The following is a 72,089-nucleotide window of genomic DNA, read 5'->3' on the forward strand; positions in this document are numbered from 1 at the left end:
AGGACATCCAAACGACGACATTTTAGTCCAGTGTGATCTGGGCCGTTGATCTCAGATTGATCAACGGCCAAGATCACTTCCCCACAACCCACTGAGGAACCCGACCCGTTTACACCCGGACCGAACCCAAACCCTCAACACTTGAAACGACACCGTTCCACTTAACCATCAGATCCAGACCGTAGATCTAAATTGATCTAACGGTCGAGATCCGTCCACCCACTAACTATATAAGTTCATAACCTTACCCTGCCCCCCTATCCAATACCCCAGCCTTCGTCTCCACAGACCAGGCCCCTAAACCCTAGCCGCCCCTGTATACTTTCGCCATGAAAGCCGGCGGCATGGACGCCGGTGACCTTCCCCTTAACACCCTAGAACCCCCTTGCCATCCTGAACATGGATCTGTTAACCATGTAGTTCGAATCCCTCCTCACCTTCTCGAATCTTCATTTGAAGATTCGAGTCAAAACTCGATCTACACAGTTTAACCCCAGCTTCACACCAGACACTCCCCAGACCCCCTCGTGACCAAACCATACTTGGTTTGGTCCGAATCTGACCAGGGAAGCATGAATCCCGGATCTGAGTTTTGGAAATTTTTGTAGTTCTTCGTCACTGATTCATACCGGTTCAACCGAAGAGATTAAGGTCTAGTGGACTTTAATCAAAGTGTTTCTCATCTGAGAAACACTTCGATTAAAGTCCATTCAGCCTTAAGAAAGGTATGTCCAAATCCGAGTCAAGGTTTTGATTTTTCAAAGATTTGAGGTGAGTCTTGTTTTCTTTTCTTTATTTTTGTTTTAGTCCGTGTGATTTGTTTTTAAAAGTCTGTTCATATTTGTTTTAATTTTACCAACTTTCTGTTTGTCCACTTTGCCTGAACCACTGTGTTTGTTTGAACCCCTCCTATTCTGATAAGACATGTGTATTGGTTGTATTCCAAATTTGTACTGACTAGTTGACTCCTCGAGTGCATTTTTGCTTAGTCAATATAATTCGAACCATGTATCGATACTGTTTAAATGTCTGATTTTTGGCTACGATTGAGGATGTTAATGCTAATATAGTCGAGTCGACATGTGTCGTCAATTAGTTTCAACTGTCCGAACAATAACAAATCGACTTACTTCTGCTAAGCATTTGTTGAATCAATTAAGAACCAGTTTTGCTTACTTATAGCTGTTGATTTGGATCAGTAATGTAAAAGGGATGTTTGGTTTAAACTCTGAATTGGAGGGCATGTGCACTCATGCACAGCATGTGCATTGGTGCACCTCATGTGCTTTGTGCACAGCCTGTTTTCCTGCATAAAAAGGTTTTTGAGTTAAAAATGGTTTGACAGCATATGCTGTCAGATATATTCTACTGCCCGTGTTTGCTTTTAGTTAATAAAATAGGAAAGATAAGTCTGCCAGGGAATATTGATGGGTTTAATACTTAATTAGCTAAAGTGGAACTGAAAATGGAAGGCACATGGGAGGGGTATGGTGATAGTCTAAACAGGCTGTTAAAAGGGGTAAGGAAGGCATATAAAAGGGGAGACATCTGACTGAAGAGGGGACTGGACCTTGAGAGCTGAAAAGATAGAGATATACAGAATTAGAGGGGGAAAAGAAAAATACACACACGGGGAGGAGTTTTGAAAGAGAAAGCTTGAAATACATACAAAGAGATACAGACAGAGGAGAAATACATACACTGTGAGGATAGAAAAGAAAAGAGAGAGTTGACAGAAATAGAAAGAGAGCAAGAAAGAGATAAAACAGATTAGGAAATTAGAAACTTGGTCTTGTTTGTCTGAAGCTCATCTATTGTCAATACGTTAGGCAGTGTTGCTTCTTCTAAATTTCAATCGAGATTGTTGTTAGTGTTTGTTGCATTTGGTATATCCCAGAATTGGATTGTCTGGAGTATTGTTGCCATCACACTGTGTGCTGTTTCATTTGGCTTTTTCTTCTTCAACTCTAGTTCCACCTCGCAATAGAATCCTTTCTGTTGTGCTGTTCTGATTGCTGTTGCTATTCTGCTTACTGTTGCTGCTGCATTTCTGCCCTGCTGCTACTGCTAGTTCTGTTTCTTGCTGCTGCTGATTTCCCCATCTTTTTCTTCTTCTCCTTTTCATTTTCAGTGTTTCCAGGTACACATTTCAAATCTAACTTTGGTGTTAACTGTAACAATTCAAAAGCATGAAATGAAAGGAGTTCTTGAAGAAGATTTAGATATCTGTTTTGTAATACTTGTGATATACTGACTTCAGTTGTATAAATTGATTAGTGTGATTCAGTAATGAAAGATTAGTTAGATAATACTCAATCAAGTTTAGCCTCTTGCATCTTAGTTTATAGTTGTTTGCTAGTACAAAAATGTAATGATACAATACATAGAAGGCATGGAGAATCAGTATAGATTTTGACTGGATTCCTGTTTAACTGAATGACATGCATAGAATAGAATAATTCCACCTTACACAAATGTTCCTTGTTCATTTTAGTTTTCTTTTATCATAACTCGCTAGGCAGCATATAGAAGCGCATTCACACCTCCGCAAGTAACGAGACATAGTGGTTAATTCCCTTAAATTCAGCTTCAATAAGTCTAGTTAAATTCAATTCAAGGAACGTTAGGACGCAAGTATAACATTGGGTCAATCTCGAACGTAATTTCTTTTGTCCAATTGAAGTATGTTTCACAAGTTATGACATCCCTCCACTTTGTAAACAATTAATCAGTAATTGATAAGAATCCGGATTAGGCAAAAACATATAGTTTATATTAGCACGTCCCTTTTCTTTTAATTTTAGAGACGAACTTAATAGAAAGTATAGCCACTATAGGTTTATCCTTTAAGAAAATAATGAGACGAGCCTCGCCAAATAAAAATGCAAACTGCGGGGCCCTCAACAACTAATCATAATATTTAGAATTCAGGCTAGGCCGTTTAGTGAATCTCATGGCCTTCTCAAAAAATAATAACGCGTTAGACTCTTTAGGCGCGACTTAATTAAATCATATTCTTAAATGCGGGTGCGCATTGATGTGACCCAAATCCAAGTCTCAACGGAGTCAAAATGTGTTAACAACTACGGGTGCATTGATTGTGACGTGGTTTGAGATGCATTTTCACGACGTTGCAATTCTATAAAAATAAATGATAATAATAAAAGCGGTTTAAAACTTAATAAAAGCACGTAAGTCATAATATGTATTTAAATCAGATATCTAGCCATTATAACAATTTAAGCGACCGTGCTAGAACCACGGGATTCGAGGGTGCCTAACACCTTCCCTCGGGTCAACAGAATTCCTTACTTAGAATTTCTGGTTCGCATACTTCATTTGGAAAAGTCGAAAATTTCCTCGATTTGGGATTCAAGATAAAACCGGTGACTTGGGACACCAAAAGCCAAACCTTTCCCAAGTGGCGACTCTGAATTAAATAAATAATCTCATTTCGAATATTGTCACTTAAATTGGAAAAACTCCCCTCGCGCATTTAACCCTTCGGGGGGGCTACTTACATGAGGGCCATGACTGCCATTTTCCATGACATGATGCACCAGGAAATAGAGGTGTACGTGGATGACGTGATAGTCAAGTCCAGGACGCAGGATAATCACATCCAAGACTTGAGGAAATTCTTCGAGAGGCTAAGGAAGTATGACTTGAAGCTAAACCCAGCCAAATGTGCTTTCGGAGTTCCGTCGGGCAAACTTTTGGGCTTCATCGTAAGCAGGAGAGGTATCGAGCTAGATCCAACTAAGATAAAATCCATCAGAGATCTGCCTCCCCCAAGAACAAAGAAAGACGTGATGAGTCTTTTGGGCAGGTTGAACTACATCAGTCGGTTTATTGCCCAGCTGACAAGCACGTGTGAGCCCATATTCAAGCTGTTAAGGAAAGATGCGGCGATCAAATGGACACCTGAGTGTCAAGAAGCCTTTGATAAAGTCAAAGAATACCTTTCGAATCCCCCAGTCTTGGTCCCTCCAGAACCAGGGAGGCCACTTTTCTTGTATCTGACAGTCTTGGAGAACTCTTTCGGTTGCGTCCTCGGGCAACACGACGTAACCGGAAAGAAGGAGCAAGCAATCTACTACTTGAGCAAGAAATTCACCGGCTACGAGGCCAAATACACTCTGCTGGAAAGGACATGCTGCGCTCTCACATGGGTTGCACAAAAGCTGAGACATTATCTCCAAGCCCACACTACGTTCCTCATAAGCAGGTTGGATCCTTTGAAGTATATATTTCAGAAACCAATGCCTACTGGGAGACTGGCTAAATGGCAAATTTTGCTTACGGAATTCGACATAGTTTATGTCACTCGCACGGCAATGAAAGCCCAGGCGTTGGCAGATCATTTGGCCGAAAATCCGGTCGATGAGGAATACCAGCCATTGGATACCTACTTTCCAGATGAAGAGGTAAACACCGTAGAAGTGATCTCGGAGGAAGCTCGTGTTTGGAAGATGTTCTTTGACGGAGCCGTGAACGCCAAGGGTGTAGGGATTGGGGCAATTTTGATCTCGCCTTCCGGTCAGCATTATCCCGCCACAGCTAGACTTCGTTTCTTTTGCACAAATAATACAGCTGAGTATGAAGCCTGCATTATGGGCATGCATATGGCAATCGATCAGGATGTCGAAGACTTACTGATTATGGGAGACTCTGACCTGATCATCCGGCAAGCTCAAGGCGAATGGGAAACTCGGGATGTCAAACTTATCCCATACCGACAACATGTGGAGGACCTCAGCAAGCGCTTTACATCAATAGAATTCAGGTACATTCCGAGGTGTCACAATGAACTGGCAGATGCACTTGCTACTTTGGCTTCAATGCTACCCTACCCGGGCAACGCCCACGTCGATCCTTTGGAAATCCAAATCAAGGAAAGACACGGTTACTGCAGTGTAATCGAGGCGGGATCAAATACGCAGCCTTGGTACCATGATATCAGGAAATTCCTGAAGACGCAAGAATACCCCGAGCATGCTACTGGAGATCAGAAGAGGACCATTAGGCGACATGCAAGTGGTTTCTTTCTAAGCGGTGAATTGTTATATAAGAGGACCCCGGACCTCAATCTCCTAAGATGTGTCGATATCGAGGAATCGAGAAAGATCATGCACGAAGTACACGCAGGTGTGTGCGGACCTCACATGAACGGGTATGTCTTAGCGAAGAAAATCCTCCGAGCAGGTTATTACTGGATGACCATGGAAAAAGATTGCTTTAGCTTTGTCCGGAAGTGTCATCAGTGTCAGGTGCACGGTGATTTGATTCATGCACCTCCCACGAAGTTGCATCCCATGTCCGCACCTTGGCCATTTGTCGCATGGGGCATGGACGTCATTGGACCAATCGAACCGAAGGCTTCGAATGGACACAGGTTTATACTAGTAGCCATCGATTACTTCACAAAATGGGTAGAAGTTGTCACTCTCAAGTCGGTCACTAAGAAAGCTGTGGTGGATTTTGTACACTCAAATCTTATCTGTCGCTTCGGTATTCCTGCGACTATCATTACAGATAATGCAGCAAACTTGAACAGTCACTTGATGGGAGATGTATGCGAGCAATTCAAGATAACGCATAGGAATTCCACTCCTTATCGGCCAAAAGCCAATGGTGCTGTGGAAGCGGCAAACAAAAACATCAAGAAGATTTTGAGGAAAACGATCCAAAGTTCCCGACAGTGGCATGAGCAGTTACCTTTTGCATTATTGGGGTACCGCACTACGGTACGCACATCGGTGGGAGCGACTCCTTATCTTTTGGTTTATGGGACCGAGGCTGTAATACCGGCAGAGGTAGAAATTCCTTCGCTTCGAATCATTGTCGAAGCAGAAATCGAGGACAGCGAGTGGGTCAAGACTCGGTTAGAGCAATTGACGTTGATTGATGAAAAGCGAATGGCCGCAGTTTGTCACGGACAGTTATACCAACGAAGGATGGCCCGTGCTTACAACAAGAAAGTCCGACCCCGGAATTTCGAAGTAGGTCAGCTGGTACTGAGGCGTATTCTGCCGCATCATGAAGAAGCAAAAGGAAAGTTTGCCCCAAATTGGAAAGGCCCATACATCGTAAGGAAGATATTGCCGAGAGGAGCACTGTATTTGGGTGATATCGAAGGAAATGACCCCGACACAGCAGTAAATGCAGATGCAGTCAAGAGATACTACGTCTAGATCATACTCCAAGTGGTCCTGACACATTTTAAAATGGCGAAGGTTTTATCCCCCACTACTCCCAAACACTACCCAATCCTCTCTACAAAAAGAAAAGAAAAAAGAAGAAAAAAAAACAAAAAAAAAACAAAAAAAAAAGGAAAACAAAAAACAAAATTTGATTGAGGCCTGAACTACGTTTGACTTGATTCCGAAAGGATACGTAGGCAGCCTCTCCCTGAGGTTCGGTCACACCAACAATAAAATCCCATCCACCCTGAAATTGAAACCGGGGCACGTCGAGCAGTTGAGAAGTTAGTATCGTCTACCTCTTTTTACCAAGCACAAGCTTTCAAATCAGTTGCCAAATATGGTGGGGAACCAATAAGCGTCGCAAATGGAGACCAGCACACTCTGAATTGAGAGAGATAAAATGAGAGAGTCTCGTCGGTGAAAACCTTCGGGCACCACGAGGCGACGGGAGTAGAGGAGCCAAAATGAGAGAGCTTGTTTAGTAAAAACTCGCAAAGAGTGCTATCAAGCGATGACAGGAAGAGAAATGAGAGAGGTCAGCCAGCGAAAACCCGCAAAGGGCGTTGTTGGCCGAAAAAGAATGACTCTACCCCAAGGAAGTCTCGGCAGAGTTTCCGCCGGTTTGGAATCACAGATCCGTTCTGGTTCAGGGAAACGCAAGTTCATGGAAGATCAGGCGTCCAGTCCAAAGAGCATGTCATGTCATTTAAATCCAGCGTTATCTTCCTCAGATAAGTCTTTCTCGTCCCGAAAAGGACACTCCCTTCTTGAAATTTGTTTTCTCCTTTCTTTGCCTCTCTTCAAATTCCTTTTGTGTTTTAACCCCAAGTTCAGGATACACCGGAAAGGGCAGGTGGCAGGTTTGTTTGCACGGAATCCCGTCTCATGAAAGAAAGCGCCTCATTTCGTTGGTACGATTGCCCAAGCCAGACGGATCATCACGTTTGATGGTGTTTAAAGAGGAAAGAGAGAAATCTTCCCCAGCAAGTCTGCCTTCGGACAAATCCCCACAGAGTCTCCCCTGTACAAATCCCCATAGAGTCTCTTCTTTTGAACAATCTCCCACAGAGTCTCCCCAATATAAAAAAAAAATGGAATCTCCCCAGCACATCCCAGCGAGTCCCTTTGTAAAAATTCCCCAGCAAGCTTACCCCAACAAATCCTAGAAAGCCCGCTTTGAAATAAATCCCCAGCATTCCCCATTGAACAAAATCCACACAAAGAATCCACTTTGTAAATATTCCCCACAGAGCTTCCTTTTTGTACAAATTCCCACAAAATACCTCCAATAAAATCCCCGTTGAGAACCTCCAAGCAAAACGGGACACAAAAAAAAGAAAAAAAAAAAAAAAAAAAAGAAAAAAAGAGCCTTACGAAGCAAGTCATCACAGAATCCGGAAATACAAACCTGAGCAGTCTAAAGGTTTCGCCATTCGAATCAAATCAATGGCGGGACTTCGCAACAGAAATAGAGACGCAACAAAGCAATTGGGAACGATCAAGGTCACCGAACCGACCATCATTTCCGAACTAACAATTGTTCTTTGTCTGAAAAGTTGAAACAGGTATAATCCAAGACAACCGTGCAAGGAGCAGGTGTCGCCCAAAGAAGAAGGTACACGGGTACAAGAAACATTTTGGCAATAAGGAATTCACTCAAAAGGTAAGTTCCCGTAAAACTCCCTTTTATCTTCTATTAAAACAAGAAAACTCAAAAAATAGATCATGTAGTATTCTCGAACTTTATCCCCAGCCGATCAGCATTAGGGTTTTAAACCCTAAACTGAATTTTCCTTTTAGTCAGCATTAGGGTTTTAAACCCTAAATTGAACTTTTTCCTTTCAGCCAGCATTAGGGTTTTAAACCCTAAATTGAGATTTTCCATGCAATCAGCATTAGGGTTTTAAACCCTAAACTGAATTTTCCTTTTAGTCAGCATTAGGGTTTTAAACCCTAAACTGAACTTTTTCCTTTCAGCCAGCATTAGGGTTTTAAACCCTAAACTGAGCTTTTCCATGCAATCAGCATTAGGGTTTTAAACCCTAAACTGAATTTTCCTTTTAGTCGGCATTAGGGTTTTAAACCCTAAACTGAACTTTTTCCTTTCAGCCAGCATTAGGGTTTTAAACCCTAAACTGAGCTTTTCCATGCAATCAGCATTAGGGTTTTAAACCCTAAACTGAATTTTCTTTTTAGTCAGCATTAGGGTTTTAAACCCTAAACTGAACTTTTTCCTTTCAGCCAGCATTAGGGTTTTAAACCCTAAACTGAGCTTTTCCATGCAATCAGCATTAGGGTTTTAAACCCTAAACTGAATTTTCCTTTTAGTCAGCATTAGGGTTTTAAACCCTAAACTGAACTTTTTCCTTTCAGCCAGCATTAGGGTTTTAAACCCTAAACTGAGCTTTTCCATGCAATCAGCATTAGGGTTTTAAACCCTAAACTGAATTTTCCTTTTAGTCAGCATTAGGGTTTTAAACCCTAAACTGAACTTTTTCCATTCAGCCAGCATTAGGGTTTTAAACCCTAAACTGAGCTTTTCCATGCAATCAGCATTAGGGTTTTAAACCCTAAACTGAACTTTTTCCTTTCAGCCAGCATTAGGGTTTTAAACCCTAAACTGAGCTTTTCCATGCAATCAGCATTAGGGTTTTAAACCCTAAACTGAACTTTTTCCATTCAGCCAGCATTAGGGTTTTAAACCCTGAACTGAGCTTTTCCCTGCAATCAGCATTAGGGTTTTAAACCCTAAACTGAATTTTTCCTTTAGTCAGCATTAGGGTTTTAAATCCTAAACTGAACTTTTTCCTTTCAGCCAGCATTAGGGTTTTAAACCCTAAACTGAGCTTTTCCATGCAGCCAGCATTAGGGTTTTAAACCCTAAACTGAGCTTTTCCTTTTAGTCAGCATTAGGGTTTTAAATCCTAAACTGAACTTTTTCCTTTCAGCCAGCATTAGGGTTTTAAACCCTAAACTGAGCTTTTCCATGCAGCCAGCATTAGGGTTTTAAACCCTAAACTGAGCTTTTCCTTTTAGTCAGCATTAGGGTTTTAAACCCTAAACTGAACTTTTTCCTTTCAGCCAGCATTAGGGTTTTAAACCCTAAACTGAGCTTTTCCATGCAATCAGCATTAGGGTTTTAAACCCTAAACTGAATTTTTCTTTTAGTCAGCATTAGGGTTTTAAACCCTAAACAGAACTTTTTCCTTTTAGCCAGCATTAGGGTTTTAAACCCTAAACTGAGCTTTTCCTTTTAGTCAGCATTAGGGTTTTAAACCCTAAACTGAATTTTTCCTTTAGTCAGCATTAGGGTTTTAAACCCTAAACTGAATTTTTCCTTCGTTCGGCGTTAGGGTTTTAAACGCTAAACTGAACCTTTCCCCAGCTAGTCGGTATTAGGGCTCCAACCTTGAACTGAGCATGCATATCTTCTTTCATCAATTTTATGAACTTCCTGGCGAATAATTAACGAAATTTTCCTAGTGAAACTGGGGCAGAAAATTTCGTTCGTTTGTTTTCTCCCGCAGGTCTAACCTCGACCCATATGGATCGAAATGACCCCACGAGATGAGTCCCAGTTCGAAATCAACGAAGAAAAAGAAGAAAAAGAGAGAAGATGTCCCGAGCTATCGGAGTAAATGGAAAGCAAATTGACTCCAACATTTGGTTAAGGTCCTGAACCCTGCCAATCGCGTCTCACTCAGTATCCCATAGGTTAAACAAGTCGCCGCAACTCGCAAGCATCAAGATTCAGATCGGAGTCTACAAGCAGAATCAGCTAAGACCCAAGATCAAGTCGTAAAAGAATCATAGATAGGAATCTTGTAACTAGCAGTTGACATGCATATAAGTAGTTAGTTCAGTTTCCAATTTTCGTTTGGTTGTAATAAGGCGGTCAGTGACGCAGTAGTGACAACAGCAACAGCAGTAGCAGCAAGCATTGCAATCCCATGGTAGTCCCAGCTACCAAAACTTCTCGAACTACATTGACCTGATTCCTGTTTAGCCCAGGATATGTAGGAAATCTTTGAAGCAAGATTCGGTCAGATCTTTCAAAAACATGCTTCATACGGAGTGGTCCATAGGCAAAAATCGCTCATACACGCTCACTTTATCTTTGCACGAAAACTCTTCGTGTTTCCGAACAAAGAGGGGCAGCTGTGAGCACGTGATTTTTGTTTTGCGCGACAGTCGCTCCAAAAGAATAAAAATTGGTCCTGCTGTACAATTTTGGATTTCTGTACGACACTTTGTTAATTTATTTGTGACTTTTACCATTTTTATTTATTTATTTAAAACAAAATACAAAATGTGTGGGTCATGCATAATCTGAACCGTAACATGGTTGGTAAATAGAAAAGCATAAACAGGCATCTTTGTCCGTGATTTTGTTTTGTTTAATTTTACCTGTTTTGAATTATTTTAATGTGTGTGCAAATAATTGTATTAGGTGTTTATTTTAATTTGATTTTACTTAGTTTTGTATTTTATAATAAAAGAAAAAGAAAAAAAAGTAAAAAAGAAAAAAAAAGGCCCTTCCCTTCCGGACTTGGGCCAATTTGTTAAAATTGGCCCAAACAAACAATGCACAAACCAGGCCTGCCCGGTCCAGTCCAACCTAATACCCAGGGTGTCCAAACGACGTCGTATTGATCCAGGTTGATCTGGGCCGTTGATCTCAAATTGATCAACGGCCAAGATCACACCTCCCCATAACCCACTAATGGCCCCGACCCGTTTTCACCCGGACCAACCCAAACCCTTTACCCTCAAAACGACACCGTTCCACTTAAGCCCTCAGATCCAGACCGTAGATCTAGATTGATCTAACGGTTGAGATCCGCCCACCCACTAACTATATAAACCCTTTACCATACCCTGCCCCCCTAGCCAACACCCCTGCCTTCGTCTTCACCAAACCCGTCCCCTTCAAACCCTAGCCGCCCCTGTACCCTTCACCATGAAAGCCGGCAGCACGGACGCCGGTGACCTCGCCCTTAACACCATAGAACTCCCGTGCCATCCTGAACCCAAATCTACCAACCACACACCTCGAATCCTATCCCACCTTCTCGAATCTTCATTTGAAGATTTGAGTCGGAACCTAATCTACACCGATCTGCCCTAAATTCATACCAGACACTCCCCAGACCCCCTCGTGACCAAACCATACTTGGTTTGGTCCGAATCTGACCAGGGAAGCTTGAATCCCATATCTGAGTTTTGGAACTTTGTAGTTCTTCGTCACTGGTTCAACTGAAGAGATTAAGGTCTAATGGACTTTAATCAAAGTGTTTCTCATCTGAGAAACACTTCGATTAAAGTCCGTTCAGCCTTAAGAAAGGCATGACCGAGTCCGAGTTAAGGTTTTGATCTTTTACGGTTTAAGGTGAGTTCTTTCTTTTCTTATTTGTTTTGGTTCATTTGTTTGTTGTAAGGGTCTGTTCATGTTCTGTTTGTGTCCTTGACTTTTATCAACTGTGCCTTGACCACTTTGCCTGAACTTCTGTTGTTTGATTAAGCCCTTCCATTTGTTCTGATAATGTGTATGAAAGTGTTGTGCAATTAGCTGATTTTCAATTTGGACTGACTAGTTGACTCCTCGGGTGTAATTCTGTTTAGTCAGTATAATTCGAATCATGCATCGATACTGTTTAAATGTCTGATTTTTGGCTAGGATTGTGTATGTTAATGCTAATATAGTCGAGTCGACATACATCGTCAATTAGTTTCAGCTGTCCGAACAATAACAAATCGACTTACTTCTGCTAAGCATTTGTTGAATCAATTTAGAACCAGTTTTGTTTACTTATAGCTGTTGATTTGGATCAGTAATGTAAAAGGGATATTTGGTTTAAATTCTGAATTGGAGGGCATGTGCACTCGTGCACAGCATGTGCATTGGTGCACCTCATGTGCTTTGTGCACAACCTGTGGCCTGCATTAAAGGTCTTTGTTAAGTTAAATAATTTGACAGCATATGCTGTCAGATACATTCTGCTGCCCATACTCTACTTTAACCTCAAAAAATAATAAACATTACTTAAAGTGAGTCTGTCAGGGAATATCATGGGTTTTGTTAATACTTAATTAGCTAAAGTTGGAACTGAAAATGGAAGGCACATGGGAGGGGTATGGGGATATTCTAAACAGGCTGCTAAAAGGGGTAGTATTAAGGCTTATAAATAGAGGGAGGACATCTGATAGAGGGAGATAGAGAGAGATATACACACGGACCCTAAGAGCTGGAAAAAAAACACAGAGAGAGAGGGAAGCACATTGTGAGGAGTTTTTGAAAGAGAGAGCTTGAAATACACACAAATAGATGCAGACCTGAAGAAGCAGAGGGGAGGATTAGAGGCTAAAAAAAACACATAGAGACATATACAGAATTAGGGGGAGATACAGAATTAGAGGTTAGAGAACCCTGAAGATTTAGAGGAAAGAAATACACACACTGTGAGGATAGAAGAGAGAGCTGATAGAGATACACAGACAGAGCATACAGAGATAGGGAGAGACACTGAGAGGGAACATCTGAGAGTTCAAATTTTGGAAACAGAAAACTGGAAAAGAATTTTTTGTCTGATAACTCAGACAGACAAAACTAGAAGTTACTTCCTTTCCTTTTGTTTGATTTCACTAAATCTGGACCTGTTTTGTGCAACACTGATTTCTCCCAACTGAGTCTGCTTGGTTGTTGCTTGTTCTACTCGAGAGTTTGGTCTAGTTGGGGTGTTGATCTCACTCCAATTGTTTTGTGAGTTGTGGCTGCTACTCTTCTGTTTCCTGCTGCTGCTGCTATCCTGTCCTGCTGCTACTGTTAATTCTGTTTCTTGCTGCTGCTGATTCCCCCATCTTCTTCCTCTTCTCCTTTGCATTTTTCAGTATTTCCAGGTACACATCTCAAGTCTCACATTGGTGTAGCTGATTGTAACATTGAAAAGCATGAATAGAAAGATTTGAAGGAGTTACAATCGCCTGTTATTTACTGACTGCCTTTTCATAAATGTTGTTAAGTTGTGTAAATTTCAGTTTATAGCTAATAGAGAATACATTAGTAAGTCTGTACTTAAGTAAAGTTTATGTTAATCTGAAACTGCAATATTTGATTCGTTTAGTAGCATACAGGATATAAATACAATCCATGGAATGTGATACTATTTATACAATTGTTAAACTTAAATTCATTTTTTTAGCATGCTTGAATAGGTAGGGGCAAATGGCTGTTAAATTTAGCCAAATATAATACAGTTTTGAATCATCCAGTTTCGATTCCTTTAGGCAGTTTATAGGACTAGTTTTGAACATCATCAGCTATATCTTTAAATAAGAAACTCCCTTAATCCTGTTTAAGCAATTTGGTTTGAATTCGACTTAAGGATGTTGTTCGGATTTAAGTATTGCATTTCATCAATCTCATATGTAATCTCTTTGTTCGACCAAAGCATTTTCGTAAGGCATGACGTCTTTTCACTTTATAAGTAATTAATCAGAAATTGATAGGAGTCTGGTTTAGGCCAAAGTATATACTTCAATTAGCATACATTTTTCTTTCTTCTATCTCTGGAAATAAAAATAATAGAAATGTAGTCATTGTAGGATACCCTTCTAAAATAATGAGACGAGCCTCGCCAAATAAAAATGCAAATTGCGGGGCCCTCGACAACTAATCATAATATTTAGAATTCGGGCTAGGCCGTTTAGTGAATCTCATGGCCTTCTCAAAAATAATAACGCGTTAGACTCTTTAGGCGCGGCTTAATTAAATTACATTCTTAAATTCGGGTGCACATTTATGTGACCCAAATTCAAATCTCAACGGAGTCGAAATGTGTTAACAACTACGGGTGCATTGATTGTGACGTGGTTCGAGATGCATTTTCACGACGTTGCAATTCTATAAAAATAAATGATAATAATAAAAGCGGTTTAAACTTAATAAAAGCACATAAGTCACAACATGTATTTAAATCAGATATTTAGCCATTATAACAATTTAAGCGACCGTGCTAGAACCACGGGATTCGAGGGTGCCTAACACCTTCCCTCGGGTCAACAGAATTCCTTACTTAGAATTTCTGGTTCGCAGACTTCATTTGGAAAGTCGAAAATTTCCTCGATTTGGGATTCAAGATAAACCGGTGACTTGGGACACCAAAAGCCAAACCTTTCCCAAGTGGCGACTCTGAATTAAATAAATAATCCCATTTCGAATATTGTCACTTAAATTGGAAAACTCCACCCGCGCATCTTACCCTTCGGGGCCGGGCGCGCAAAAAGGAGGTGTGACAATAAGCACTTTTTGGCTTATCTACGCGTTTGACAAAATTAAAAGTGCTTATAAGCCAAAAATAAGCCATAAGCTGGTCTCCCCCAGCTTATCAAATTTCAGCTTATAAGCACTTTAGATTTGACCAAGATATTTACTATTCTATCCCTAAAATACTTCTTTTTAAAATAAAACACTTCATATACCCAGTTCTTCAGCTACTTATTATTAATTTCAGCATTTTTATTCAAACACGTAACTGCTTATTATTTAAATAAGCTTCAGCACTTAAAATTATTTTTCAGCACCTAATGCTTATCAACTATTCTAAATCAGCTAAGCCAAACGGGCTCTATATTTGACCTGGGCCCTTTCTTGTGTTGATTTCTGACCAAATATAAAAGAGAAATTTCATAAAGCACTATCTTTTAGTAGTAATTAGCCATCTATAGATACCATTTGCTATATTACTGATTATAGATACCTTTTATGTGGTTATAAGATGTATTTGATGTATTTAAACTATTGTATTCATGAATACAGTAGCAAAAATAGACATGAATCAGGGAAGTCCAGCTAATCAGTTGTTGTATTCGAGTGTATTCGACTGTATTCATGGAGTGAAACATGGGACTACAACTGGACAGATTATTGTATTCGACTGTATTCACGGCGTGAAATAAGGGATTACACTATTTTTAAAACAGAAAGTGAATCAATTAACACAATAGACTCCTAATATAACTCAACAAACTCAATTATAACATACAAAATTTGTAGTTTCAGTTATAAAAAAGATTCTCAACCAAAAAATACCCCAAAAACATAGCAATATTCAGAGAAATTATATAATACATCTGAATACATAAATTATATTAATTAAAAAAAACTTATGAATACATTCATGACATATAGTGAATACGATGAAATACATAGAATACAACAGGATACATTGATATACAATGAAAAAAAAGACAAAGAATACAATAAAATACATGAAATACAGAGACAAGTATGGATGGTCGATTAGAGGCCGGTGCAGAGCTCGAGTCCAGTGGTTTATTCAGGAAGGCATGGACGTTAAATCGAATGGACTGCCTGAAAACACTGTGAATTTTTGCGACGACAAATGTTACGGTGGCGAATGGGGCTGATGAATTGGGAAGCAGTGAGATTGAAAGGAGCATCATGCATTTGAAAATGGATAATTCGGACAAAGAGATGATTTGAGAGGAAGTGACAGAAGCACCAGCGGTGGGAGGGTTACACTCGAAGTCCACAACAATTGGGTCTTGAAGATTAAGATTAAGAGAAATTATAGCAACAAATGAGAACAATCGAGCAAAAATTAGGGTTTATGCTGAGATTGGGGAAGAAGGAAGCGGTGTGGGTGAGAGTTTCTCTGATTTTGGGCGAGTTTACGGTGAATGGGAAAGAGAATAGAGTGTATCAAAATAAGAGAGAGAAAGAACGTGTATTGTGGCTTAAGTGTAGGAGATAACCAAAATTAGAAATTTTACTATAAACGATAAAAGGTATCTATAGAATATAATTTATTTAAATGATATTTATTTAATATAAATAAGGTGTTAACCTTTGCTATATGATGTAAAAATTCCAATATAAAAAGCAGAGGTTATATAAAGTTCACCAAAGATTATAAAAAGGAATAGCTGGGCACTTTCTCACGTGGCAGAAAGTTACTCCAAATTGTTGATCAGTAAAAGTTGACGACAGAAAAAGATGACGACAGAAAAAGAAACCGTCGCCTGAGAGATTCGAACTCTCGCGGGGAAACCCCATGTACTTAGCAGGCACACGCCTTAACCACTCGGCCAAAGCGACTTGTTGAAACAAACTGTAGTTATCTTTTTAAAGTAGAATAATACGTATTTCATTAATTCTTCTATCCACCTTTTTAATACTTTATGTTAATTACTTATTATGCTGCTATAATAATAAATTGGGATAAGCCAGTAATTATTGCTGTATGCTGCTATAATAATGTACTGTAACACGCTAAATTTCGGTCTAGAAAGTAGGCAATATATACCAACTTTCTTCTTTTTTTTTGTTTTTCATCCGGTGTCCGGTACCATATTGGGGCCCGACTAAATCTGAATTCGCGCCGGGAAGTCTCACATTGGGGGGTAAAGCATTCCCTAACAAAGGCGATTCCATACCCAGGGACTCGAACCCGAAACCTCTAGTTAATGATGAATGAGTATTTACCACTCCACCACAACCCTTGTTGGTCCCAACTTTCAATATGTAGAAAATAGGGTTACTTGACCTATTTGGACCAAATTCAAACTGTAATACAGTCAAATTTTCCTATAAAGATCATCCTTTAAAACAACACTTCACTATAACGGTTAAATTTTCTTTGAAAGCAATTTTTCATGTTATATTATAATATATTTTTTCTATAACATCACTTCACAATAGTAGTAAAAATATATCGAAACAAACGAGACAGTTATAGAAAGGTTTTAACTGTAAATGAAAGTCATAGAACAGGTTCAACGCCATGAAAAAGGGTTCCCCTGCACAAATTCTCCACCACCTATTGTGATGAACACCTAGTCTTTTTCTTGCTTTATTGGCAAAATTGTTCTAAGAATATTATCATGTTATAGCATCAAGTAAAATTGAGTTCTTAATTATTGTAACCAAAAAATTCCTCGTCTCAACTTGACACTACCAAATTTATTTATGCTTATTGGTTCCTTAGGCAATATACCATTTACTTCTTGGAATATTTCTTCCTCTTTTGGAAGTATATAACTATATATAAATATGTGGAATCAAAAGGGTATCTAATATTTAACTGTTCTTTACCAAATATGATGTTGATACCAAAAAAAGAAGAATTACCGTTCTAACTTGGCTAATATCTTAATTTTTTTGTTTCTTTTAAACATAAAACTAGTATTAGTACCCGCGCAATGCGCGAACAAAAATCATGTCAAATTGTGATGTAGGCTGTTTGAATCATGTGCGAATAACCTTAAAATATAAACCTCTGAGATAAAAATAATATAACATTAGATATTAATTACGAAGAAGGATATGAAATTATTGTTTAAATCTCGTAGTAGACAACCTATTTTTTTAATATATATTTGTAGTAGCATAACCCTTATTTTTAGTACTTGCATTTCGTTTCGCTGTCAATATTAAAGAATACTAAACATGTCATGTTATGATTTGTCTTGTTTGAGCATATTAAATAATATTATTTTAATAAAATTCTTACTACCACTTTGTTTTTATTTGAAAGTCAAATATGTCTTATTTATCACATCATTTTTATGCAAATTATTTTTTGGTTATTTTCTTATAGTTATTGTATTATTTATTATTTAATATTATTATACTATTACATAATTTTTTATTAGCTTAATAATTAAATTAATGTATTGCTTATTATCCTTTAATAGTCTTTAATAAATATAAATATTTTATTCTTGAAATTTGATATAATTTTACGTTTGTAACCTCTTATTTCGGAATTTTTTAATCATTTAAATTTAAAGTAATATTTTAAACTATAATTTAATTATTTTGTTTTTAAATTAATTTAAAGTATAAGTATCCTCACACTGCCTCTATTTTTTATTCATTCTCTTCCCTACTACAATATTTTAATTAGTTTTTATATTAATGTTTCACCTATAACAAAAATAATATCATATTTTATTTTAAATTATAACTTTGAATTAATTTATTTGATTATTATATTCCAAGTGTATTGAGTTCTCTTAGTAATTATTTTTGTATTAAATGCAGTTAAATTTTCTTTCTTTTTTATCGTTAAGATGCAAATTTAATTTTTAATTTTATTAGTAAAATTACCTATATTAGAATTTTATTTTGTATTTTTAAAATTTTATTTTAATCATAAAAAATATTTCTTAATTATTTTGAACCTATTATATCTGAATGTTGTAGCAATATTTTCAGTGTCATATTATTTCTTTATATAAATTTTCTTTATTTTTTAGTTTTAAGATACAAAATTAATTTTAAATTTTTATTAGTAAAATTACCTATATATAAATTTATTTTTTATTTTTAAATTTTTATTTTTTATTTTATTTTTCATAAATAAGACTTCAATTTTGTGGTATTATCTATAGTTTGAGCATTCTCATCATAGTTATAAGAACTTTCTAATCTCAAATAGTCTTTCCCTTTCATTTCGATTAGTACATTTTTAATAATTTAACGTAATTTTGCTATTTTTTAAACTGATATATAGTCTTATTACGTTTTGTGTGGCTTTTCATTAACTTGTAACTTTATTCAATATCATTATCAACTACTATTATTTAATATAATATAGATAAATATATAATTTTTTAATCATTAAATAAATATTTATTTTGATTTAAAAATATTGCTTGAAAATTTTAAATTATTTAAATTTTAATAATATTTTTAAGTATTGTATATTTAATTTATTTTATTTTCTAAACTTATGATTTATACATATCCTCATTATCTCTAATTTATTTTTATTATTCAATATTATTAGTTTTTGATTTTGTATATTAGACTTGAGTTACGTGGACTTACCCATATTATGACTTTTCTTATCACAATATAAAAGACTTTCTTATCTCAAATTTAAATTATTTTCACCCTTTTTCTCTATGATAAAAAATCTGAATTTATATTTTTTCTCTATTTAGTCTTTATTTTTTATATTATATTATTCAATTCCTAATATTAATACATTGTCATGTGAATTTTTATTAGCTTGTTTGAATTTAATATATATTTCTGTCACACTTATTCTAATATAATATAGATAAAAATTAAATAACTTTCCCATCTCAACTTCAAATATTTTTTTATCATTCTATTTTCTAAATTGGACCGCATTTTAAAAATTCATGTTATGCTTTCAAACTTAAACTAACTAAACTCAATTCAAATATTAATCATATAAAAATATTTTCTTAATTATTTGAACCCATTATATCTAAATAATATAGTAATATTTACGTATAAAATATTTGTTTGCCCGATTTATCAATATTAATATGACTTTATTATTCTTGTTATTAAAATATTTTTACTGATTCTTTAATTTTTTTTCTTACCTTATAAAAAATTTGTATACTTTATATAAGATCTTATTTTGCTGCTTGAATTTTTAAAATTTTTAAACTCAATAAATCTTTAATATCTTAAGTAAATTTTAGTTTATTTTATATTTTAACTTACTCCAAAATATAAATAATCATAAGTTATCTCAATTTACGTATCTCTATATTTTTTATTTTTTCTATTATATTTATTTAATTAATTTTTTACCTCTTTTATTTCTAGCTAATATAGAAGAAAAATCTATGAGTGGATCAATATATAGATACAAATATACATATAAATATAAATATAAATATAGATATATAGATTAGATTTGTCTAAGATCTATTTAGATTATGTATAGGATTCATTAAACTACTTCCATTAATTATGTTTCTATTTATAATTCCTAATTATTAATGTTGTCCTAAAACTGCCAAGTGGCTTCATTTTAGCTTGCCACTTGGCTTAACCACAATGCATACTACTCTCCTTTTAATATAATATAGATGAGAAATTCCAAAAAAGAATAACATCTATTATTGTCCCCCTCGATTCTTATAAATATCTAAAGGAATTAAAGGAAGAAAATTAGTGCATTTAGCAATCTTCCTTTTCAATAAAAAGTTAAAACAAATAAACGAGGAAACAAATTAAACCTATAATCTTTAGCCTTATCCATATTAAATCACTTCTAAATTAGCAAATGACAGAAAAGAAAATAACTCTATACTTAGCTCTTTAGGTTATATATTACCATTTTCACTATTCAAAAAATGAGCATATATACAAATCAAAGACTCCTAGTATTATTCTCATTGAAACACGCTTTAGTTGTAAAATATGAGTATGAATTTCATCCAACACAAAACCTTCTTCTTTTTCTTGTTTTTGGCATTCAACTTTACACAAAAAATAAATGGAGCCAAAGTTCACATTCATATAGTCAATGGTTTACCTACAAATTCTCCTACATTAACAATTCATTGTGCATCAGGAGATGATGATTTAGGGTATCATGACCTTCCTATATATGGGGATTTTAATTTCTCATTTCGTGAGAATATTTGGGGAAGAACTCTTTACTTTTGTCATTTTTGGTGTGGTTCAAAAGATAAAAGTTTTGTTGTGTTTTTTGATTCTGATGGGAGTACACCTTCTGGTCCATTTTATTATTTGGTTAAGGATGATGGATTTTATTTAGCTAGAAGGGATAATCCTGCTCCAGAAGACTATTCTATGTATCAGACTTGGTAAATGAATTTCCAATTTTCTTATTTCTGGGGAATTGTAAGCTTTGTTTTATAAAATCCTTCTTTGTTATGCATTGGTGTCAATTAGTATGACCATTCGTTCGTCATCATGAAATTAGTGTAATAAGAGTAGTGTCGTCCTACCTCTCTCTTGCGATATCCCTATATAATAACTATTCAACAACAAAAAAATATCAAGTTTTTCTCGGAACACATTTTTAAGGTATACTTTACCTTTCTCTAATAGTTTTTACATATAACAGCAATAACGATATTTATGCAGAATGCTCTTTATAAAATTACCCCCTCTATCACAGCCATATAAAATCTCTACGATTACTAATAATAATTGTAAAAATCTGCAAAAAATATTTTCCATTGAACAAGTTTTCATCTTGCATAATACATAGGATATGAAGATTTACACATGATATCTTTTTCATTAGAAAAGACGCCAAAGAATATTTAGATAGAAGATTCAACTGTTAAGCTCCTAGATTGCTCCAAACGAAAAGCTACCAGGTACTCTTATGCCGAAAGTTTTGATACAAATCTTCGCAAATTCAAGCATTATATCGCTAGAAAAAAAAATAGAATCTATGAAATAAGATACATTTACGAAGTTCTCCAGTCAATCTTGAAAGAATTTATTCTTTTAGTAGTTTTAAAATTTGTGCACTAGAGCTTAAATCTTTGTCTATAGCAGCCAAAAAATATTTAAACGTCAAATATTATTATAGGTATATAACAACAATTTACTATAAAAGTCAAAAAATATCGGAACAAATGATACTATCATAGAAAAGTTTGACTATAGTAAATTTTATGCGTTTTGACGCTTTGAAATAATCGAATCCCAAGGAAATTAATTTGGGAGTTAATTTCTTAAATGCTTCACGCAAATTGATGAAATTATGTAATTAGTAATGTCATTTTGAAGGGAGCATTGGAGCAATAATAAAATTCTCTATGTGTGGCTTATAGATCACATATTCGAACCGTGGGAGCAACCATCACACTCCTTGGATGCTACTCCTCTCCTTACCTTGTGTGAATACGAAATACTTTGTATATTAGTTTTTTTTTGTTTTTTTGTTTATTATTTATGTTACTAATATCAGTTCGCCTTGCCTATTTAGTGTGGAAATTCATAAAGTAGGTTCATTGTCTGGTTTTATAAAGATGTTGTAGTAGCCGAAGATGGTGCGCTTCTTTGAAACGTGTTAATTCTTAGTTCTGAAGTACCCCTTCCGTTCCCTTTTGGTGTACACGGACATAACACTCCTAATAATAAATAAAGTAGATATTTTATTATAATAATCATAATAATAATAATAAATAGTCTCAATAATTTGGTAAATGAATAATTAATGATAACGTAAAACAATTAAAAATATTTTTTTTCTTAATTTGTGAAAGTAGACAAATAAAAAGAAAAATATTTTTTTAGTATAACAGACAAATAAAAAGAACCAGCGGGAGTAGTTCATAACTTAAGTTTTCTCTCAAAAAATAAAAGAATTCGAAAAATCCACTTTCAAATATCGATACCCATTGATCCGCAGCCGATCGAAATATAAATATATTAAATATTGTATTTAGTCCAAAACTAGATAGGAATATGATTTAAACTCTATGGGATTGTTTGGTACAATGATAGAATATCTCATAGGATTAGCTATCCCACTTTCTATATGGGATAGCTAATCCTATAATTTTAGTGTAAAAGTTATTCCGGGATTAGCTAATTCCTAAACCAAACATAGAATAAAGTTAATCGTAAATTTTATCCCTGTATGGGTCAAAAGTTATCTCTAAAATGATCTAACCATGTTAAAATTAAGAAGGCATTCATAGACTGCCAATACGATTTTAATGAAGACCTGCCCAAGGTTGGTAATTCTAGAAATGATGAAGGTTGCGGTCGAAGAGTCAGCAATGATCAAGGTCGAGAAGCCGTCGTAGATCAAGGTCGAGGTCGAGCATCCTATACAGAGTTATAACAGTTCGTTTCAAGATAGGACACTAAAGAGAATATTCTAGTGCATATTTTCTGCACCTGTACTATTAAGGTTTCTAGGAGTATGTTCCCTATAGATAGAAAGAGACACAATGATATGGGGCATGAGATATTCATTTGTAAGAAACTCCATTGACTTTATAGAGAGAATCTAGTCATATTACAAGCATACAAAAATTAAACAACCATTTCACTAAGATTCATGTCTAGCTTTTCCACCCGATCCAAGAATAACCTGAGTGTTCTAAGGCTCATCAATCATTCGTCATTGTCAGGAAGAATATTCACAAATATCACCCATTTTCGGGTGACTCACACATTTCTATTTACTTAAATATCATTTGTTGTTGTTTATTACTATTTAATGTTATCTTCCATCTTTTTGGATCATTGAATATTGTTACTAGTGCTCACATTCATTACCATTCGGTCAATATACATATTACTATATGTCACAAAACTGATAACCTTATCTTTTAGATATTATTATTAGCTAAGATTGACTCTTCATTATTTAAATCTAATTGGTAGAACCAAGATCTATATTTTGGGTCAAACAATCCCGGGATGAACCAGACGATCCCTTTGGATTCAACTTTTAATATTTTACGCATTAAACTATTATACATTTGAAATTATGGGTTAATATCTACAATTTAATACAAGTTAAGCGAATTTTTACGCATAAAATTTTGTTTCGCGTTGAAAGTTATAGGTTAAATTAAACTCGTATCGATAATGCTATATCCGCCCCTATCCAAAACTACCAGTACTATTTAGTACTCCCTCCGGTCCAAAATAAGTGATTTTTTGGTTTTTTTCTTGTGGTCCAAAATAAGTAATTTTTTTCAGATTTCAAGAATGAATTAATTATTTTTTTCCTACATTGCCCTTGGAGTAATTAATGTTGGAGTATGTATTAGGAGTGTTTATGTGAAGAGATAGTAAATGTTAATACGGTCAATTTCATTGCTAATTAATGTTAAAAGGTAAATCTATACTATATTAAAAGCACGAAGGCCCTTAGTGAAATGTCGTTCGTCTTTTTTACCCTTTTAAAATAAAGTTCACACTAGACAAAATAGTCATTTAATTATTTCCCTAATATTTAGTATTTTGAAGTCAACTAAAACTTTACTTATTAAAGTTTTCCTTATTTGAACGACTACACAAAAAAATCTAAGTATATATCAAAATCAATTACATTTACCATATACAATATTATAATATTATAATACTAAAAATATGAATGTTTACGTATTATATTTTCTAAGAGGATGTGCATATAATTAATGGAAGGAAACGGCTAAACTTATAATAGAATAGCCCGACCATAATTTGAAAACTAACAAAGGCAGCAAAATTTTGATATTAAAATAGCTATATAATTAAGTTCTTAATTAGCTGATTAAAAATATTCAATTTAATTATTTTTCAACTTCATCATATTATTTTTCAAATTTACAAATAACTTTTGAAAGAAAACTTGACAATTGTTCTTGAGGTTCAAATAATCTAATATAAGAGGAGATAAAGATATATAGATATATATACATATACACGATCTTATCATTTTATTTATTTATATTAAGCATATGCTAATTAATTCAAACATTAAGAAGACAATTAAATAACTTCGATGGGTGGGGACAAAGCGAGAAATCATAATAAAGTATATGAGAATTTATGTAGGACATGATTTTTCTTTTAAGCTAGCTAAATAGGATTAACATCCATCATTTTTAGGACCTTGTTTTTTTTTTCTTTCTATAATTGTTTTTAATAACACATGCACATTGGTTAATATGGATATGCAATATTTAAAAGTTATATATTCATGACTATAGAGTACACGCGCAAAGCGCGTACTCTATGACTAGTTTCTCAATATGTGTGAAAACAACTAAAAAATCACTTATTTTGGACCGGGGGGAGTATTAAATGGAAAAATGACTAGAGGAATTTAATAAGACTAGTCTTAGAGTACGCACTTTGCGCGTGAATTTATATTAATGGGTATTCAGTTTAAAAAAATCACATTATGTGTTTGAGTTATTAAATAAAAATTAATGAAGAAGGGTATGTTCTTTAAAATGATGAATATCGATCTCATTTGGCAAACTTAATGAAAGAAATCTTGCTCCATCAAAAATTTTAGATGTCTTATTGTGATTTTAAAATTATTCGCATTTCTATTACCTAATACTAAAACAAATAAATCAAAAAAAAAAATACTTTTATGGTTCTTTAAAGATTTGTTAAATAAAATAAATTGAAAAGTTGAATCTTTTGGTATCTTAGAGATTTTGAGAATGAAAAGGTTGGCCCTATAGCTCACAAAACAATTGATAAATGATGGTGCAAAGTCTAAGAATAATTGTTGAGTTAATATCTTTTCAAAAATAACTTAATATACAAAAATATATAAGGAGCTATCATTTGTTGAAATGAATGTGAAAAGAAACAAAAAGATAATTATAAATATTAACTCATATTTAAAATAAATTTTATCTACTAATATTTCATCCATATTGCTTCAAATTTGTATTTTTATCAATTTGACTTTTTAATACTATTACTAAATTTGCTCTATTTTCTGATATCTCACTACCAACTTTTTTTTTTTTATAGAAATAAATCTATGTAGCCTAAGAGTTCAACTTAAAAAAATAATTTTACTTATATAAATTTGAAAAAAAAAACTGGATTGGATACTTTTAATTACTAATTAGTTAATTAATTTAAGAACTAACTGTATTAGTAAAAATTAGACTCGTCATGTGGGTCTATTAAATGGCGACACGTATCAATAAAGTTTGAAGAAAAGTGAAAAATGACATGTAAAGATGAAATGTGAAATACCCCCGGGACCGAACATACTCATACCGTGCATGTTAGCCCCGGAACTAATCATCATGAAATAGCCCAGATCAGGCGTGGGAGAATATCTCATAATTACAAATGAGGAAGGAATAAATTAATCCCGGATTATATGGGATTTACCATCATTACACTATCAGTTACAAATCAATTATTAATAAATGCAATAAATGATTGTAACGGTCAGAACAAGGCAATCAATTACGAGATTGACTCAACATGCATGGGATTGACTCAACATGCATAGGATTGACTCAACAGGCACGAGATTGACTCATCAATTACGGAATTAACTCATCAGTTACGGAATTTCAGCATTTACACAGCTGTTACAAGTCTTCCAAAAGTAATGGATGGATTGAATAAATGCTCATAATGGACCCATAATTCAAGGAGACTAGTTACTTAGATTTAGCCCTATAAATAGACATACTTTTACCACCATCAGGGGAATCTAATTTTCTTCTCTACAATTGTATACATTGTAATTTATAGCATATTGCTCTCAAGCTAGCCATAATTCGGCCCTTCAAGCTCTGTTCGGCTCATTATCCTATCAAGGATCATTCAATAAGAATTCTTTCTTCTCTGCTTTATTTTTATTATATTATTTGTCATTGAATTTATTTCTCACTTCTCTATCACGTTGTATTAACAAAATTTTATATCTTTCGGATTGAATCAGTTGCTTGTGGCCCGTCATATAAAATTATTGCTCTGACCTTGAAAATTATTTTTTGGGTTAAACACTAACCATTGGTTCTCAACCTTAAAGCAAAAATTTATTTTTCTTGATTCAAATCCTTATTAGCTCAAACTTCAAATATTTAAATATCGCTATAATTTCGTCCAAGCTTTTAAAACGTGGAAACTCCTTCCCACCCTTTCAAATCTTAATTAATATTAGTTTATCTATATTTAAATTTAATTAAATATTTTGCAATATAATCTAAGTACCTAAATATTGGAGTTCGTATATTGTTCTAATAAGGAATGATTTAATTCAAATAGTAGATAATCATGTCTACTATTTTATTCTTATTAATTAGTTTGTATTTTAATCAATTTTACTCTTAGTGCAATATTATAATTGATATTCGTTCTTTACTATTTTTTTCACCGTCAATTTTCTTGATCTTGTGGAAACAAATTTGTATATCAAAGTTTTTTGTCAACTAAAAAATTAATTCTAGTTAGATGATGCATTTGAAAAATAGTTGGATTATATTTTTTTGCTAATAATTAATTCAAAGACTTAATTATTTAATTTTATTGTGACAGTAACTCATTAGATTTTTATTTATGCCAAATTTTAAATTTTGAATTATAACATGAAAAAATGACAATTATGTCACGTTACTAAAATAAAGAATAATTCATATAAGGTAATTTAAATTTAAATTAGTTTTAAAGTAAAAAAATCAATTAACCCAAATGGTTTCCGTGATGTTCCCCTATATTTTCTTACCATCATTGAACGTACATGTGTTGGGTGAGTTTATTAAAGCGTTTAATTAATAGAATTTTAGTTGATGTTAAAATCCTACGTATTAAAAACTTAATATGGAATGATTACAATTATATAAATAAATTTTAATGCAAAAATAATTTAAATAAGGTAAGATCTTAATTGATTTGAATTCCTAAATATTAGGACTTGATACACAATTTAATTAAGGAACTAAGTCCTAAATATTAGGAAATAATTTGAATTACTATTTTGTTCAATGTGAAATTTATTTTAAAAGAGTAAAAAATGTGAACGACATTTCGCTAAGGGATTTCGTGCTTTTAATATAGTATATAGATATAGATATAAATATAAATATTTTATAAGGTAATTTTTAGTGGAGGTGTGTGCAAAGCCGTGTCGGCACGGAGAAGTGCTTACAATGAAGCGTACCAATTTATGAAGAAATATTAACAACTCTTCCTTATTTGATGGTGCTTTCTTTCACTATCAGTTTATGAATTGGATATCATATCGTGTTTGTTTCATTCTTCTTTATTGGAGCTATTACTCGCTCCTTTGATAACTCAACCCCATAATTATAAAATTATAGGTGGGGTTTTGATCACCTACAATAGTGGAAGCTTTTATTAGTAAAAATCAAATTACGTATTTTTTGGTTCACATTTATTGTTGTTACAATAGTAAGTCTTTTGTTGAAAAAATAATAATTTTTTATGCATAAATTTATGTTTCGCGTCGAAAATATTGAGTTCGGATAAAATCGATGCTGCAATATTGCATCTAGGGGTGGAGGCACAAGCCAAATTATAGGTTCGACTGAACCCAGTAATTTTTGCTTAAACAATATATTTGATGTTTAAAATTCATTAAATATGTAAAAATATAAAATTTAGAACCCAATCACTAACACTTGAAATCGTCTTTCTAAAATGTAGAACCCATAAGGTTAAAATTTCTAGCGAGAGAAGTGCACAGTTAGCCACTAATTAGAGATGTTTTTATTTTTTAGCCACTGTTTAAAATGTATTTACTCTTTAGCCAGTGCTTAATAAATTTTATCCGCCCGGACGAAAATCCCCCCTGTGCTAGACATGAGTGTTGTGAAAATATTAAGGACATGGTGTCCTTAACTTCATGAATGCTGTGTAAATATTAAGGACAAAGTGTCCTATATTTGCACCTTCCGTTGTTAAATTCTAGGACATCATGTCCTTAACTTCGTACGTGCAGTGTAAATATTAAGGACACGACGTCCTTAACTTCATGTGTGCAGTGTAAATGTTAAGGACATAATGTCCTTAACTTGTATTTGCACCTTCTATTGTTAAACTGAAGGGCCTCATGTCCTTAACTTCATATGTGTAATGTAAATGTTAAGGGCATGGTGTCGTTAACTTCACGTGTGCTGTGTAAATATTAAGGACATAGTGTCCTTAACTTTATGAATATTGTGTAAATATTCCTTAACTTCATAAATGTTGTGTAAATATTAAGGACAAAGTGTCATGTATTTACACCTTTCTTTGTTAAACTTTAGGACATCATGTCCTTAACTTCATATATGCAGTGTAAATGTTAAGGACACCATGTCCTTAATATTTACACAACACTCATGAAAAAGGGTAAAACCATCTTTGGATACTAATTTTAATATAGTAGTGATTATTTTTACTCAACATTAAAAATACTGGATAAAAACTAAATATCATGTTAAAAAGTAACTATCCCAGGCCATTTTTACAATTTTAGCTCCGCTCCTGGTTACATCAGCCTTTGACTATTAGATTGATTCGAATTCATAAATCATCCCAATTTAAATGACAATATTTGATTGAAAATGAAGTGACTTTTTAAACTTTAGGTCTAAACATCTCATTGACATTTATATGGCTATGAATTATTATCGAAAAATTAAAAATTAAATTATTTCTAAACAGATTTAAAAAATAGTATGTCATGTAAAATGGGCTAGAGTGAGTACTACTACTAATCGAATTATTATCTCTTGATTTTCTCTACAATGTACGAATTGGTTTTATATGCTAAGTATATGTACTTGATATATATGGAGAAGGGTGCACCCGTGACATGGCGAATAATCATAATGTCTCCCCTTTTAATTATATATATTCCTCCAAAATCAAGGCTTTTTGGAAAAATCTGTTATTCATTAGATTAGATTCTACTGTTATTGATCAGGGGTTGAGCGAATACTGCTGTTAAAGCGGCTTCACAGCCAAAGTATGAGGCTCTATCATCGCAGCAGCCATAGAAGTGGGACAATGGCTGGTGTTTTTCTGCTACTTTTGCCCATTTTCTTTCCCAGTCTTTTCACTCCTTTGAGCCATGCCTCGCCTTCCATTTTCTCGGTATGTTTCCTGTTGTATCTCACTCTGTAATTTTTCTGCCTTTATGTCACTATAAAATGTATGGAACCTATTGTGTTAGACAAATTACCGAGTATTGTAATGAAACAAGTCTAAATGGAACAGAATAAATAGTGAGAATTGCTGCCCTGAAGACTTTGGTTCAGTGGCGGAGCCATGTTTTCGATTCAAAATATAAAAAAAGTAAACACAACAAAAAAAAAACCGGGGTTCAACATATCGTATATGCATAAAAATAAAAATATTAACCTATCCACATTGTGCAATTTTTTCGCAAAGGAGTGTCAATTGACTCCCGTCTGAGAGCTAGTGGTGGATGTGTAGGTGTGCATGTCACGAGTCTGAACCCTGCCGCGGACAAAAAGCTAGTTTTAAGTGGAGAAGGGTGACCCAAGTTTCGAATCGTGCGCAAGCTGATCCTAGGAATTTCTCCAAAAGGGCAACTCCGTGCACAAGGCATCCCGCGTTCGTACAGGGTTCACGGAAGGGCCGCACTTCAAGGGGTGTAATTTAAGCAGCTTACCGGGCCGCACTCCAAGGGGTGTAATGTAAGCAGCTTATACCAACGCAAGCAAAAGTGGCAGCTTCCACGGCTCGAACTCGTGACCTATAGGTCACACGGAGACAACTCGAACCCGTAACCTATAGATGCTCAGAATTTCTCAGTTACGCCAAAAAAGAAAAAGGAAAAGATACTGAGCGTTAGTACGGCTTACTCGTAGAAGTTTGGGATTGAAGTGTTGTTATTGTGATGTTTTTTTTTGTGTTGGTGCAAATGCCCATATATCAATCTTTAATTGTGCTCTCTCTTCAATGTCCTTTTTCCTTCTACGTTGTGCTGTTTTCTTTTTCACCTTTTGGCTTCATTAAGGTATGTTGGGAATAAAGCAAACTGATTCCTGGGGATGGATAGAAAAGCGGAAAAGCATAAAATATAGTACCATATTTGAAGTGAAAATGGTATCTGAGTAAGATAAGATTCTTTGGAGGATCAATTGAAAGGGTTAAATTGTAAAAACTAGGTGTGTCACATTTAATCTTTGGGTGTAGAAGGGGAAGTGGTTGGATGAACAGTGATGTTGAAACCAGAAAGTGTGCTAGTCAATTTTAGCGAGTCAAACTATAGTACCCTCAGGGGTTGGCCTGGCGGCAATTGACTTGAGCCTTGGGGTTTGCTCCCTTTCAAGGTCTCAAGTTCGAAACCCACTGGGTGCAAACAATTTCTGAGGGCCATCGGACTGGGTAAAACCTGAATTAACCGTGGTGCACTTGCGGGAAATTCCTTGCCGAGGGCCTGTGCACCCCCGGGAATAGTCGGGGCTCGAAGAGACTCGGACACCCGGTGCAAATCAAAAAATTTTAGCGAGTCAAACTTACAAAGCTTCAGAAGTAAGGATAATCCGGAAATATTTGGATTCGGCAATGTAGAAACTTCCGGTTTAGTGTCTTGCATATGAATGACTGATGATTTTTGTTCGGTAGATTTGCTTGATGCCTAGCAGTATCTTTCAGTTTTAACCCCTAAGAAACTGGCAGAAGAAATATTGTTATGTCATAATCTTGGAATCTGGCATTGTTTTACAAACTTGTCTTTTCTTTTATAAAGAAGGGTTTGTTAAGTTGGATACGTTGGCTTGGACCATTTATACGCCATCTTCTTATTCTGTGCATGAAGATGGTATTTGTCTGGTAATTAGGAATGCACAATGCCAGTCTGTCTAACTGTAGAACCATAGAGAAGAATTGTTTAGTCCGCCGTAAAATATGAGTTCTCTAAGTTGGAGTTGTTGGCTCGATCATCATTAGTTGTTAAAATAAAAGACAGTCGTTTGGTCAGATAAATACTGTCTTAGATGTTGTTCACAGTGAGGTATAGCATTTAAGTAAGTTCACCATACTCCTGTTCGAATGCTGTGAAAGAGGCAATTTGGCTTCAAGGATTGCTAAAGGAGCTTGGTGTTGAACAAAAAGGTATCACAATTTTTTGTGATAGTCAAAGTGCTATTCAATTAGCGAAGAACCAAGTTTATCATGCAAGGACGAAGCACATTGATGTTCGGTATCATTTCGTACGAGAAATCATAGAAGAAGGTGGAGTCACGGTGAAGAAAATTCATACTACAGAGAATCCTGCTGATATGCTGACAAAGGTGGTGACTGCGGTCAAGTTTCAACATTGTTTGGATTTGATCAACATTGTTGAACACTGAAGATTGAAGATGAAGACACAACCAAAATTTGTTATTGAGAGAGAATTGAAAATGTGGAATTTTGCCAAGGTGGAGATTTGTTGAAGTTTGGCAAAATGCCAAAGTCCCACATTGGTTGGGAGTTAAGTTTGGGGGGGATTTTTCCCCTATAAAAGAAGGCCTAATGTTTAGGATTGAAACACACCTCTCATTTGCCTTCTCATCTGTTTAAGGCATTTGTATCTTCTCTCTTTAGTATTATTTCACTTGTATTTTTGGAGTGAAATAAAATATTGGTTGTGTCCGAGGAGTAGGCAAAATTAGCCGAACCTCGTAAATTCTGGTGTTCCCTTTATTGTTGCTTTATTGTCTTATTTATTATTTGGTGGCTGTCATAATTTTGGTATAGTAGTTGTGACTTATTCACACTATATACATTTGGCTTCCGCAACAATTGGTATCAGAGCCAAGGTACTGTCTAAGTATGCTCTGTGGTTGCAGCATAGTCTGATCTTCCACATCAGAAAAGATTTATCTTGGTAACTGAGTCAAGGTTCTGTCTGAGTATGCTCTGTAGTTGCAGCTTAGTCTGATCTTCTACATCAGAAAGGAAATAATCTTGATTTGTGTCGTCAGCTATTAAATAATATTTGTGTCAAATATGGGGGACAATAAACAAGAAGAATCTACATCAAGTGTCAACAATACGTCATCATTGGCATCTTCGCTTATGACAAGAATTGTGTCAAATGCGAAATTTGCGGTAGAAATTTTTGACGGGTCCGGACATTTTGGGATGTGGCAAGGCGAGGTTCTAGATGTCCTTTTTCAACAAGGGCTAGATCTGGCCATTGAAGAAAAGAAACCAGATGTTATTGGAGAAGAAGATTGGAGAATTATCAACCGTGTTGCTTGCGGTACCATTCGATCCTACCTTGCTAGAGAGCAGAAATATCCATACACAAAGGAAACTTCTGCAAGTAAATTATGGAAAGCACTGGAGGATAAATTTTTGAAGAAAAACAGTCAAAATAAATTGTACATGAAGAAGAGACTGTTTCACTTCACCTATGTTCCTGGTACCACGATGAATGAACATATCACCAGTTTCAATAAGTTGGTCACAGATTTGCAAAATATGGATACAACTTATGATGATGGTGACTTGGCCTTAATGTTGTTGGCGTCACTTCCTGATGAGTACGAGCACCTTGAAACTACTCTACTCCATGGAAATGACGAAATTTCTCTCAGAGAAGTTTGTTCAGCTTTGTACAGCTATGAACAAAGAAAGCGAGAAAAACAGAAGGGCGGAGAAGGAGAAGCACTATTTGTGAGGGGTCGTCCTCAAAATCAAACGAGGACAAAGAAGGGAAGATCCAAGTCAAGATCCAGACCCAGCAAAGATGAATGTGCCTTTTGTCGAGAAAAAGGGCACTGGAAGAAAGACTGTCCGAAGTTGAAGAATAAGGCCAAACATAACAATGGAAAGGCTATTATGGATTCAAATGTAGCTGATTGTGATGATTCAGACTTCTCATTAGTTACAACAGAGTCATCAACATCATCAGACATATGGTTGATGGACTCGGCTTGTAGCTATCATATGTGTCCCAACAGGGACTGGTTCGTGGAATTTCAAGAAGGAGAATATGGAGTCATCCACACAGCGGATAACAGCCCTCTTACCTCATATGGCATTGGTTCAATACGATTAAGGAACCATGATGGAATGATCAGAACATTGATAGATGTTCGATATGTACCGGATTTGAAGAAGAATCTCATCTCTGTGGGAGCCCTAGAATCAAAAGGGTTCAAAATCATTGCAGAAAATGGAGTGATGAGAGTATGCTCCGGTGCACTAGTGGTAATGAAGGCTAATCGGAAGAATAATAATATGTACCGCTATCGTGGCAGTACAATTATTGGGACAGCGACAGTAACATCCAGTGACGACAAAGAGGCAGAAGCAACCAAGCTATGGCACATGCGCTTGGGACATGCTGGAGGAAAATCCTTGAAAACTCTATCAGATCAAGGATTGTTAAAAGGAGTAAAGGCTTGCAACTTGGAGTTTTGTGAGCATTGTGTTAAAGGGAAACAGACAAGGGTTAAATTTGGTACAGCGATCCATAATACTAAAGGCATTTTGGATTATGTACACTCTGATGTTTGGGGTCCTTCCAAAACACCTTCATTGGGTGGGAAGCACTATTTTGTAACCTTTGTTGATGATTTTTCCCGAAGAGTATGGGTGTATACAATGAAGAGCAAAGATGAAGTGTTGGGAATTTTTCTCAAATGGAAGACGATGGTGGAGAATCAGACAGGCAGGAGAATCAAGTGTATTCGCACAGACAATGGAGGTGAATACAAAAATGATCATTTCAATAAGGTCTGTGAAAATGATGGCATCATCCGACACTTCACTGTTAGACATACACCACAACAGAATGGAGTGGCAGAACGTATGAACCGGACCTTGCTGGAGAAGGTACGGTGTATGTTGTCCAATGCTGGCTTGGGCAAAGAATTTTGGGCTGAGGCAATTACATATGCATGCCACCTCATTAATCGTCTACCATCTGCTGCTATTGATGGCAAAACACCATTTGAAAAATGGTACGGAAAACCTGCTGTAGATTATAACTCTTTGCACGTGTTTGGCTCAACTGCATATTATCATGTGACGGAGTCAAAATTGGATCCAAGGGCAAAGAAGGCTATTTTTATGGGAATTACTTCTGGAGTCAAAGGATATCGCTTATGGTGTCCTATGACAAAGAAAGTAATATTCAGCAGAGATGTTACCTTTGATGAATTTGCTATGGTAAATAAGGTAACAGAAGATACCAAACAAAATGAAGGTGCTTCTAAGCAGGTGGAGTTTGAGGGAAAATTTATTTTTCCTACACAAGAAGCAGAGGAGGAAACAAATGAAGATTACCCTCTGGAAGGAGAGCCAGTAGAGGAGATTCCAACTCAGGAATCTCAACAACAACTTGAATCAATAGCAACCAGCAGGCCAAAAAGAACAATAACGAAACCTGTTCGTCTCATAGAGACGGTTGCTTGTGCAACCTCAATTGTAGCTGATGATGTTCCTACTACTTATAAAGACGCTGTCCAAAGTTCAGAAGAAGATAAGTGGAGGATTGCCATGAATGATGAAATACAGTCCCTTCATCAGAATCATACATGGAGATTGGCCAATCTCCCGAAGGGAAAGAAAGCAATTGGGTGCAAATGGGTATTTGCAAAGAAAGAAGGATTTCCTAACCAATTAGATGTTCGCTACAAAGCAAGATTGGTGGCCAAAGGATATGCTCAAAAGGAGGGAATTGATTACAATGAAGTGTTTTCTCCAGTTGTAAAACATTCCTCCATTAGAATTATGTTGGCTTTGGTAGCACAATTGGATTTGGAACTAGTTCAGATGGATGTAAAAACTGCGTTTTTACATGGAAACTTGGAGGAGGAAATCTACATGACTCAGCCAGAAGGATTCAAAGTTGCTGGAAAAGAAAATATGGTGTGCAAACTTGAAAAATCGTTGTACGGATTGAAACAATCTTCTAGACAATGGTACAAGCGATTTGACGAGTTTATGTTGCGGCAAGGGTACAAGAGAAGCAAATACGATCATTGTGTGTATTTGCACAAGCTTAAAGATGGTTCCTTTGTATATCTTCTCCTATATGTTGATGATATGTTGATAGCTTCCAAGAATTTGGAAGAAATTGATAAGTTGAAGATTCAACTGAAGAAGGAGTTCGAGATGAAGGATTTGGGTGAGGCAAAGAAAATTCTTGGCATGGAGATAATTAGAGATAGACGTTCAAAGAAACTCTGTTTATCTCAAAAGGAATATTTGAAGAGAGTACTTCAACGTTTTGGCATAGATGACAAGACTAAGCCAGTTAGTACTCCACTTGCTTCCCATTTTAAGCTAAGTACTACTATGTCGCCAATGGATGAAGCTGAACGAGAGTATATGTCAAAGGTACCATACGCAAATGTTGTTGGTAGCTTGATGTATGCAATGGTTTGCACAAGGCCTGACATTTCACAAGCTGTTGGAGTTATTAGCAGATATATGCACAATCCAGGGAAGGAGCATTGACAAGCTGTGAAGTGGATTCTACGGTATATTCATAATACTGTAGATGTCGGGTTAGTTTTTGAGCAGGAAGACAATCAGTCTGTAGTTGGATATTGTGACTCAGATTTTGCGGGTGATATGGACAAACGAAGATCAACTACTGGTTATGTGTTTACTTTTGCAAAGGCACCAGTTAGTTGGAAGTCTACTTTGCAGTCAACAGTTGCTTTGTCTACAACAGAGGCAGAGTACATGGCTATTACAGATGCTGTGAAAGAGGCAATTTGGCTTCAAGGATTGCTAAAGGAGCTTGGTGTTGAACAAAAAGGTATCACAATTTTTTGTGATAGTCAAAGTGCTATTCAATTAGCGAAGAACCAAGTTTATCATGCAAGGACGAAGCACATTGATGTTCGGTATCATTTCGTACGAGAAGTCATAGAAAAAGGTGGAGTCACGGTGAAGAAAATTCATACTACAGAGAATCCTGCTGATATGCTGACAAAGGTGGTGACTGCGGTCAAGTTTCAACATTGTTTGGATTTGATCAACATTGTTGAACACTGAAGATTGAAGATGAAGACACAACCAAAATTTGTTATTGAGAGAGAATTGAAAATGTGGAATTTTGCCAAGGTGGAGATTTGTTGAAGTTTGGCAAAATGCCAAAGTCCCACATTGGTTGGGAGTTAAGTTTGGGGGGGATTTTTCCCCTATAAAAGAAGGCCTAATGTTTAGGATTGAAACACACCTCTCATTTGCCTTCTCATCTGTTTAAGGCATTTGTATCTTCTCTCTTTAGTATTATTTCACTTGTATTTTTGGAGTGAAATAAAATATTGGTTGTGTCCGAGGAGTAGGCAAAATTAGCCGAACCTCGTAAATTCTGGTGTTCCCTTTATTGTTGCTTTATTGTCTTATTTATTATTTGGTGGCTGTCATAATTTTGGTATAGTAGTTGTGACTTATTCACACTATATACATTTGGCTTCCGCAACATAAACAGCCTATGTGAAAAGTAGATTCCTTTCTCTTAATTCCTTATCTGCATTGAATAAAACTTTGACAACTTGGGAATACAGTCAATTTGTGCCTGCAAGTACATACTTTTGGTTGTCACTACAGGATTTTACTTGCACCATCTATCAAAGTTCGATTCTTGAGGCAAAATTTATATCCGTAATCCAGTTTGCATCCGCAGGAATGGAATGCTCCAAAACCCAGGCACTCACGTCTTCTGAAGAGTGCTCTACAACGCCAAACTGTGCGTAAGACTATTCGTTGCATTCATTTGTTCCTCCAAATTTTACTCATGTTGCCCAGAGAATGGTAGAAGGATCTCTTATTGGGTTCTTCTTTTCCATTTAGTCATCTGAAGAACAGTCTGACCTATGGATGCCTTTGCCCTACCAAGGATGGAAACCCTGTAGTGAATCTGTCATCGCCTCTAGTGAGTGTCTCTGGATCAGTTCTAACGCACTTCAACTTTCATGTGTCGTTTCAAGGATCTCTGTGCAGCATTCTTTCATTTCGTAGCATCAACGTGATATTTCATTTACTCTTTTATTTCTGATTCACTGTTACTTAAACATATGCAGCACTACCTGAAAAATCTGAAGGATATATTCAAGTGTTCCTTGATGGAGGATTAAATCAACAAAGGATGGCGGTGCGTATCATAAGTGTTCTCTGTTTATGGGGGCAATATATATGAGAAATGCTTATTATAGGAATGTTTGTGCCATGGATACCGTTTCTTAACAAGTGTTATAAGATGATTACTAACATGTGTACTTCTTGAACAAGATCTGTGATGCAGTTGTTGTTGCCAAGATCCTGAATGCTACACTAGTGATCCCTCATTTGGAAGTAAATCCTGTTTGGCAAGATTCAAGGTTGTAATATATTGCTACATTGATTATTTATTTTCGTTTTTTAAATACATAATACAAGGTTTTTTCCTTAATAACGGTGGTGTCCCGGCCACCTTGCACTCACCTCGGCTATTCCACTGGGTACCTGCATCCTTCCACAAGTACATAATACAAGTTATCTGCTACTTCCTGCAGTACATTCAAGGATATCTTTGATGTCGGTCATTTCATCAATGTATTGAAAGACGATATAGTAATAGTTAAAGAGCTGCCCGATGAATTCTCTTGGAGCACACGAGAGTATTATGCAACTGCTGTTCGACATACCAGAATCAAGACAGCACCAGTTCATGCTTCGACAAACTGGTATTTGGACAATGTATTGCCTGTCCTGCAGAGGTAGGTCACAAGATTGATTTTTGTATTAAAAATGTTCTGTTGAATTTATTTGATAGCTACCTATGAGTTCAATTTCTCAATAAAGCAGGATAACAAATCAAAAGTAGAAGGTCTAATTACTTAAGAGTATTTGCAATGCTTTTGAGTTAATAAAAAAATGCTTCACAAGGTCTACAATCTAGCATTAGCATTTGTATTGTTTTTGACATGCTAGATATGACACTAATTGCCAAAAGTATAATTTCTACATACCGGAAGTATTCAAGAGTTTTTGGATTTTCAGAAAAAAAGCTTCTAAAATTCTACTACAACATAGCACTAGCTGCACTTATATTTTTTGTCATGCTAGACGCAATGCCTTTCAGTTATAATACCTAAGAACAGATGGTTGCATATTTCCTTCATGTGAGTTACTTTAGTTAGTTATTATGACCCGGATTGTGACCTTATGTAAAGTTTACATGAGCAATTTGGCAAATAGTGCCTGTGTTTGATTTATTTCTTAGTATAAACATGTTTCTTCTGAACATATAGCTATTCTGTATTCATGGCTTTTGGCTAGAATTTTGAAGTCGCTCATTAAAATAAATTTTCTTTTTCTGAATGATTCAGTTATGGGATTGCTGCCATAGCACCATTTTCTCACCGATTGACATTTGACAACTTGCCTAAGTACCTCCAACACCTTCGATGTAAAGTAAACTTTCAAGCATTAGTATTTGTTCCTCACGTAAGAAATCTTGGAGATGTCCTTATCAATCGCCTCAGAGATCCTTCTTCCAAAGGCAATATGGTTGGTCGTAACTACCTTAGAGAGGTTAGTGAGAAGTACAAACAAGGAGCAGGGAAGTTTGTTGTTCTTCACCTTCGCTTTGACAAGGTAAACACTCTTCTTTGGTCAGTTAGTTATCGGGATTATAGTAAAAATTCTGCTCCTTGCATTAAATGATTATCTGCCTGTAGTTAATTGGAAGTTTTAACTTGCGGATCCTGCAGTATCTCCTGATCAAATAACTAGTCTTATCATTTCCAGATAGAGTTTGTTGTCCTTGAAACCTGTTAAAGTGAATATCATATGTCCTTCTCTGATCCACTTATTTTTTTCCCGTTATTACATTGTTTAGTTATGAGCTTTCAAATCTTGCCCTCTGTCCACAATGTAACCTTGTTATCTTTCCAGGATATGGCTGCACATTCAGCGTGTGATTTTGGTGGTGGAAAGGCTGAAAAACTGGCATTAGCCAAATACAGGCAAGTGATCTGGCAGGGAAGAGTCCTAAACTCTCAATTTACTGATGAAGAGTTGAGAAGTCAAGGACGGTGCCCGTTGACCCCAGAAGAAATTGGATTACTGCTGGCAGCTTTGGGATTTGACAACAGCACTCGGTTATATCTTGCCTCCCATAAGGTCGCCACTTCGCTCTCTATTTGTTCTACTTCTCAAAATTTTCCGTGCTGTTTGAGGTGCAAGATTATCTTAAGCCTATACTTTTGTTTTCTAAAATTACTCTTTCTATGTCAATGTTTCCAGGTTTATGGTGGGGAAGCTCGTATCTCAACCCTGAGAAGTTTGTTTCCACTGATGGAAGACAAAAAGAGCCTTGCTTCTTCAGATGAAAGAGCTCTTATTAAAGGGAAGGCTTCCTTACTGGCTGCGGTTGATTATTATGTCAGCATGCACAGTGATATTTTCATTTCCGCGTCCCCAGGAAATATGCACAATGCAATGGTAATCACCTGCACTTCTAATTATTGAGTTGCAATTTAGCTGCTGTACTGCTTTTCAGAATTTACTTCATAATATTAGGTCTAGTCATTTGAGTTTTTTCATTTTCGTTGGAAAGACTAGAATCTCTATAAGGATATCCTATTTGATTATCACGTAGCTCAGATCCCCTTGGACTTTATATCCACAACACGAATCTTGTTTGATATTTATTTGAATCCAATATGCACCGGCTAATCAACTTGAAATCAACAGGTGGGGCATCGAACGTACTATAATCTGAAGACAATAAGGCCTAAGATGGCCTTATTAGGCCAGCTTTTCCTGAATAAAACCCTGAGTTGGCCAGAGTTCAAAGAGGCAGTTGTGGAAGGACACAAGAACCGAAAAGGGCAGATCAGACTTCGCAAACCTAATCAATCTCTGTATACGTATCCTGCTCCCGATTGCATGTGCCAGGGTTGAGTGTGCCTTTACAGTATATTTGCTGATATTAGGTTAGCTTTCGTGCCTCCAGTGTTAAAATTAAAGGCTGACCCCTTTATCTATAGATATATTTATGTTACCACACGAGAATTACTGTTCTTGCGCAATATGTATTACAATTTGGTATTAGTCCTGTCATGACCATTATACAGAGAGCATCTTAGGCCAGAGATATTTTACTATGTTTAGCAGTTTCCTGAACCGCTGAAATGAATTGCTGTAAAGAGTGTGTTTCCTTTGGTTGTGGTAGAAATGATCATAAAATACCAAATGACAGCTAGTGAATGGAAATTTTCTTGATTGACCTTTTAGAAGATCAATCAAGAAAATTCTAAAAGGTCAATCCTTTTAGAGGCAGATCAAGGAGAGCTATTGATAATAATATGATAGATCTAGCGCAAATTTGTTGACCATCATAAATGATAGATATTCTGATGAAGTTGCTGATCAGCAGCAGTATCCTATCTGGACACAATTGGTGCAATAGGCCTTACCAAGTTTGATTGATGAAGTTGATTCTACAAATGCAGTCATGAAATATTATCATAAAGTATGTTGATTATAATCACGCGATTATTATATAAATAAGATTCCTACGTGGAGGAAGTTTGAGGTGTAAACAAGGTTGGAGGTACTACTTTATTAGAGTTTGATGGGATTAGAGCAGTTATTTAGGTGCACATTGCTCAATATAATGAATTGATGAGCAATTGTTTGGACTAGAATAGACCCTCTTGCCAAAAATTGATATACGTCTACCACTTGAGAAGAACATGGGCTCAATCTTATTTCACAGGTCAGGGAGAGAAGGAAAATACTTGGTCAATTAGATCAGTTTAATTCAGTTCGGTATAATAAACTTTTGATATATATAGATAACCAAATCGATCAACGAACTGAAATTAGTTCCTTTCAATAAGTTCTTAAACTTTTTATTGTTGAGTAAAGTGCGCTTTTATCAGATAAGTCGGTGATAAAGCATAGGTCAATTTCGATATACTTTCCTTCAGATCGTCTACCTTTATGCTAATTTTTATTTTTTATGTGTTTAATGTCTTCGATTTATGTCGTTTTAAAATTAGTACTCCACAAATATTCAAGGCAAATTTGCAAGCCATTACAATTTTGGAGCCATAATCAAATCAGAAAAAAAATGCACTTTAACTAATTAAAATCACAAAGAATTATGAACAAATCCAATTGAATTCATCAACCTATATTCTAAATAAAGGTTGAAGGAAAGTTGGTAGTGTAAAAGAGACTGGAAGAACAAAAAAGAAGAAAAAGAAAAATGGTAATTGGTGTAGTCTCTGATAGTTTACAAAAATTTGAACGGCTACATACTTATTAAGAGGGTAGCTAGTAGACTGACTCTCAGTTTCAACTAAAAATTTTGATGCTGCAACCTTAGTTCACAGAACTAATGACATGCAACATAGGCAACTGAAGAAAGCTGCAGGAAATTTTTTTTTACCTTTTTACACCATCAATACAACATGACATACATACAATCTCGAAAAACTTCCCAAATATGAACAAACAAGAAAATGGGAAAGAATGAGACCAAAAATTAAATAAAAGTAAAGGGAAGATGAAAAAACAAGATCTACAAAGGTGTCCCTGCCCACAGGGCTTTCCTATTGTTTTGGAAGGTGGAAAAGACCGAACGCCTCTGCTTCTTTGGTTTAGTTCCAAAGATGAATGATCTTAAAGGAATTGATGATCCGCTAGTTGAGTTATTAGCTTGTTGTTGATTTCCAGCAGCAAGTCCAAACTCTTGCTCTAACTTTGTCACCGTCTTTTCAACATCTTCTTGAAGTGTAGTTATATGATCTACACCACTTTCTAGTTCCTCTCTTACCTTGTTGTTATCTTGTTTCATATTCAAGACTTCACCTTGGAACTTTGCAGCTTGATGACTACTAAATCTGATCTCATCTTCTTCAGCTCCTTCCTTTAATGCTTTTGTAATTTCCTCCTGAATACTGCACAACGATGAGGACCTACGTTTCATTTCATCTTTCAATGACACACTTTGTTCTAACCACACTGCTAGCTCATTTTGAATTTCCCTCATGTGTTTATATATAGGCCTGATTTCTGATTTCATATCTGTTTTGGTGTTGTTCTCTTCTGTCTCTTTGTCTCTTAGTTTTGATATTTCACTCTGTAAATCTTGGACTGTTGTCTTGAATTTTTGTATCTGATGAAATGTTGAACTGAATCTTAGCCAGAAGTCCAAGTTTCCGTCCATTATAGCATCAATATCCATCCGGAACTTTTCCTCAATAGGCGAGAGAGATGCATGTTGATCAACCATAATCATCTTTGCATTATCATTATGATTATCTTTGTCTTCTATTTCTTGAACATCCTTGGGCTCAGATGCTTGCTGATCTTCTTCCTTCAATTCTTTGCTTTCGTTAACATTTCCTTGTAGAAGGTCCAACTTCCCGCGTAGGTTATTTATCTCTTCATCCCTCTTTGCAACAGCACTTTTAAGTTCTCTCATCTGCAGTGTGACTTCGAATTCAGTGTCCCTATCTTTCTTCTCCTTGTCGCTAAGCTTCCTCTTGACTTCCTTATAATTCCTGAGAACCGTTGTATATTCTGCTAAGAGAGTCTTTTCCCTATCCTCCAACTGGCTTGACAGCAGCTGCTGCCAGTTAGGCTCGTCGCCCTTCTCCTCGTTTTCATGTGGTTGTATCTCATGAGCAGCATTTTCTGATTGAGTTGAGACTTTCTCATCAGCTTTTTCAACTTGAGATTCTATACCTTCCCCTTCTTTATTACTGACAATTGTGCTAGGAGATACTTCTTTTCTAACTTCTTTATCTTCTGTTTTCGGGGTACTTAAGTTCTTGGGAGCTTCACTTGCACTTTGTTGAACTTGCTGTTTTGCTGGATCTTCTTGAGACTTGATTTTAACAACGGATTCCTCTTCGTCTTGGAGCTCCTCATCTGGTTTCACACTATTCAATTTCTCAGCTAAATAGTCAAGACTCGTACGGGCTGTGTCAAAGTAAGTTTGAAAGCTACTGTTTTGATAAGCAACATCTTGGTTCAGGTTTCGGATACCATGCAACTTATCCTCCAATGCTACCATGCTGATTTTCAGATTGTGTTTATTATCCTCTGTAGGAGCTGCCTTATCCTCTTCCAAAATCTGAATTTGTGATTGGAGGTCATCGGCTTCTGATCTTAATCTGTCGATTAAAACAGTTTGAGCTGAAACTGCTGTTTCAAGGCTGACTACTTCATTCACAAGCTCGTCGATCTTCTCTGCCAGTTGTGTCACTGTTAGAGATGACATAGAGCTTGTATCGAATTGCTCCTTAATCTTTTCCTGCAATGACTCGATCTCCTTGCTTAATTCTTGGCTTAGGCTCTGAGATTCAGCTGTTGCTTTAGCAGTCTCATCTTTTTCAGGTGCCTTTGTTTCGTCGATCTGATCACCAATATACTTATGCTCGAGAGACTTCAGTTTCTTACTAGCATTTTCAATCTTTTCGAATTCCTTGCTTGCTTCTCTTGTTGATCTTTCTTGTTTCTCCTGGAGCTGAGCCAATGTTTCTTGACATGATTTTAGTGCTGCTTCAGCCATCAACGTACGGGCATCATTATCCTCAATAACCGGACCCTCACCAAATTCATCCTCAAGTTTACATATCTTTTGTTGCTTTTCCATGATTTGGCTTTCAATTCCCTTATACTTTGCTAGACCACTTTCATATGAACTCTTTACAAACTCTTTCACAGTTTGCAAAGCCAAAATATCCTTTTGAAGCTTGTCGATTTCTTCAAGAGCTTCACTCTTGGTTAAACCTGATTTTGGGACATTTTTACTTGCATCTTCTTTTTTGGATGATTTCTTGCCTTGTAATTTCTTTGAAGCTGTTGTTATTAGACCTTTCAACTGTTTTATTGGAGCCTTTGGAACCTTAGGTACATTTGATCCACTTGATGTTGGAATTTGTGAGGAACTCAATGGTATTTTCGGGGCGCCATATTCGTCCTCCTCCTCCATTGCTAGTTGAATTTGTTCAGGGAAAACAGCAGCAATGGTGGTGTTAGCAGCCTGTAATTCCTTTGATAAATGGTCATATCGTTCAGCCAAAGCGCGATAAGCACGATATGATTCTTCCACAAAGTTGATCAGCTCTGGCCTTTTCTTGTAGTACATTTCTGCCCTTTTTGCAAATGAATCTCCATCCTCTTCAATGAGCTTAACCACACTTTCCACCTTCTCTTGCATATCTATTTATGCCATATAAATATATCAGACTTGTTTTTCATACTCAACAGGAGAAACACTTGTATATAAGCAAGAGAAATATAACAAACTAAATAAGCAAGAGAGGGAAGGCCTGCGTACACACTATTCTCCCCAGACCTCACTTGTGAGATTTTACTGGATCGTTGTTGTTGTTGAAATAAGCAAGAGAGGACATATCAAACTTTGCACATGAACAATGTAGTAGAGGGCACACAAGAGACAAATATACACTTACTCCACCTTCTCCTAAAGGGGATGCAATATAGTTTTCATAATTATTTATCTTAGGGGATTTCTTCCGGGTTTGAAATTGAGTGAAAGTGGAACAAGACATGCATCACTATATAAGAAAAGAGGAAATTGGACATTTATTGCATAATACTTCCTCCGTCTATTTTTACTTGTCTGACTTGGCACATTCCTTAAGAAGCAATTAATAGAATTATAATTTTACTATATCACCCCTAATTATAATATGTTGAGAAATAAATTGAAAATGATTAGTATTACTTAATAATAAGGGTAAAATAGGTATAAAATAGTAAATTATTCTTCTTTTCTCAAAATGGATAAATAAAGTTGATATCCTTTTTAGTATAATGGACAAGTAAAAGTGCATGAAGTGAGTATTAATTTCACCAAATTTTAGTATTAGGTAACTATTTCCGGTTAAAAGATCTTAGCCTTATTGTGGGCTGAAATCCAAGCATAGTACATAAAGACACATGTATGATATTCTCTCCTTTTTTGTGGTTCTTTTTATTGTGGTGGTGTTCGAGCCAATAATTTTATGTGCATATCGACTGTACTATTGAGAACATGTTACCTCCTACCAATACAAATATTAGATAACTTTACTCCTCAAGGATTAGATAGACACAAAGAAGGGGTATTTACTTTTAGCCCGCGCCATAAACTATTTATATCTGGAGCCGAAAAAGTGTATAAAATTTGTATAAGTTTTTGTATATAACATACAGTTTGTGTATATATATATACAAAAAATATATAAGTTTTATACATTTTTTTGACTATTATTTTTTCGACTATACAATGTAATTTTTCCTAGAAAGAAATCACCATTTTTTCTCTCGACTGAGTTTGAACCTTGATCTCCTATCATATTTGACCTTTGTACTCATCACCAAATGCTATTGCATACTCTAGAATATTTTCAACCTCCCCAATATTTTTGATTTTGTGGTATCCAAAAAATTATTATAATGCATTTTCCTTGATTTTTTTCATGTAAATATTTGTACCTTGAAGGCTCTGTTCAAGCCATTTGGATTGCTTGGTCCTAATGTGGCTAGCTGCCCACCATGAATATGCATTACTTGCAGCTCTTTGTAACATCTTGTTTAATTCTTGATCCTTCCTCTTTTCCACAAATAAAACAACAATAGCTTAAGAAGAGGAAGAATAATTTAAAAACAGAGAAATAAAAAATGGAAATGAGAACAAAAAAACTCAAAATTTCATCTTGTCAATTCTTGATCCTTCCATTCTTTATCCACAAAAGAACCAATATCTAAAGAAGAGGAAGAGTTTCAAACAGGAGAAAAACAATTAAAAACTCAAAGTTGAAACCAAAAAAAATCAAGATTTCTTGTTGGAAACTTCAATTAGAAATGACAAAATTTGGAATAATTGTGAAAAGGGTTCTCCATCCTTCCCTTATGCTTAATTATGAGTTTAAGGTTGAGAGCTCATTTCGCATAGCCAAAGTCATAGCCTGCCAATTTGCAAATAACGTGGCATACATTGGTCCTAAACAACTTGTCATTTTAACAAAGAAGAAAGAATAAGAAAAAAAAGAAGGAATTATTTTGGAAAAAAAGGTTTTTAATTGTTGACATTCATTTAACCTTGTTCTCAATCAGAAATTACTCCATTCGTATTAAAAAGAATGAACCTATTACTATATATATCTTGATACATATCGTTGAACTTGTAGTACCTTTGGCCATTTTTTTTTTTTTTGTGGTAGTTGACCCCAAGAATATATTTAATAGGTTTACTAGGTTTTATTAGGAAAAATTAAAAGCTACAAAAAAGAATCACATTTTTAGGATGCACTAGTCTTGTTTTATTTGCAAAAAAGAAAAGAAAGAAAAAAAAAATTAACAAAGAATATGTTTCATTTAATTTTGGTAAACTAGTAAATTTGTTATTCTTTAGTGATTTTTATATTTTCCTAGAAATGGTTAATTAGCATATTATTTTGGTATTTTTATTTATCTTTTTTAAAAAGCGAAAGAAAATCTTCAAAAAAGATAAGAGTTGTGGAGGGGGGGGGGGCAGCTGTTTTTTTTTTTTCATTTTTAAAGAATTTTCAGTAATTATTCGTTGGACCAAAGCGTATTTTTTATAACTTTAGGGTTGGTTCCTAATATTTTATAATGGAAATTAGCTTAATTAGCACTAATCATAAAGTGGATATACATTTTAAAGAATTAAAACTTGGGGTTCAAATCCTTTAAAACAACTTGAAAAGTGATGCTGTTATGAAACGGCCCTTGAAACTACATAAAAAGTACTATAAGTTATAATAATAAATAATTTAAAATATTTAAAAAACTATTTGCAAAGAAATAATCAAAGAAAAACTTGTTGGACCTTTAAATAGTAACACATGCCGTTTTTTTGAAGCCGGGGGATAAAAGGAGGAAAATACACCACAAATCACAAAAAGAAAAACAAACGAAATCATAAAATTCGAAACCTTTTTGCATTATATTTGGAGATAATGACTAGTTTCGAATCTTGGTTCCAAATGAAATAGAAATTTTTGTTAATTATGATTTGGATTTCAAAAGCTCAAATTTATTTATAAAGACCAACATTTTCCAGTATTTAGAACAACTTCATACTATAACTTGTTACAAATAAACTAATGACAAGAGGATTCTGTAGCCAGGAATCATAAACTAATGGGACTTTTTTTTGTGTATATACAAGATTTTAAACTTATTTACCCGGTTTTGTCTAAGTTTTCATATTTACAAGAAGTGACAAACGTTTTTTTTTTTACAAAATACATTAAAATTCAGTCAAAGTCTACAATTTATCTACAACTTAAATAGACATTTTTGGTACAGAATCCGGTCAAAAACTACAATTTACATACAATTTATATACATTTTATTTATTCTTTTTCGAGTTTCAATCTGAAATTTCAACCAAAACCACCTCGAATCTTCACCAAATTGTCTCAAAATTGAGATATAAACTCCAACAGATATTCTCAATCATTTGCAACAACACCCAATCCAAACAAAAAATAATTTCGTAAAATTGATTTTCGAATTCAAACTTCGAAGCATTTTAATGGCTGTCATTGGAGTTTTTAACGTATTAACATAGTTTCCAATTCAATCTACTCGCTTCTAATTAATTCTATTTTGTTTATTGATTCAAAAAAGCTAAAAGAGTGATAACTATAATGATTCTCTTTATCAGAATTAATTTCTTTCTTATTTACTTCCTCGTTTTCATAGGATCTGAAGCAAGAATTTTACTAGGTACTAATGTTCTCAATTTTTTTCACTTTACACTAGTATTATTTCTTCAGTTATTCCTCATGAAGATATTAATATAAGAATACTAAGAGAGAGAGAGAGAAAAGGGGAATTCCCTACTCAATTTCTAATACAAAGGGATACTCATTAATACTAATTTGCATATAATTGGTAAATTGTATATCAACTTGTAATTAAGTTAAAACCTAAACAATGAAGGTAAATAAGTTTCAATGTAGTACATATAGGTAAAAATCCCTAAACACTAATTAGCAGAAGAAATGTAACTTTCCATTGCCCAATAGGTAGGCTATTAGATTGAGCTGAATTCAACTCAAATTTTTAGCTCTTCTTCTGACTCTACTCCCAGGAGAGATATGAGAGTAGTCTCTTTCCAATAAGTTAGCTAAGAGTTCCTAACCTGAAAGGACACCAGCAAGTGGATGGGATAAGAATCATTTTTTGGGCGATCAACCAACCCAACCCCAACACTGGCTCAGCTTAGAGCGAGTGACTGTTGTCTTAATCGGGCGCAATGCTCATCTTTCGCCATAAGGCGTGCTTTCGCACTACCTAATGATGATCAAATCACGATCATGGAGTCAAAGGAGAATTCTGCTATATAAAACTAAAAATAACCTAGGCGACTTGCTTTAAAGCGGGGCCTTCCTTTTTTGAATATGAAAAGAGACCAACAAGATGAAAGAAATGAGGCCTTTCCTTGTAGGAATAGCTTTCTAAACTATTTTAAATAATATGACACCACCAAGGCCTCCCAAAAGATTTTGACAGAATAAGATTCCAACGAACAAACAAAATGAGAGATCCAACTCGAGAACTTCCTACACCCATCTTAGTACCTCTCACCTAAGCAAGCAGAAAAAATAAATGTAACATTTTCTCGCGACAAATAAGAATAACATGGCCAATTCCAAAATATAAAGACTGTTATATATCATTTCTTTTCTTTTTTTGTCAATTTGATCCGCACAAAATTCAACAAAATAATATGCTGTACTAAGAGCAACTCGGGAAGATGAGGAAGCAACAAAAACAAAATTTTCCCACAAGAGTGCACTACGTACCCCCAAACCCTAATTAAGTACCTGTCAACATGCATCTACTACTGCAGCTGTTGAAGAAAAGATACTTTACAATATTTTCACCTTCTACCTATTAAGTAAAAAAACAAAAGCTATTCATCTTCAACTTTTCATGAAATTTTTCAGCCAATGCTAACACTTTAGCAAGTTAGAAATAGGGTCAGCTTAGAACGAATACATGACGGCAAAGAGGTTAATTTAAATTAGCCTAAAGGAATTTGCAGAGCACGCTACCCGAACTTATCCAAGTGAGAATCCACTGGGTCTGTTCTTGTTGTTGTTGCTATCCGAGCTTATCTTGCCTTGCAAGATCAATAGGACTGATGAGGCCAGATGAAGATCTCGGCCGGTGATTGCAGTAATGGCATTGCAGCTATCATATTAGTCATCGCACCAGAAGTATCAGAAGGACCGTCGTTGTTGGAGTACTGGAGGTGGGGGAAGAAGCTGTGATGGTAAAAGGGTTGGTTCGCATCGTATGGTACTCCACAAGGGATGGCGGAAACAGGGTTAATTGGCCCGAAATTGATGCTACTGCTGTTGACACTACTGCATTGAGTCTGCTGGTGGTAGTTATTGTTCAACGATGGTTTCTGCTCCGATTCGAGTGAGATCTTCAACCGCTTTGCTGCTCCGCCTATAGGGAGCGCGCTTTTCATAATGGCCTCGACATCATATCGATTCATTTCGAAATTGGTCACTGCATTCACTCCCCTGAATTTTATTGCTGCTATGTCATATGCTTCTGCTGCTTCCTCCTCAGTAGCTGCAATAATTCAGACAAAGTTAATTAAAATGTCATTTGAATAAAACAAGTCACCCTGAAAGAAGCGCAATCCGATACATAAAGCATCCAGCGTTCACGCAAGGTCCGGGGAGCGGCCACACCCCAAGGGGATGTGATGTAGGCAGCCTACCTGATGCAAGCATCAGTGGCTGATTCCACGGATTGAACCCTTGACTTATAGGTCACACGGAGACAACTTGACCGTTACTCCAAGGCTCCCCTTCAAAACAAGAAACAGTGCAATCAAGGAAATTGTAGTTACCAAATGTTCCTAAATACAGATCCTTGTTCCCTGCAACACGGCCAATTCTCGCTTGCCAACGACCTTGTTGGTGATGCCTGCAAAAGTTCGTCAACACAACTCATGAAACTGGAAGAATATTGATCTCACTCTATCTAGGACGCGATTAGATATTATATTCCAAGACGAATGAGCAGTACTTAATTGCTTCGATAAAATTCAAACCTTGTCACGCCCCGATAAATAGAAGCTCCTCTTGAGAAACCACTACTTTTCCTGATATTCACGGAAGAAATTTTTATGAGAATAATTGACAGCTAGAGAAAATTATTAAAGCAACATTATACCATAGAGAAGCAATATGATAATAATATGGAAAATGGTAAAGTTTGCACACCTTCTTAGGGAGGCAATGAATTCTTGCTTGGTCATGTTCTTCATATCCTCTAATTCTTTGGTATAATTGGAAACCTGAAAAAGATATCAGCCCAGTTGAACTTATTTTCACAGTTATGTTATGCATAATTCCATTCAACAATTGAACAGACTATAAGAACAATGGACTTTGACTTATATACACTCGGGTCGTTTGGTAGGTGGGTATATAAGAACAGTACTGAATAGACGGTATTAGTAATGTTGGGATTAGTTATGCTGAGATTATTTCTTGCTGACTGTTTGATTTGGTGTATTAAGGGCAGTTTTGTCTTTATACAAGCTTATCTATGTATTATTTCATAGTTTGCTATGTATAAGAAAATAGGGTGTATTAGTTATACATGGGTTGAAAAATACTACCAAAATAAGGGATTAATAGTACCAAAGCTAATATATGTATTATTTTCCTAATACATCCTACCAAATGTTCCCTGAAAGCATAAAGAACTTTTACACTAATAAATTAGTGTATCTTAACTTGTCGAAGCATGTAATATTCCTTTCCTCATTTTCCAAGTTATTAGTTCTACGAAATAGTTGTTTGTAATTATCTTTTAGGTAACTTGATAATATAAAAAATAAGGAAAATTGATAAAGATGCATAGTATATTACAGGAAAATTGGTGGTGGCTGTTGGACCCCAATATTTTAGAGCTGCTAAATCATAAGCTCTTGCTGCTTTGTCCTCCTTGTCATATCCACCTATCATATTCATATTATAGATTCCAAATGTTAATGATCTATATTTTGTGCTAAACTTTGAAAAGATGTAAAATTGAGACAACTTACCCAAGTACACTGTAGATGAAATCCAGAATTTTGAGTATGGCAAGAAATGAACCATGGCAATTAAAAGAAGAAGAAAAAAGGTGAGATAATAATCATTAGAAATCAACTGGCAATAAGTCAAGAATTTAGGGTATAAAAAGTGTAAAACACAGAAAAAACAGAAAAGAAAAGCAAGAGGCATGCTCATAGAAGCTTTAAACATTTGAATTTCTATATGTGGATGAGCAAGATAGTGACATGTCTTGCCCAGACCAAGAAAAAGGTAAACAAGTTGTTCCCACTATGTTTATAATTAACTATGTCTGGGGAATTTTCAATTTTGCACTTAAAATGACGGAAAAAAAATTAAGACGCGTTACTGCTTAAAATATTAATTAAATAATTACTTTTCTTAATACCATGTGAAATTACAAAAGCCAGTGAAGTACCAAGTAGGTTTAAGAAAATTACCAAATGCTAACATGTAGATGTCAAACTATTAGAGCTGTCAAATACACTATTTATAGGTCCACCTTAAATATATGATCAGCACTACATATTTACCTATATAAAGCCTACAGGTTTGTGAATCCATAACAAATGGTGGGCACTTCATTGAAATTCTCCGAGTTTAAAGATATGTACACAACATAAATGTTTTAATATTATCAATAGAATTTTTGTGATATGAGTTCGTATCTACTATTTATTGCAATTTTTGTGATCTTTTACACATAAATTTATGCTCCGCATCGAAAGTACTAGGTTCAGTTGAATTCGAAAATTATATAGTGCATCCGCAGCTAGCACTACCCTCCCCAAATCCCACTATGTGGGATTACACGGGGTATGTTGTGTTGTTGTTGTAGTAGATTGACAGTGTAAGATTTTTCTAATTACAACATCAAGATAATCAATGACCGAAAGGAAAAACACAGCAGGTAGTAATAGGAAAATACAAATTTAAATACTACTCCCTTCGTTTCAATTTATGTGAACCTATTTCCTTTTTAATTCGTACAAAAAAGAATGACATCTTTCCCTATTTGGAAACAATTTACTTTTATACAATGATTTATAGCCACATAAAATATATGTGTCTCACTTTACATCGAAGTTCAAAAGTCTTATCTCTTTTCTTAAACTCTGTGCTCAATCGGGTTTACATAAATTGAACGGAGGGAGTATAAATTTTCATTATAGGAGCCTAAATGGTCAAACTAAAGAGCGTCTTTGACCATGAAAGTAAAGAGAAAAAAGCAACAAAAAAAAAAGACAGAAGCAAAAGTTAAAAGCAATAGGAGGAATTAGAAGCTAGCTACAGTTCAGACTTCAGACTAGCTGAGTATGTGTACTCTGTGAGGAAGAGGTGTGATAATTTAGCTACCAGATAAAAAATAAGGTAAAGAAAATGAATAATTCCTGGAGAACATTGGTAAATAATGTCTACCAAGACTTAAATATAAATAGAAAAATCATTTAGCTAATATCTCATGATTTTAGCCACTTTATTGATTGATAAGGTCGCCCATTTCATTGCAAAATTTAGATGCGTAACAAGGTAAATTTTGTACGGCAAAAGGGGTAAATTTTTTACACGTCGAAAGAAATTTACCTTGACGCCCTTTTCTAGCTTGACCCTCTCTTCTACAGCTATTATCCCATAGATGCGCTTCGTACCTTCCTGTCCATCTATGTCTGCTTAAAAACAAATCAACTTTTAATATTTACCGCATAATTTTTACCAGCATCATTATCAATGTACAAAATAAATGCAGACACTTCTGTCCTAATGCAAATAGAGGCGGAGCAAGAATTTGAAATTATGAGTTCGGAATTTCAAATATTTTAAGTTATTAGGTTCTAAATTAATAATTTATATATATTTAATGAATTTTTGAATATAAATTAGTTTGGACCAAAATTACTGGATTTGACCGAAGATTTTATTCTCCCTCCGCCCTTGAACATTAGTGGCTGCTTCCAGACACAGCTCTAACCGTAACCTATAGATTATAGGGAAACAACTTTACCTCCCCACAAACGTTACTAATGTTAATGGAAAATTTACCTTGTTACACCTCTGTAAATGGAAGTCCTTTGACCAAAAGTATCAGTAATTTTCTTACAACCCTCAGAATCAACAGCAACAATAGCTTTTTCCGAGGTAGTAGTAGTAGTTTTAACAGCCAAAGACAAAGCACCAGTAGGACACTGTGAATAATCCAACTCGTTACTTGACTCAGTACCAAACTCAGTACCCATAACCTGTGAGTCATCAACTTCTGAACCCGAGTTAGCCGAAAATGTTTGGAAACCACCGTTGAAGTAACCGGCACCGGCGACTGAGCCACCGTGGTCATACATGTGAGTCAACGACGAATCTTGAGTCTCCGTCGTTTCGCCGCCGAGAAAATCCTCAAGCTTCGGCGGCGGTTGCTGGTTGTGTATTTGTGAATAAAAAATCAATGACTCATCATTTATAGTTTGTTTTTCACCTTCTGAATACATTACTTGAGATTTTTGGTTCGTCCACCCTACAAAAGAAAATGGTAACACATTAAGCTAAAAAAAATTCTTAGCTGGTTTTATAGTAGAAATGTTAAATGCAAGAATAATTAATGGAAACTAAAAAACAATATCATAGCTAAGCAAAGTGGCGTTTTTAATTTTTTGGGAAATTATTATTCTGTTAATAGAGTGATGAAAGATCTTTGACAAAAATAGCCAGTAACCGAATTAAGACCACACGGTTGCAATTATCTTGTCTTTTTCCTACTTTTAATTCCTCAGCATCCAAACAGAAATTCCGGAGAAGTACTTCATTCAAACTTCTATTTATGATTTCAACATATATTTTTTCTTGTCTTTTCTTTATCTTCAAAAATGTTTGACAGCTCTGAAAAATTGAAAGAAAACATGGTATGCACCACTAGGGAGTGAGGAAATATCGATCAAATCTTTTATCCTTAATCAAATGTCTTAGTTCGAGCGAAAAACTGACAATAAATTTTAAATACCAAATTTAAAGGGCAACTCGATTCACAAAGTTTTCGCCGGACAAACCGGACTACTAGGGTCTATTGTACGCATGCAATCTTAAACTGCGTTTCTGCAACAAGTATTTTCACGGCTCAAACCCTGCCCTCCACCTCACACAGCAGACCAGATTTATAAAGAAAAAAGGAAAAACATTGCATGTTTACCGTGGGGAAAGAAGTTATTATCAGCAAAATAGTAATGATTTGAGTCGGCAGATTGAAGCATATTAGAAGACTGAGAAGAAGAAGAGTTGAGCATTTCCATTGAAGACAAAGAAAAAGATAACCAGTTATTATTATCTGGAGCCATTTGAAAGCTTTTTAAGTTCACAAAAACCCCAATAAAAAGAACAAAAACTCCACTTATATAAAAAGTTCCAAGAAATATCAAATTATTTTGGATTTATGTATATATGTGTGTGGACACATTCTACTTCTTCTTTGACTAGAAGGGACAAAAGGGGTTGTGAAAAAGATTCAAAAGAAGTGATTAAAAAGCATGCAAAATAAAGAGAAGCAAAGCCAAAGAAATTAAAGCTGCAGTAGATGTGAACAACTAGCAATATTTAGTTAAGGACAAAAGTTAAGAGGTTTGAGAAAAATGGAGAAGATTAAAGATAGAAAGAGAATAGAGGAGATTAGAGCAGGTGGAGGTATATAATAGGAGGGAATAGCGGTTTCATTTACCACTATAACAAATTTTTTCAAGGGAAAGATTGTTTTAAAAAGAAAAAAGAAAAAAGAAAAAGGAGCTGGTAATTATCTTAATAATCTCATGGGGCTGTAGTTTAAGGGGTCGTTTAGTACGAGGGATAAAGGATAATTAAAATTATTTTAAAATTAAATTTAAAATGAATTATCTTACGTTTGTTTGGATTAAAATTATAGTATAATTAATTTTGAAATGAATTATTCTAGAATTATAGTATTATTTTTATTTTAATGAGATGATGAAATAATAATTCCGGAATAATTAATTCAGGATTAATTAATCCTGCAATAACTTTTTTTCCTAACCAAAGGACCCCTAAGAGTTTACTGTAATTTATACACTAGGGTAGTGTAAAATGTTAGAGTTTAAATTTTGTGTATCGACAATATATAAAGTTTTTACACCATCACATTAAGTTATATTACAAAAATAGCATAGCATAGGTAATATGATAACCTAAAAATAGAGTATAATCTGATATTATTAATTAAATCAAATATATGATGTAAATTTAAAATGATAATGTAAAATTTTTTATACGCCTAGTGCATGCGACTAAATACAAAACTTTATTATTTGTGCAATTTAAAAGATTATTTTAGATTCAATACTCTTTTTAAGTTACCATATCAAATTAGATAAGCACAGTTATATATTATCGTAAATTAACTTTTCTTATGATAATGTAATAACTATTTACACTGTTAATATATAGACAAACATAAACTAACATAATATAATGACAGGAATAGTAAAATAGGGGAGGAAGGGAGGCTGTGACTTTTTGCACTGCGCAGAAGAAAATATGTCTGAAACAAAGTCGCGAAAAAACCGGGCTGGTGGATAATATATATTTCATCGGGAAGTAAAATTCCAGGGTTAAAAAGGCTGGCAAAGTTTTTTTTTTCATTAGATATTTTGGAAAGGTTAATGTAACGTGAGGAAAAAAAAGCGGCAGTATTTCTTAATTACTTTTGAGGTTACGATTTTCTTTTTATAAAAGAAAATATAAAAGTTTCATGCCTCATTTTGAAAACACAAACCAAGTAACTAACGACCCGTTTGGCCATGAGTTTTATCAAAATAAATTTGGGATTTATTTGGCAAACTCATATTTTGCCATAAATTTTGCCCATATTTTGGCAAAATCTCAAATCCCAAAATCACCCCAATTGCTGACTTTGGGCCAAAATCCCAAAACTTATATACATGTTTTTCCAAAATAAGGCTGGGAAATATATTTTGAAAACGTATGTCCAAACACATTTTCATAAAAAGTAAAAAATTCATGTAATTAAACTCAATTTGCTTTGGATTGAAGCGTAATTATTGTTGTATCCTACTAGGGGTCGTTTGGTAGGATATATATATATATATATATATATATATATATATATATATATATATATATATATATATATATATATATATATTAGCTTTGATATTGTTAATCCCTCATTTGGTAATGTTTTCAAGCTATGTATAACTAATACTTTTATTAGTTATACCCTCTATTCAATACTATTCTTATACATAGTAAACCACAACATTAGCAATACCATAATTTTTAATATATGAATAAGCATGTATAAAGATAGAACTGCTCAACATATATAAGAAATAATACACCAAACCAAACAATCGATAAGTAATAATTTCAACCTAATTAATCCTTGCATAACTAATTTCATCATTACTAATCCCAATATTATTAATATATCCTATTCATTATTGTTTTATACCCCTACCAAACGATCCCTTATAGAATCTTGTTTAGCTAGTACGTTGACTCATGACTTATGCTTTCATATAGTTTTAGCCATTCAAATGCACAAAAAGTTTATAGCTATTCATCATTTTTCTATTTTTAGGAAATGAGAAGTGAATTTAAAATTCATGAAGGGTTTAAAATAAGTTGTGGACCTCAACTCGAAATATTGGAGGCGTTGAACTGTTGAAGTAGTGTTTGAACTCATCTCACATTTTTAACGTTTTTCCGATTCATTACGAAGTATGTCATCCTTCTTCTCACACTTGTCTTTCATGCCGATTGTCTTGCTCTCTCCTAAAATCCAAACTCCTAAACTTTAAGATAAAATATTCATTAAAAAATCTACGTAATAGCATTAATTAATTAAGAAGATTATTTGACTAAAAGATCGTTTATCTCTCCTCTTTAATCTATGCATAGGAAAATCTAGAAAATGTTAGAAAGACTTTTTATATATATATATATATAAAAAAAACTTCCTTCACTAGTCGTAATAGCACCAAACTCGACCAGCTAGGTAAACTACAATACCAAACCAAATGAAATTATAGGAAGAATAGTAAGGAATTATCTGAACTTTTACACATTAGCCCAAGAGCTGGTAGTACAAATCATTAGCTTCTAAGACTTAGAATTTACAAAACTGATACAAATAATTACACGATATGTTTGAAAGCTACATAAACAGATTAACAAAATCTAAAGCTACCAAGGACAAGTGGCAGCTGTATCTGGAATGCACGATCACCTTCAGGGTCAGCTCCCAAGATCACCAGCAGCTCCGCTCCAAAAGTCTGCACGCAAGGTGCAGAAGTGTAGTATGAGTACAACCGGCCCCATGTACCTAGCAAGTATTTTGTCTAACCTCCTCGAAGTAGTGACGAGGCTTTTTAGTCAAACGATTCTCACTGATAAAATTTGTAATATAAACTGACAATAGAACTATACTACGGTATAACAGAATAGAGCATACGAAATGAATGTACAAAGCAATAACAGAGTACTAGAAGAGATCACAATTCAACAGTTTCCAATATCTCGACCAATCTTTTCTCTAAAGCGAAACCCAATGAACCACAATAATCACCTCCAAACTTTCATAGTGTGAGATAAATACTCAAGACATTAAATACAACGGCACGACAACACCCTTCGTGCATTTATCTCATCCTCATCATATATGCGTAAACAGTACCAACCTAATAGCAGAAATGCCGATAATAGAAATGACAAAGTATGAAATATGTAAGTAGCAATAACAAACGAGAATGTACATAAGGGCATCAGTAACATACTAGGCGGAAAATATAGAGGTAATGACAACAATTAGGAAAAAGGAATGTAACTTCAACTAACTGGTATGGCGAAGGTATGAAGATATATATAACAAATAAGAAAGGGGACACATGATCTTTATAAGTTAATAAGTAGAGACATTAATGACTAACATGGAAGAAGACCTGTACCTAAGTGCAACAAAACAAATATGACATGGATGCAATTATAACAACAGGAAGTAGGCATGATATTTACAATTTAAGCAAATAGAAGGCATGGGCAACACAACAACAATTGAGATAGAGAATAAAGACAGAACAGTAATGACAAGTCACATAAGAACCATAAGTACAACAAGAACAATTCAAGGTAAAGACATGGAGATATCTGCAAGAAAAGGATATCACAACATAATCAATGTCCCTCGTCCTCACTTGCATGGAAACACTCTTCATGCCATGAACTCGCAATAACACAAAAGCATGATAATATAAATGCAATAGCACGACATCACTCTTCGTGCTTTTACTCACAAATGATATGGCACGGCATCACCCTTCGTGCTTTTACTCTCAATAATATGGAACGGCATCACCTTTCGTGCTTTTACTCTCAATAATATGGCGCGGTATCACCCTTCGTGCTTTCACCCTCAATAATATGGCACGACATCACACTTTGTGCTTTTACCCTCAATAATATGGCACGACATCACCTTTCGTACTTTACACTCTCCCTCACATGATAATGTATAAATAATGGTATGACATCACCCTTCGTGCTTTACACTCTTCCTTACCAGGCATATGTATATCAATGACAAACAAGACAAGAAGCGTAAATAATATCAAGGATAGTATTGAAACGAATATTCCAAATGAATCCCAATCACAAATTTCAAGGCAATAATAGTTCAATAATCCGCAAGAACCTCATTATTCAGATATTCCAACAATTCTCACAAATGATCCATTACACAAGTATATAGTGTAGTATCTCAAGAATATTGGTTGTAGCAATGTATTAATGTTGTGCATAGTGTTCTCAGGATTTCCATCAAAGTTAATCAAGTCATAACAAGCCAAGTCTTAGTTCCTAACATTTAATACTATGATTTTAGTATCTATGAGTCAAGTAAGGCATGAAACAAGAAGGTCACGTAATTCTGTAAGTCACAATTATAATATAATCTACCCCCGAGCATGGTTAACCCCGACACATACATATATGTTCGTCACCTCATATATGTATCATCCCCGCATGTAGCAAACAATGACAAATAGTAGGAAAAATTTCCTCAACAAAGTTAGGCAAGATACTTACCGCAATTCGGCTAACTCAATACTCAATTTAGCTTTTTCTTTACAAATTCACCTCCGCTCGGCTTAATCTAGCCAAAGACGACTTAAATACATCACATAATGCAAGGGAAAACAATCTCGATTAATAAAGCTGTGATTTTTATTCAATTTCTAAAAAGTCAACAAAAGTCAAATTCTGGGCCCGCCCGGTCAAAACCGGGGTCCAAGGGTAGGTTTTGACCACCCATAGCCTCACGAGTTAAAATACGTATTTTATTTTCAAATCCGAGTCCTATTCGATTGTCGAATCCCAAAATTTTTATTTTTTAAAACTTTGACAAAATCCCTAGATTTTTCCCTAGATTTCTCATGAATTTGATGTTAAATCTTATATATAATCATGAAATGTAATTGCGAATTAATTAGAAGTACTTACCGAATGATTTGGCATGAAAATATCTTCACAAAATCGTCTCCCATCGAAGTTAGGGTTCAAAATATAACATAAATAAAGCTAAGACTCGGCGTTGTCAGCATTTAGCAAAGGGGTTCGCAAATGCTACCTCCGCAAATGCCGACAAAACATCGCAAAAGCAAAACAAGAGGCTTTCTGCTAAGTTCGCATTTGCGACCAAATGCTTCGCAAATGCAAAAAGGGAGCCTTCGCAAATGCGAGGAATTCTTCGCAAAAGCGAATTCCTGCCCAGCAGCCCAGGTTCGCAAATGCGAGGCTGCTTCGCAATTGCGATAGCCGCATTTGCGACCAAAACATCGCAAATGCGATTAAACCAAAACCATCACTTAAAATTTGAACAAAAACAATCAGAAACCAATCTGAAACTCACCCGAGCCCCCGAGGTTCCAAACCAAATACCCACACAAGTCTAAAAATAAAACACAAACTCGCTCGAGCGATCAAAACATCAAAATAACCTCCAGAATGATGAAAACGGATGCCAAAACACATGGAGATCAAAGGAAACTTCAAGAACTTCTAGAATCACAACCAAACTTCCGAACCATATCAAATCAACTCCAAATGGCGCCAAATTTTGCAGACAAGATCCATATGACGAAACGAACTTACTAGAAGCTTCAAATCACGCATAACAACCTCGAAACGACGAATCGCACCTCAAGTCAAAATTAATGAACTTTGAAACTTCAACTTTTATAACCGATGGCGAAACCTATCAAATCACATCCAATTGACCTCAAATTTTGCGCACAAGTCACATTTGACATTATGCACTTACTCCAACTTCTGGAATCGGAATCCGGCTCCAATATCAAAAAGTCCATTCCCGGTTAAACTTCCCAAAGATCCAACTTTCGCCAATCCAAGACTAATTCGACTATGGACCTCCAAATTATAATCCGGACGCGCTTCTAAATCCAAAATCACTCAACGGAGCTAACGAAACCGACGAAACTCCATTCCGAGGCCTCAAACTACCGGGCGAAGTGCAGATGCTCAGAACGACCAGTCAGGTCGTTACAAATACAACGAATTTATAATTTTATTCAATCATTATTAGACAAGCGTAATTTTGAAGAAAAAAAATAAGCAATAGCAATAAAAATCACTCGCTTTGGACCTAATTAATAAGGCTAGAATATCATTTATATAGGACCCGAGAGTGACTTAATAGTTTAATCAATTCGAAATGGTAATTTTAAGTTTCGATTCTCTTTCTTCTTTGTTTCATTTTTCAACTACTCCCCGCTAAAGTAAGCGTTGTCTTAACTAAACTATTTTGGTCCTAAATAATGTCGTTTTAGAAAATTAAGATAAAATATATTCACATCTGATGTTTACATCAAGCCTATAAATGTGTAATATATTTGCATAGAGACTTCTTTCATTTAGTTACAGTTACTTAAGATATATTATCACTTAATTATAATAAATTAATATGATTAGGTTTAATTTTAAACACTGAATGGGAGTAATCTTTTATCAACGAGTAGGCCCTCCATGGCATCAGATAACCATATATGAAGGGAGAATTGGGCGGATTTAACAATTGCACCGGTAAATAAGAGAACAACACATAAAATAATATATAAAAAATCGACTTTATTATTATAAATCAAGTTATTGAATATTTCGAATAAATAACAGCACTTTCAATTGCTTCTTAGTTAGATTTAAACATCAAAAAATGCCTATCGCATGGGAAATTGTCGAAAAATTCGTGAAGAGTTCAAACAATTAATGCTTAAACTATATTTCATTTGAATTGTTTGGCATGATTTAATCATTAAAATTACATAGATTGATTTCATTGATTATCGTTGGTACTTATATAACTAACTACTTTTATGTTTTAGCTATTCAAAAAGATTGAAACTGAAAAATCACTTATCTATTGAATCTATAACGACTTTTTTTTTTTAAACTGGAACGACTTTATTCATTCTCTAAAATCCACAAGTATAACAAAAGGCAATACCATATATAATTCCACTTGTAGGGTCTTGTCTCCCTGGAATGTCACATTCAAAGGGAACCAAAACGTCCAAACAAACCATATCTATATTGGCCAACATTTTGGAATTTTTTATAATTCCTTTGATAGTGAAAGTTTAGCAAAACGTATGTATTTATTTATTTTACAAATACATGTTATTTGTTATGAAATAAAAGCAATTTAGTAAAACATGAATAAGAAATAAAGACAATTTAGTAAAACATGAACAAGAAAGAAATAGAGAAAAAGGAAGAGATTTTTTTTCTTCAATTGTGTATATTTTTCTATCTATTACAAGGCCTTTATATAGGCATGAAAAGTGAAGAAAATATGTCATGGAATATGTCATTGAACATAGAAAATATGTCATTGAATATGTCATTAACCATTTGAGAGAAAGATCATGGAGGAAGAGTAGACATCCACCATATTTTGATTTTTATCATAACACTCCCCCTTGGATGTCCATAAATAATGTGCCTCGTTAAAACCTTATTAGAAAAAAACCCTATGGGAAAAAAAATTCTAATGAAGGAAAAAGAGTACACATATTTAGAAATACGACTTTTGGTTGCCTCGTTAAAAACCTTGCAAGGAAAACCCAATGGGACAAAACCTTGTAAGGAAAAAAGAGTACAACGCGTATTAACTCCCCCTGATGAGATCATCAGTTCACATTGTTGAGCCTTCGTATCCCAATCTTGTACACTAGTTTCTTGAAGGTTGACGCCGGTAGATATTTGGTGAACAAATCAGTCATATTATCACTTGAACGGATCCGTTGCACATTAATATCACCATTCTTTTGAAGATCATGTGTGAACAATAATTTAGGTGAAATGTGCTTTGTCCTAACTCCTTTATGAATCCTCCCTTTAATTGAGCTATGCATGTTGTATTTTCTTCATACAAAACTTTGGGTAGTTTATCACACTTCAAACCACATTTGTCTCGAATAAGATGTATAGTAGACCTCAACCATACACATTCTCGACTTGCTTCATGAATAGCAATTATCTCAGCATGATTAAAAGAAGTAGCCACGATTGATTGCTTAGTCGATCGCCAAGATATGACAGTGCCACACATGTAAACACATAACATGTTTGAGATCATTCCTTGTGTGTGTCAGATAAATACCCCACATCGACATAACCAATAAGATCGGTATTGCAATCATTGCCATAAAATAAACCCACACCGGTAATCCCCCTTAGATAACGCAATATGTGCTTGATTTCATTCCAATTTCTCCTTGAGCGGAGCTATATCTTGCTAAGACATTAACTGAAAAAGTTATGTCATGCCTAGTAGTGTTAGCAAGATATATTAGCGCACCAATTGCATTAAGATATGGTACTTTAGGACCAAGAAGCTCTTCATTATTTTCATGAGGTCAGAGTGGATCTTTATTTATATCGAGTAATCTCACAACCATCAGGGTACTTAATGGATGTGTTTTATCCACATAGAAGCTCTTTAAAATCTTTTTAGTGTATGCTGATTGAAGGACAATAATTCCATCGACCAAGACAAAATTTTGTCTTTCCAAGATCTTTCATTTCAAATTCTTTCTTTAAACAGTCTACTGCTTTAGGAAGCTCTCCGGGAGTTCTAATGATATTTGAATCATCAACATACATGGCGATTATAACAAATTCAAATCCATATCCTTTTATAAGGACACAAGGACAAATTGAATTATTCTTATACCCTTCTTTCAACAAGTATTCTCTCGGGCGATTATACCACATGGGCCCTGATTGTTTCAATCCGTATAAGGATTTTTGAAGCTTTATTTAATAAATTTCTTGGAAACCTTAATATGCTCCAAGACAATTTAAATCTTTCAATGATATCCACTATACGCATATCAAGTTTTTCATATATTGCCAGATTAAAACCTGAAGTGACTATATCCACTATAAGAGAACATGTCTCCATATAATCAATGTGAGGATATTTACTAATTTTCTTGTGCCACAAGTCGTCTTTATGTCTATCGACTTGAACCTTTCGCACAAGAACACATTTATACCTCAATTGACTTTATACTTTCAGGTGTTGGACTATCCGTCCAACTTCACATTTTTCAAGTGAAGTCAATTTCATTGCGTATTTTTTATTTGGCCAATCTTTTATCCGTCCAAATTTCATGACAGATTTGATCTCAAGATCCTCGTCAATATTAATCATATTGAGCGCTACATTATATTAACAATATCGTCGACAATCATTTTATGTCGGTTCCATTATTACCCAATAAAGACATAACTTATTGAGATCTCTTTATTTCATTATTTTCAGGTACCTGAGCCTCTCCCATGAGGTCTTATGAAGTGTTATGTCGTGGTGCTCTTCTAGGGCACTTGCCTCCTTATTATGACCATTTTGAATATTTGCCCCTCTCCTTCTTCAAGGAGTTTTATCTTTGGAACCGATTGGTCTGTTACACTTCATGCGTGCCATAGACTCTGTCCCTCATGGACTTTATTCTATTTAGAGCATTAGCAGCTGAACTATGACATTTAGCTTTGGGTCAGCAAATGCGTCTGGCAATAATTTTTAAATGAATTATCACTTGAACTTCAAGTTTATATTTTCTTGTACAAGGATCTATATGTATTCATAATAATTCATTTCACGTATCACTTTCTCAGCTGCCCATTTTCTACCCCTAATGTTGGAATCACCAACACATTTCCCAACCATCTTTGGGAACTCATCTTTGTGCATTTTGGTGGCATAATTAAATCATATAGCACATCCATATTTCTATATAGAAATTATTTGGTTCCTGACCCTGAACCGATTGTGATAGGGAAATTTTTTTATAACTTGGCTAGATGCGTACAAGTGCTGCTGTATATTAAATAATAAATCTCATACCAAATTTCGTTTTTGGGAGTTTTGTTCTCATAACCAATGATTTAGCTATAATTGGAGGCATACAATTTCTGCTAAACCAACTTGGATTTAAACCAATATTATTAAGATAAATCATCATAATTTATATTCTGGAATTGTGCTCTAATAATTTGAGCAAGCAATCTTGCAAAAACCAAACTGCAAGTTGATAACAAATGCACATGTGACCATAAAATAGATGCATCTATTAAAATCATATTATAGTAAACAGTCCACATGGCAGGTGACTGGGCCCATATATATATATCACCTTTTATTCCTTCCAGAAATCAAAGGATTCAATCCCAACCTTTAACTGGTATATCATGAGAATAAGCAGCACAAGAGAATTCTTGAAGAATCTTCTATTCTTCAATATGTGTCAATGTAATTCTTAATTAATTTTTCGCATCATAATTGAACCGATATGGTCAACCGGTCATGCCAATTAATATTTATTTTAGTAAATCTCTAGTTTACTTGTGGCATATGATTCCAGCATCATGCTTATATTTGTGTAGTACAAATAGAAAGAAGATCGGGTAACCTTTCATATTTACCCGGTATGATTATAGAAATATGAAGATATTCAATCTTCCTTTCATTTATAGTCTCAATATGCCAATCACTTTGACTTATATATTTGAAACTCAAAAAGTTTCTTTTGAGACTTTACAATATCAATGTCATGAATAAGTTTATTCATCGGGGTAGTAACAAATTAGTTATTCCGAAGTTCTTAACAACTTTTGTACTACAAAATCTTTTATCATACCATTCATATGGTAAATGTCTCCTTCACGGAGAAAATTATATCATAATAAATTGTCATGGTCAAAATCATCATAAGCAAAATCATTTCTTGCTTTAATTTTGCCTTTAATAACTTTTATAAGGCATGACAAAATAATATTTGGCATATCACATGTACGCGACCAATGACATATTCATGTAACCACACAATAATATTTATTCTCTTTATTTTACTCAAACCTCCCTTAGAGGTGAGTTGTGTGGTATTCATATAATCATGAATTGCATGTCTTTATTCATTGCTTTTATCACATATTGCCACATTCAACTTTAGGAATGGGTTTGCATTCTCAATGCTTATCATAAGTCACATTCTCTTCAAGGAATGGATCATAATCAGCGACGTGCTTTATTATTTTCATACCAATTTGATGGTAAGCATTGCCTTCACATTTTGAAGGACTATTTTGAGAACCCTTATTGTTCTCCTTTTATAATCATAGTGATGATTATTATTATTTTGATATTTGGAACGCCCACGTTCATTGTTCAACCAATTGTCTTCATTGAAACTTATTATGCATTGTTATCACATTCACTTCAAGAATGGAACAAATGGGACAATTTTCATGTCTTTTCATGAAAAATATATTATTTTTCTTTAGTCATCATTATATCATCAATATGGTACATTGGGACTCAAACCCAATGTCTTACCAATATAAAGGTATGTTAGGCCATAATAAATTGGGACTCAAACCCAACTCTTATCATTATGGAGCATCAGGACTTGATCCCCATGTCTTACCCTCAATCAATGGCATAATAGTTTAATCTCAAGCCTTAATTTCAATCACATGCCAATAAAGTTATACACAACTAATTTGCAACTTAGCAAATCAAATTTGCTTTCTTAAATAAGTGTACAAATCTCAAATTAGTGTAAATATTTATTAATTATTTGTAGCATCTATATGAAATACAACCGTTTGTAGTCAGAATATTTCTTCTAAATTCTATAAGAGTTTAAAAGGATCATAAAATCATTGTCATAATATTTATTGAGTCTCTCTCAAAAATATTGTTGTTTTCGGGGTATATCCTACCTATTGGATTTGATTTAACGCCATGACTTTCATTCACTCAATTCAACCAAGCAATTAGTGAATAAATTTATCAAAAGTACATCATATAGGTAACAACACACATATAATACTAATACATAAATTTAGTATTTATATTACCTGAAAAGCGACATTATAGGTAACAATTTACTAGTTGTAGCTTGTGCATCATTCATATAAAATACTTAAAAATGGTAAGTCAGTAGCAAGCATCAAGTAGGTCATGGATACTCAAAAATACCTCTTCTAGTAATCATACTAATCATTGTTTGCTTTCAAATGATACGACCATAAATTATGAAGTATACTTTCAAATAGCTGGATAGTTTTCCAAATATCAAAGAAGTACTAATTAATCAACATAGATAAAGATATGAAGTATTTCTTGTTTTCTTCAAGATGATTTATGCTTTTAATCAGTATGACCAATTTTATTTTATTTTTTATTCCTTTTTTTGGTACTATATGCAAGTGTAAAAATCCAAAAGGAAAAAAATATTCATCCAAGTAAAAGAAAATGTTTAAAGCGGCAGGACAGATTGAAGATAGTTAACACATAAATATGCATATGACAATTTATATAAAATATCCTTGGTTACCATGACATGCATCATATCAACAATTAACTGCTACTATGATTTTCACATATAGAACTTCGAAAATTTTATTCCATTCAATCAACTGCGCTGGAAAGAATCAAGCAAGCCTAAACTTAAGGCATCAATCAAGGCTAGCACATTCTATCCGGAAGATTGAAGCAGTCAAAAAGCATTGAAGATTCTGTAAGAATATTAGCTGAGCGGCTAATTTTGGAAGGACCAACAATCAAGGAGTAAACCCTCATTGTTAACATCTGTAGAAGGAAAGTCTGTCAATTTCCTCTCATCAAGGAATAGCAACGACAAGCAATCTTATTCTTGGAAAGAATCAATCTCTTTCCAATGATCAAATCTCTTGGGTTGTCATGTCTCGTCAGCAAGCGGTCTTCACCAAAGTATTTATACTCAGCATCAAGCCTTAGACAAATATACTTTGATCGAACCAAAAATCCTCTCTTTATTCTACTGCAAACAAACATTATATTTCTCTAAGATCTGTTGTGTAACAAGTAAGAGAAAAATGAGAGTACAACACTGGTGAGACATTGTATCAAAAGAGACGAGTGTTATAGGAACTGAGTTATCACGTCATTTCCATTGTACTCGAATAAACACATTTATTAAAGAGAACTCCGTTGCAACCCAAGGGGACTGGACTAAGATTCACATTGAATCTGAACCAGTATAAAATTTCGGTGTTTTTAATTCCTGCACTTACTTTCTGTGTTTTATATTCTGCTATTATAACTGTTAGGTTTTTGCATCTAGTCGACTAATTGAGAAACCAGTCAACTAATAGAGATTAAGTTTAAAATATACAATTCACCCCCTCTTGTACTTTCAATTGGTATCAGAGCAAAGCTCACATTCTACTTTTGCTTAACAGCTTATGAGAAAAGATCATGGCAAATCAAATTATCATAGGAGCTCTCTTCCAGGAAGGAACTTCACAAGTTAGACCACCATACTTCAAATGGACAATATTTTTCTCACTGGAAAGTCCGTATGGAGATCTTTGCCAAGGCTTATGACGTTAAAGTTTGGAGAGTCATCAAAAAGGGAAACTATCCCTTGTCAGCTGCTACCCCACCACTTGATGATCCTGAAGATATAGATTCATATATAAAAGAGAAAATGGAAGTGGTACAAGTTAACAATAAAGCGAGAAATCTGCTTCACAATACTATAAGTGGTGAAGAATATGAGAAAATCTCTAGCTGTGACACAACCAAAGAAATATGGGACAAGCTTGAGGTTACATACGAAGGAATTAGCAAAGTAAAGGAAACACACATCAACATGTTGGTTCATGATTACGAACTCTTCTCAATGAAAGAAGGAGAATCTATTGAAGAGATGTTTGCTAGGTTCAGCAAAATAATAAGCGATCTAAAGGCATTTGGCAAACCATATACTAGTGATGAACTACGAAAGTAGTCACACTTGAATCTCAGGATCTAAACAAATTATCATATGATGAACTATGGGGAGAACTCATAGCCTTTGAAAAGACACATCTCAAGAAGACTAGTCAAGAAGAAAAAAGAAAATAGTGGCATTCAAGGCTTCAACTGAAATAGCTGAAAGCAAAATTGATGATGATCCTGAAGCTCTACAAGAACAGATTGTTATGCTATCGAGAAACATGGATGGCTTAATGAGAAGATTCAGAAATACAAAGAAAGGAAGAATTCCGCCAAGACGATCTAGGCAATACAACGAACAAGATAAGAATGATAGAAAATGCTATGAGTGTGGAAGATTTGGAAACATTCAAGCTGAATGCCCAGAACTAAAAAGAAAAATATCTAGAGGCTTTAATAAGAACAAATATTTTGGAAGCTGGAGTGATGAGGACAGTTCAGACCACGAAGAGATAGCAAATCTTTGCTTCATGACGATTCTGGAAGTTGAAATGACCAAATCCTCAGGATGCTAGACATATGAGGACACTTCAGATGACGAAAATGAAAACTGTTTCATGGCACGAGGTGAAACAAGTAAGGTAAGATCTTATAACTGTGAAAGATGCAATGAATTGCAGGATATTCTTAATTTAACTTGAAAGAGTCTCAAAAAATGATGAATGAGCTTAAGAGACTAAATAAAGAAGTTAAAGACTGGAAACTCAAACCTGAAGTATTTGAAATTTAAAAAGAAGTACTTCAAGAAGAGTTTGAGGAATTGCAAATGCAACTTAATGGTATGCTCAAATCTACCAGTCACAGTTCTATCAGGTCAAACCAGACGACTTACAAGTCAATTGGAAAGGGACCAGCTAGAACAAAGTCCACTAGTACTAACACTAATGAAAGACCTAAAGGTGGGTTAGAAGTTACGTGTCACTACTGTAACAAAAGTGGGCACAAATATTCTTTTTGTCACTTTCATAAAGCAAATGTTTCAGGATGGGTTTGAAAACCAAAAAACAATTCTGAATCTAGCAATACTAACCCTCCAGGACCCAAGAAAGCTTAGGTACCTAAAAGAAAGTAATCACTTTGTTTTGCAGGAACACCACAGAATAAGCCGCAAAGAAAAATGGTATCTAGACAGTGCATGTTCCAGTCACATGACAGGCGACAAAAACCTGTTCAAGAAGTTACAAAAATTGATGGAGGAAGCGTTAAGTTTGGGGATGACTCAATAGGTAAAATAATTGCTACGGGAACAATTCCCTTCAATAACAACTGTGACATCACTAAAGTTTATCTCGTCGGTAGACTCTACTACAATCTCTTGAGCATAAGTCAACTATGCGACTCAAGATATGAGATAAATTTTAAGAAAACAGGATGTGCTATTGAAGACGAATCAGGTAAAACAATCCTTCCTGGAAAAAGATATGGAAATGTTTATATCCTTGATAGTTTTGAAAATATAGATGGTCATATTTGCTTAACGTCCATGTTTGATGATCCATGGTTATGGCATAGGAAACTTGGTCATGCTAGCATGCATTTGATAGAAAAATTGTCCAAACATGAGTTAGTTGTTGGCCTACCTAAACTGAATTTTTCTAGAACTCATATCTGTGATGCATGTCAAATTGGTAAGTAGGCCAGAAACTCTTTCAAAAATAAAGATATTGTATCTACTTCTAAACCCTTGCAATTGCTTCATATGGACTTATTTGGGCCTACTAGAACTGCTAGTATATGAGGAAAAAGATATGCTTTTATTATTGTTGATAATTATTCGCGTTTCACTTGGGTAATCTTCTTATCTCATAAGGATGAAACATTAAGAAATTTTGAAGTTTTCTGCAAAAAGATTGAAAGAGAAAAGGGATGTCTGATCACAACAATTTAGAGTGATCATGGAGGAGAATTTGAAAGTAGAGCATTTGAAGATTTCTATAATGATTAGGGATACACTCATAATTTCTCTGCACCACGATCACCACAGCAGAATGGGGTTGTAGAAAGAAAAAACAGAACCCTCCAAGATATGGCAAGAACCATATTACTAGATCATTCACTGCCAAATCATTTTTGGGCAGAAGGTGTAAGTACAACATGTCACATTCTCAACCGATGTCTCATAAGGCCCATTCTGAAGAAGACTCCCTATGAATTATCGAAAGGTAAATGTCCCAATATCAGTTACTTTCATAACCCAAGGAGTGATGAAGGTATTTTTTCGGGCTACTCATTAAATAGTAGATCTTTTAGAGTCTATAATAAATGCACATTATGTGTGGAAGAATCTGTACATGTTATATTCCATGAAAATAATCCCTTGGTCGAGAAAGGAATTACTGCAGGTGATGAATATCAAGCTCAAGAAATTCAAGAGACAAGCAAATCTCAAGAGTCGACTGATATATCTGCTACAATAGAGCCAACTAATGAAATCAGTAGCAGTGTACCAGATCATCCAATCGAGTCGACTACTAATGTAGTACGTCCAAATGAATGGAGAAGCGAGCCTGAATATTCTCAAAAATTCATCATAGGGGATCCAAATGAAGGAATGAAGATCAGAGGAGCTCTAAAAAACGCAAATGTTGCATTAAGCTCTCAAGTTGAACCAAAGAAGATAAAGGAAGCTCTAAAAGATTCAAGTTGGGTTCAAGTAATACAGGAAGAGTTAGATCAGTTTGGTAAAAATCAGGTGCGGAATCTGATACCCAAACCTGAAAATATTTCTGTAATCGGAACAAAGTGGGTCTTCAAAAACAAATTGAACGAGGATGGAAAGGACGTAAGGAATAAAGCCAGACTAGTTGCTCAAGGATACTTGTCGCGCCCCTTTTATTCCTCCTCGTGGGGAGAGGTATGGGTTTCGACATTCATGGGGTGTAATGACTCATTTTCTTTTGGGAATTGGGTATTTGGAGAGTCGCCACCTAAGGATTACGGTGCATTAGGTCACCTAGAGTAATTAACTCTTGGATTGGTTTGCATTACTAGAGATTAGGGTAAGGGCTCGAAGTAACCTCGAGGAGAAGGTGTTAGGAACCCCTCTTGGTCCACAACTATGGGTCCCATCTGAATTTATATTCACAAATTAGTCCATACAAACAGTTGAATTAAATAGGTTGCAAGTAAATCACGTTGGATAATAAGATAAAGATTTGGACAAGTTGTAAAAAAATCAAAGGTTTAAATAAAAGAGAGTTTTG

At 34.8% G+C, this 72,089-nt stretch overlaps 4 protein-coding genes and 1 non-coding gene across 5 annotated transcripts; 2 read left to right on the forward strand and 3 right to left on the reverse strand.

The window, feature by feature from the left end:
- Positions 1–16,241: 16,241 nt before the first annotated feature.
- TRNAS-GCU (transfer RNA serine (anticodon GCU)) lies at positions 16,242–16,323 on the reverse strand. The gene has a single exon. It is a non-coding gene; the product is annotated as a tRNA-Ser (tRNA).
- Positions 16,324–29,358: 13,035 nt separating this feature from the next.
- Positions 29,359–40,592, forward strand: LOC104232178 (O-fucosyltransferase 31-like). The gene is made up of 10 exons (XM_009785315.2): positions 29,359–29,571; positions 37,085–37,147; positions 37,252–37,333; positions 37,482–37,552; positions 37,690–37,778; positions 37,953–38,156; positions 38,769–39,036; positions 39,337–39,564; positions 39,688–39,885; positions 40,138–40,592. Exons 1-10 carry the CDS (start codon positions 29,446–29,448, stop codon positions 40,345–40,347), a joined length of 1,539 nt encoding a protein of 512 aa, XP_009783617.1. The 5' UTR covers positions 29,359–29,445; the 3' UTR covers positions 40,348–40,592.
- A 1,212-nt stretch (positions 40,593–41,804) lies between these two features.
- LOC104232179 (kinase-interacting protein 1-like) lies at positions 41,805–46,257 on the reverse strand. The gene is made up of 2 exons (XM_009785316.2): positions 45,907–46,257; positions 41,805–44,625 (listed from the first exon to the last, which is right to left on the reverse strand). The coding sequence occupies exons 1-2, from the start codon at positions 45,998–46,000 to the stop codon at positions 41,975–41,977; spliced, it is 2,745 nt and encodes a 914-aa protein (XP_009783618.1). The 5' UTR covers positions 46,001–46,257; the 3' UTR covers positions 41,805–41,974.
- A 2,951-nt stretch (positions 46,258–49,208) lies between these two features.
- On the reverse strand, positions 49,209–55,159 carry LOC104232180 (AP2-like ethylene-responsive transcription factor AIL6). The gene is made up of 9 exons (XM_009785317.2): positions 54,709–55,159; positions 53,574–54,039; positions 53,118–53,200; positions 51,524–51,532; positions 51,348–51,436; positions 50,694–50,767; positions 50,522–50,572; positions 50,318–50,394; positions 49,209–50,034 (listed from the first exon to the last, which is right to left on the reverse strand). The coding sequence occupies exons 1-9, from the start codon at positions 54,851–54,853 to the stop codon at positions 49,580–49,582; spliced, it is 1,449 nt and encodes a 482-aa protein (XP_009783619.1). The 5' UTR covers positions 54,854–55,159; the 3' UTR covers positions 49,209–49,579.
- A 13,308-nt stretch (positions 55,160–68,467) lies between these two features.
- Positions 68,468–68,899, forward strand: LOC104219270 (uncharacterized). The gene has a single exon (XM_009769925.1). The coding sequence runs from the start codon at positions 68,468–68,470 to the stop codon at positions 68,897–68,899; it is 432 nt and encodes a 143-aa protein (XP_009768227.1).
- Positions 68,900–72,089: the final 3,190 nt, after the last annotated feature.

Source organism: Nicotiana sylvestris, chromosome 5, assembly GCF_000393655.2.
Source record: "Nicotiana sylvestris chromosome 5, ASM39365v2, whole genome shotgun sequence".
NCBI classification, from domain to species: domain Eukaryota; kingdom Viridiplantae; phylum Streptophyta; class Magnoliopsida; order Solanales; family Solanaceae; genus Nicotiana; species Nicotiana sylvestris.

Excerpts from the sequence above, each read along its gene's own strand:
- LOC104232178 (XM_009785315.2), top strand. The coding sequence starts at position 29,446 with ATGAGGCTCTATCATCGCAGCAGCCATAGAAGTGGGACAATGGCTGGT. Across the intron at positions 37,148-37,251 it reads GTGCTCTACAACGCCAAACT|TCATCTGAAGAACAGTCTGA; the intron begins GTGCGTAAGACT and ends TTTTCCATTTAG. Across the intron at positions 37,779-37,952 it reads CCTGTTTGGCAAGATTCAAG|TACATTCAAGGATATCTTTG; the intron begins GTTGTAATATAT and ends TACTTCCTGCAG.
- LOC104232179 (XM_009785316.2), bottom strand. The coding sequence starts at position 46,000 with ATGTTACAAAGAGCTGCAAGTAATGCATATTCATGGTGGGCAGCTAGC. Across the intron at positions 44,626-45,906 it reads GCTTGAACAGAGCCTTCAAG|ATATGCAAGAGAAGGTGGAA; the intron begins GTACAAATATTT and ends TGGCATAAATAG.
- LOC104232180 (XM_009785317.2), bottom strand. The coding sequence starts at position 54,853 with ATGGCTCCAGATAATAATAACTGGTTATCTTTTTCTTTGTCTTCAATG. Across the intron at positions 53,201-53,573 it reads ATTTACAGAGGTGTAACAAG|ACATAGATGGACAGGAAGGT; the intron begins GTAAATTTTCCA and ends GTTTTTAAGCAG. Across the intron at positions 50,573-50,693 it reads TTCATTGCCTCCCTAAGAAG|GAAAAGTAGTGGTTTCTCAA; the intron begins GTGTGCAAACTT and ends CGTGAATATCAG.
- LOC104219270 (XM_009769925.1), top strand. The coding sequence starts at position 68,468 with ATGGAGATCTTTGCCAAGGCTTATGACGTTAAAGTTTGGAGAGTCATC.